Below are 72089 nucleotides of genomic sequence, written 5' to 3'. Positions count from 1 at the left end.
GATATGACCGGTCCAAAGATGCACTGGTGAATGGTGGTGATCTAGTCTAGGAAGTGACTTAGGGAAGCTGTTTACCTTCTCAGTTTTGCTTGAGCTTCAAATGAAAAACACTACAGTTTTTCAGCCTTGATGAAGAAATAACAAAAGGCACACAACCAAACACTCTAGCTGCTTTTCCCCAATTTTTTAAACCTTAAACTTGTCAAGCAATCAACTCCTAATGAATAGCCCATGTATTCCTTCTAACTCAGAGTGACAGCCGGAGCCTGGACAGCGATCTCTGAGGCCTCATGTTATCCTTACCCTTTCTACTTGGATTCTTTTCCAACACCATCTCCTACTTCTCTTACTCTCCACCTCTCCAGTCCAGCCCTGCTGACCTCCGTCCTGCTGCCCAAACACACATGCAGTGGGTTGAATGGTGGCCTCAAAAAGATGTATCCCCCATCACCTGTAAATACAGCCTGATCTGGGGGAAGATAAAAAAGGAAAAGGCTCTTTGCAGATATAATGAAGGCAAGCATCTTGAGGTGCGATCATTCTGGATAATATGGGGAGACCCTAAATCCAATGATACATCCTTATAAATAACAGAAGAGGAGGAGACACAGATATACAGAGGAGAAGGCCAAGCCAGAGACACAGAGGAGAAAGTCATGTGAAGACAAAGGATAAGATTGATGCAACCATAGGTAACAAACACCTTGAACCACCAGAAGCTGGAAGAAGCCAGGAAGGCTTCTCTTATGGAAACTTCAGTGAGCATGTGGCCTTGCTGACGTCTTGCTTTCAGACTTCTGACTCCCAGACCTGTGAGAGAATAAGTTTCTGTTGTTTTAAGCCACCCTGTTTGTGGTCATTTTTACAGCAGCCCTAGGAAACTAATACAACACCGAAACTCTCCTGCCTCAGAACTTTTGCACCTGCTGTTTCCTCTGCCTGGCCCAATCAATCTTTTCAAATAATTATATGGCTGTATCCATCAATTCCTTTAATTCTTTGTGCAAATGTCACCTTCTCAGCAAGGTCTCCTCTGACTACTCTATTTAAAATTGCAACTTGGGACTTCTCTAGTGGTAGAGTAGATAGGAATCTGCCTGCCAGTGCAGAAGACACAGGTTCAACCCCTGGTCCAGCAAGATTCCACACGCCCTGGAGCAACTAAGCCCATGCATCATAACTACTGAGCCTGAGTGCTCCAACTACTGAAGCTCATATGCCTAGAGCCTGTGCTCCACAACAAGAAAAGCCACCGCAATGAGAAGCCTGCGCACCACGACAGAGTACTAGAGAAAGTCCACGTGCAGTAATGAAGCTCCAGCACAGCCAAAAATAAAATAAAATTGCAACTTGCCAGATACTCTCTATCCCCCTTCCTAGCATTATTTTTTGGAAACTACCTCTTAATATATTATCTAATTTGCTACTTTTTTCTTACCTGTTGTATTGGTTTCCCAGGGTTGGTGTAACAAATTGCCACAAACTGGGTAGCTTATAACAACAGAAGTCTAGTTTCTCAATATCTTGGGGGCTACAATTCCAAAAGCAAGGTGCTCAGGTACTCCCACCGAAGGTTCTAAGGGTGGATCCTTCCTTGCCTCTTCCAAGCTTCAGGGGTTGCTGGCAATTCTTGGCATTCCCTGGCTTCTAGACTCATCTCTCCAATCTCTACCTCTGTCCTCACATGGCGGTTTTCCCCTCTGGTTGGTGTCTGTGTCCAAATTTCCCCAATCATTGGACTGCAGACCACCCTATTGCAGTACCACCTCATTTTAACTTGATTACATCTACTCAGAAAGAAACTATTTCCAAATAAGGTCACATTCACAGATACTGGAGTTTAGGACTACAACCTATCTCCCAGGGGACACAATGCAACCCACAATTCCTGCCTTCTTCCACTAGACCGTATGCTCAATTTGAGCAGGGATTCTATACTGCATAGAACCTAAAGCAGTGCCAGTCATGAAATAGACATGAAATAAATATATGTTGAAAGAACAAGTGAATGACTAGGAGCTAGTGAAACCAAGATATCTAGTAAGATACCATAAAATTCACTGGATATAGATTAAAATGTAGCAAATTAAAAAAAAAGATGTGCCATGATATGAACATCAACATTCATACAAATATCCAGTATATTGAGTAATTCTTGGAATTAAGATATTTTACAAGGAAATATACCACCTCCCTGAAGCATTCACTGTCCATTTGTTTCCAAGCCTCTTATTTTAGGTAGAAATCACTCTTTGTCTTGATTTCATGTCAGTAGTAAATGTTTAGTCCCTGCTTCCCTCCGTTTTATTTCTTCGTGGCCTCCCAGGAAAGGAGAATGGGAGAGGACTATTACAGCACTAGTTAAGAGGATTTGACCCACTGCTAAAACGTCCAGCACCTCGACAGCTGAATACCAAATTTTACATTTCAGTGTCAAGTTTCCAGGCATAAAAGAATGTTCAATCTCTGACATTTATTGAATATTTCACAGTATTAATGTAGTTAAGAAATAGAAGTCTTTAAAACGTAAATAATTTAAAGGCATAAGCTCAAGTTTCAGTGAATGACAGTGTGCACAGTTCATGCATTAAGTGAAACCATTGGTGATATCCCTGTTTAAAGCAGAATCACCTATAAGCGGAAAGAAACTGAAAAAAAAAAAGATGCATGCATAACTGAATTGCTTTGCTGTATACCTGAACCTAACACAACAGTGTCAATCAACTATAATTAAGAAAAAAGCAAAAGCAGTTAAGACAGCCTCTGTGGGGCATCTGTGTCTCTAATATCAGACACTGCTGCCGTCTTCTCAAAAAGTATAACTATTCAGTCTAGTCACCAACTGAGCCCTGATGGTGACAGAGCAGCACAGAGGGTCTCCACCCCTTCTGCCTCAACACAATTCTTTTAATGAGTGAGCTGTGATTTCTTCTATAAAACTAAACATAAGGAAGAAAAGTAATACAGTACGTATTTTCAAATGTCATGTTTTAAATATATTTTTGCCAATATGGATGCCTGGTGTATTATTATGAAATGCTAAAATAGCCACCGAGGCTTTCTGTGTCCTATTTTATGATGCTCTTTTGCTGGCGAAGCAGCAGCAGCGCCATCTTCTGGAATAAATGGAGTAGGACATAACTATGATGATTGTAAAAATCACAAGTCCTTAGGAAAAATAGATCTCAGAGCACGCAGCAAAATGAGAAGCCTGCATAAATCTGAGTTGTTAATCATCAACGAAGAAATTAACGTGGAATCAATTTCTGACATCAATGAGCAACCGCATGCACAAGGGCAGCAAACCTCTATTCCAGCAGCAAGATTATGTGGGTAGCTCATGCCATTTTGGAATTGTTTTAATGTATAAGATATACACAAAAAGGAGAGAAAACTACAGGGGAAAATATGTGCCACAAGTCAACTGAATAAAAGTGAATTGTAAGATCCCAGTAAATTTGTCCCAGAGATGGACAAAAATGTTTTAAACGTTCTTCCTGCCTGCCAGGTACAATACATATGTAATAGAATAAAGCAGCTGACAAAAGAAAATTACTGCAGTGGACCATACCAAGAGTCACTAAATGATAGAGCAGAGTTCTGTCTGGGATAGGTTAGTCAGGGAACTGGGAGATTAATGTGATGAAGAAACAAGAGATGCTTATGAGACAGTGCTATGCATGGCTCAATGGGACAAAGTCTGTGAAGCCGCCTATTGGACATGGTCACTCTGGGCAGGCAGAATTTGGAGATGCTAGTGCCAGATTCCTGGCTGCTGATGTTTGCTCGCCTTCACTCAGTTACTCCAGCAAACACTACTCCAGGCACTGCTGGAAAGTAATTTTGTAATGAGTCGATCTTAAGATACAGAGAGCAGGAAATCCCCTGGCAGTCCAGTGGTTAGGACTCCACACTTAGACCACCAAGGGCCCAGGTTCAATCCCTGGGGAACTAGGATATGGCACAGGGAAGTCTCAAAAAAAGAAAAAAGATACAGAGAGCACTGAAGTGGATCTGACATAATGGCATGAGCCCTTGAAAAGCAGAGTTTTCCTTGACTGAGTGTGGAGGAGTCAGAGATCTGAGTTGCTGTTGCTGGGCTTGAGGATGGAGAGGACCACGTGTCAAGGAATGAAAATGCCCTTAAGAACAGAGTGGCCCTGCTGATGGTCTGCATTGGGATGGGGATCTCCGCTCTCCAACTGCGTGGAACTGAATCCTCTGCCGGGGACAAGAATGCACTCGGGAGGAGGTTTTCCCTCAGAGTCTCGTGGTAACACAGCCTGGTGGACACCTAGACCTCAGCCCGTGATACCCTAGGCTGGGAACCCTGCCATGCTGTGCTGGACTGAGACCACCACGAGAAAATACATGGGGACTGTTTTCAAGCCACTAAGTCTCTGGCAATTTATTATTTAGCAATAGAAAATTAAGAGTCAGATAAGATCAATGTGTTAGTCACTCAGTCCTGTCCAACTCTTTGTGACCCCATGGACTAGCCTGCCAGTCTCCTCTATCCATGGGATTTCCCAGGCAAGAATATTAGAGAGGGTTACCATTTCCTTCTCCAGCGGATCTTCCTGACCCAGGTGATAGAACATGGCTCTCCTGCATTGCAGGCAGACTCTTTACTGACTGAGCCACCAGGGGAGCCCTGAGTCACCAGAGAAGCCCTATATAAAATTGCTTTCTAGAAGCGTAGTGTAGGTAAGTCCAAAATATGGCATGGACCCCACAGAAAGCAGTTTACCTCCAGCCAATCACCAAATAGCACAAGAGACAGATTTAAAATGGCAGGAACAGTTACTGTTTGGCTGAAATTCACACTGCACTGAGCAGCCTATAATCTGTTGGGCAACTCTATCATCTTTACCTCCTCTTCCTCCTCACACAGGTCAGTTTTTACTTAAAACAGATCTTAGTTTCAGGTCCTTATCTCTTCCAAGGTATATTACATAAACAACCCCAGTCTTAACCATCCCCATACCTGGGCACTCTAACTCTGCAGATGATTCTCTTAAAGAGTCGGCTTCCCCACCCTGGACTTGGACTTCACTCATGTTACTGGGAGAACAAGGCAGACATGACTGCATGCCATTTCCCAGCTTGAGTGGTGGCAAACCCTGTGGGCGTTTCTCCTGTCCACTTGTACCTCGGCATCACCTTGATTCCCAGAAGGAGGAGGCTGCTACCCGCGCTGAGTCCAGTCTAGACTAGCTGCTTTGCAGTGAATCATCAACTCAGAGCAAAATCAATGCAGACTTGTTGGGGAGATTCCAAGGTTGCTTATTACACGGCATGGTTGCTATCACAACAAGTCATACTTAGCTTCTCACTTCATGCTTAAGGTGTTAAAAGAGAAGTGCAGGAACTCCCCTGGCGGTCCAGTGGCTAAGACTCTGTGCTCCCAGTGCAGGGGGCCAGGGTTCAATCCCTGGTCAGGGAACTAGATCCCACATGCTGCAACTAAGACCTGGCAACAGCCAAATAAAATAAAACTTCATATATATATATATATATATATATATATATATATATATATATAAAGTTCAATAATCATATATATATATATATATATGAAGTTCAATAATCAAAATGCTACAAAAGGAAGCAAAAAAATTCAGTTCCTGGACACATAAGAATAAATTGTATTACCCCTTGGTTCTCTCAGGTGCCTTGGAGAATCCCAGGGAAAGCACTGAGAGAAGAGAAAGTTACTGCACCTACCGCTCCAGGTTACTCTACCACTCCAAGAGTTACTGTCTTGTCACATCCCTATTTTTATTTTGAACTATCATGCTGAGATTTATTGAGAATTACAGTGCTGTAGGGAGGATTTGATAAAGCTTGTAGAGCATTACTTTCCTTGAATTCTAGACTTTCTTTGTCCTTTTCATTTTACTGGGCGTCTATCTGAATCAAGCACTTCTGATTTTTGTATATCCATCCAAAGATTAGAGCTAAATAACTTTATTAAAGGCCAATGAACTGTAGTTCAATTCTCTCACACTCAGATATATTCCCCTACATATCTGAAGGCTTTACCATACACAAACACCCCCATGGTTTGATTTCTTTTGTAGTACACATTTTAAGAATTGTGCAGTTGAGCATTTATTTGTAATATGATTGATACTGAAGCGGATACCCAGTCAATCTCTACGCCACACAGCGTTTCAATTACAGATTGATGGAATAGCTTGTACTTGTTCATTTGGCTTTTATGACGTGGAATAGATAAACTGTGAATCTAACTGGATGGTTCAAAGACAGCTAATGGGTATTGGTCCATGTGTTCCTGGTGTGGCACCTCTCCAGGTGCACCTGGGTATCATCACCCAATGTACCCTGAAAGCCGCTTTACGTAGCATTCTATCAATTGGACATCTCTGTTAACCAGCTCTTGTTCTTTGCCAGGGTAATGATTGCAACATATCAACAAGACCCAAAAATGCCTCCGTACCAGTAATAGTAAATTATATCCAGTGTAGCTTTTGTGCTACACTTGTATTACTGAACTTCAGTGCTCCAAACACTGGAAGATCATGCAAGGTGCATACAATAGCATTCAGTTTGCTTAATTAGAACAAGCTGGTCTGTCTTTCACCACATGGATAAGAGTTTGCTGAGGCTACATTGTTTTTCTCAAAAAAATCATTCATATTTGCTCCCAGGAAGCAAAGGTCTACTGCCCTGTGGGGAGTCCTCGAAAGCCTAAGTGCAGCTCATATGCCGGATGTACATCTGGGATGTTAAGATGCTTAAAAGAATGCTTTGCTTTTCAAGGTGCAGGCTACAGGGCAGCCCTGTCAGCATCACATGGAAGTTGTGAGAAAAGCAGGATCTCAGGCCTACATCAAACCTACTGAATCAGAATCTGCATTTTATCAAACTCCCAGATGATTCCTATGAACATTCAAGTTGGAAAAGCGCAGCTTAGTACTTACTGCCATTGTGTCATCACCCCAAGCAGTGAGACACACTCTGGGATTTCCAGCTGGACACTTCAGAAGATCTGGGGAGCATATGTGAACTCAAATTCTCAGACTAAATAGGCTTCCCCTGGCCCAGGTCTCAAAGTTATGAATATGACATAAGATCACACATTTTAAAACCATGAAGGACCTACAGAAGAAATGTTAGGTATTGTTACTTCTCATTGAGTGAGCCCACACAGCTTCATTCCTGGTAGAGAGTTCAAAAAAACATCATAATGATCACAAATAGTGATTAAATGTTTATCATGTGCTGGACACTCTTCCAGTGTTCTACACAAGCCCAAGAGTCAGTGATTTCTCTTCCCGTTGTATAGGAATGAGGATGAAGGCACAGATTCGAACCCAGGCAGTCTTCTCCAGAGCCACTGTCTTTGGCCCTACCCCTGTCATGCATTCTGATACGCCTAAGAAATATTTGGTATATAAGTCCAAATTATGCTTGGCCTATTTTTGCTTTATCTTCAGTGTTACCTGACACACATACAGAAAATATCCATTGAAAGCCTCTACCCTAGATGTCTGTACACAGGCCTAGAAATTCATACTGTTAAGAAGTGCTCAGGGGATTTTTGTGATCACTCAGGTTGGAGAAATAGTGTTCCAAATTAGGGCTCCCTCTTCAGAAGCAGCTGTGGCTGCAAGCTGACAGCACCTCGGTCCTCTTATTAATGTCAAGGCCATTGCCGCACATGTTCTAAGAAGCCGGCCCATGCAGCGCAGAGCCCGGCTCTCATTTGGCTTTTGCCATGGACCTTCATTACCTGCCCTGTTCTACTTGGTGACAGAGGCTGGGATGAAACTAGCTTCATCTGCCTTTCAAATGATCAGAGGCCACCAAGACAGGCCTCGGCCCATTGTGTATCTTTTCTCACATACACGCCAGCCATGGAGGGGCTCATGCTAAAGACACTTCTCTCCGATCTCCTTTGTCATTGCTTCTGTTCTCACAATAAAATCTAAATCTGACTGTATGTTCAGCTTTATTCCTGGCATACCCTTCAGGGTTCAGGTCCCTGGACTATATTTGTTCCTGAGCAGCATCCCCAACTCCAAACTAACTCTACCATGTCTCTCAGGATTTAAAGTCGCCTTCTGAAAAATATTAGATTCACCTGGCTCAGATGGTAAAGTGTCTGCCTACACTGTGGGAGACCTGGGTTTGATCCCTGGGTGGGGAAGATCCTCTGGAGAAGGAAATGGCAACCCACTCCAGTACTCTTGCCTGGAAAATCCCACGGACTGATGAGCCTGGTATGCTACAGTCCATGGGGTCGCAAAGAGTCAGACACGACTAACTTCACTTCTGAAAAACAGAGGGCCTTCCTTGGCAGTCCAGGGATTTTGACTCCATGCTCCCAGTGCAGGGGGCACGTGTTCAATCCCTGGTCAGGGAACTAGGATCCTGCACACTGCACAGTGTGCCCCCCAAAAAACCTTTTTTAAATTAAAAATAAAATTTGTTAAAAAAATTAACAAGTAAATAGACAAAACATCCCGTGATTCCCTCCAGCAGGATTCTAACAAGGAAGAACTCCTAATTTGACCCAAATTTGAGCATCACATGCACATGAAACCGTATAGGGAACATGACGAGAAGGGTTAATTCTCTGGCTGGCTGGTCAGATTAGCCCTTGGCACTGATGAATGTACTACACATCAGGTGGTCTACTGAGCCATTCACCTTCGGTTTCCTTGTTTTATCCACAACAAACCTCGATTGCATTATTCTTACCTCTGCTTTTTCAGAGGAGAAACATAACTAGTTGGTGGAGGTGATGGGTCTTGAATTCACAACCACCATGTTCTATTGCTAATGAGGCAATGACGACTGCCACAAGCAGACTGCGCTCCCATTTAAAGGGCTATTGGATCTGATCTGGTGCCCATATAAGAGCAAAGTCTGTATGAATCCACCAGGGAAGCACATCTTCTAAGTTTACAGAGGCATCATCACCTCATCTACCATTTGTACAACCAGGAGCTCCTGATCTGTCTTGGAATGATGCATATGGGAGACTCCTTTTGAGGGCAATAGATTATGTACATATTAGTAGGTATAAAATAGAGAATTCATATTAAAATAACATTGTGATACAATACATTATCTTTCACCTAAATCTAAAGTTGAAATTTGAAGGTATCTAACCTACCTGATGAGGGAGAAGGCAATGGCACCCCACTCCAGTACTCTTGCCTGGAAAATACCATGGACAGAAGAGCCTGGTAGGCTGCAGTCCATGGAGTTGCTAATAGTTGGACATGACTGAGCGACTTCACTTTCCCTTTTCATTTTCATGCATTGGAGAAGGAAATGGCAACCCACTCCAGTGTTCTTGCTTGGAGAATCCCAGGGATGAGGGAGCCTGCTGGGCTGCCATCTATGGGGTTGCACAGAGTCGGACACGACTGAAGTGACTTAGCAGCAGCAGCAACCTACCAATGTATCTCTTCCAAGTAAATCTCAAGTCTATAACCATAAACTAAGACCAGAAAGACAAATTCATATAAACTGAACAAGTAACAGGCTAAGACAAAATTCAAGCTAAACAGTAAATGCTTATGTTATAAATTGGCTCATTTCATCATTTCATTCATAATATCTTGCCAGCTTCCTATTCTATTGACAACTATTTTCATTCCAAAAGCTATCACCATTACATCACAATTAGCTATGTATGGAATTGAATCCAGTTAGAAAGAGGGTGGCCTATAATCCAGTTACAGGCTCCTTTGTTTCTGGCCATAATCGTTGCTTTTGATAAAATACTCCTTATGGGGACTAAATGACTAACTCTTTTGTAACACATAAAGAAACACAACTTATGCTTAATTGGAAAAATATGAACTAATGCTTAAGCGTCATCTACCCCAGCCCATGGGGCCCATGGTGCTCGGTAATGGCAGTGTTTCAGCCCCACACACAGCATGAGCTTCTTTCATTGCTCTGTTTTCCTACATTTCAACTCTACTTGCTGAGCAGAAAAGGTCTCCATAAGAACACTTCATTTCCCTGGCCAAAACAAATTGATAATTATAAAGTAACTAAGTTGCCTTGTGTTGTATTTAAAGTGCTTTGAGAACTTGTGTTGCCCTAAAAACAAGCCCTTTCAATCTTGATATGAACTTGTTTGGTTTTAATCACCAGGATTCTGTTCTCCTATCTTCTTCCCTGTGGTCTCTCTCCTTCTGATGACTTTCAGAACTAGAGAAATAGAATACTTCCATATTTAATTACTCAATGCTCATTGCAAAGAAACGTTAGGGTAATTTCACCATTGCTGAGACACAAACAGAATACCTTACAGTGCAGTTTAACAGGAACCAAAGGAATTCACCTCCTTGACTATTGTGTAGACTTTCAAATTTCCTCCAAATATATATATATATATATATATATATGTGTGTGTGTGTGTGTGTGTGTGTATGAACTAATGCTTAAGAGTCATCTATCCCAGCCCATGGGGCCCATGGTGCTTGGTAATGGCAGTGCTTCAGCCATTATATAGGTCCTGTCCACTGGTGTTTAGTTTCTGATTTAAGTGGATTCATAACTCTTTCTAAAAAGCCAGCTACAAACTGTCTTATTCTCATTGTGAGGATGCTTACATTTCAGCTAGAGATACAGAGATTTCAAAGACTGAATAACTTAACCCTCTCATTTTACAAACCAGGAACTTGAAATCTGAGGAAGTCCAATGGTTTTGTCAAGATAATTCCACAAGCCACAACTCTTACTTTTCTTCTCTGGTCCATTCACCTGATTAATCTTTCTGTCTTAATTCCACCATCCAGTATCCCATATCAGATTTCCAAATTACATTTTTAATATATTTAATGAACATGTGTAATTATTAGTTTACCTGCCTGCTTAGTCACTCAGTTGTGTCTGACTCTTGCGACCCCATGGACTGTAGCCCACGAGGCTCCTCTGTCCATTGGACTTCCCGGGCAATAATACTGGAATGGGTTGCCATTTCCTACTCCAGGGGATCTTCCCGACCCAGGGATCAAACCCACATCTCCTGTGTCTCCTGCATTGCAAGTGGATTCTTAACCCACTGAACCATCAAGGAGTAATGGCTTTTAGCTGCTCAAGGAAGTACACATAAAATACCTACTTGCCTGAGTAGACACATTCTCTTTAGGATAAACAATTGTACGATGACACCCATTAATGTAGAATTTACTTTCAAAAAAGACCTCAGAGGCAGAGTGACTTTGCAATCTGCAACATTCACCAGCTAAGCTACAACTCCAGATAGTCTGATAAACTACTACACCATGCTTAAAAGTGTTAGAATTGGTCCTTTGCCTCGGTCAATACCTATTTTCTCAGTTCTATAGCAATTTCATAAAAATATGGGGTATACGTATGGTTTATAGGTTACATTGAGGAAAATGAAAATTATTATTTTTTTCCAAAAGTATAGCCCTTCAGAGGTTCACAACTGAAAGGCGCTGTGTGCGTGGAGATGGTTGCCGAAAGGGGACTGAACTGTGGTTGGGTGGCAATTCAGTTCCTTGATCACAAGTTGAAAACTGCTGGCAGTTTTAGCCTCTGTCAGGTGGAAGGAGTCTGGCTCCAAATACACACCATCTAAAATTATCAAAACTTCTTCATCATTAGCCCCTCCAAACGTCTCAACCATTCCATTTTCTACACATAATATTTCACTGAGGAGCTGAACAAATATTGTTTTAAGAAAAGAAAGTACTTCATTTCCTCAGAAGATTATGAAATATGATAGCATACTCAAAAATTCAACAGCTACTCCCATGCATTAGGAATAGCCAAAATGATTTGTTCATTTATTTATTAACTATTCATTAAGGGTCTGTTCTACGTCAGACACTGTTGTTAGTGCTGTGGAACCATTAATTGTGGTGAACTGGATACAGTGCTTGCCCTCATTTGAATCCATTTGCTTTGCAATTTGATGAAGAATTCTCCTGCCCCACTTTTGGGGAGAAGTCCCTGTTACAAAAATGGCCTCAATCAAGAAGTGATGCGTGAGAAGACCTTAATACAGGTGCTGATCCTTCCCCTTGACTGCAAATTTGGCTGACAATTAGCTTCTCCTTATTTGGAATTCCATTGTGCAACTGCCCCTACAGAGCTCATTAGGAGTCTCGCTCAAGTTTCATGCATTCTGGTTCATAACTGGCATCTTTTCTAACACTACAAGTATGCCTTATTAAGCAGAATCTTGCTGGATGAGGCAGACACCCAGTCTCTTCATCATTTTTATAAGAGAAAAAGAAGATGCAACTGAATTTCCAAAACATAGGCCTAAGCAGTCTATGAAAATGTAAAGCCAGCCTACACCATGACCATAATTTCTGAGGGTGATAGCAAGTATACAGTGAAATACCTTGAAAGATGTCTATATCAACATTACACATTTAAGGGGGCTGGGAAGATCCCATGGAGGAGGGTACGGCAACCCACTCCAGTATTCTTGCCTGGAGAATACCATCGACAGATGAGCCTGGAGGGCTACAATCCTTGGGGTCACAAAAAGTTGGACACAACTGAGGGACTTAGCACACAGGCATGTGTCTACTAGAAAATCTAATAAAGCAATGCCTTTCATAAGTATTAATATTGGTTTATTGTTTAATGAAAATAAGTAATTTATATGAAATTAGAGAAAGGCAAAATTAATGTGTGGCAATAAAATCTGAATAATGGTTGACAGAGGTAGACTGGAAGGAGGCATTAGGGAACTTTGAGGAGTGATTATAAATGTCTTATATCTTGATGGGGTGAAGGATAAATGAGTGCAGACATTTGTCAAAACTCATCCAATAGTTCAATGAAGACCTGTGTATTTCACTGTATATACATTTTAAAGATGAAAAGAACATAATAAAGAATTGAACATTTGAGGGAAAATTGTGATCAGAATTGCTCTTTAAGGAAGAATAAAACCCAGCATTCAAGAAAGGTTTAAGAATAGTTTACTGGAAAAGTAGCAGCAAGTAAGAGATGTGAAGAGTGATCCCAAATGAGAGAAAGGAGGAAGAGCGAAGGCTAGTCCAGGTGCTGAGGGAGGAACAAACAGCAAGGTAAGCTTCGGGTGAGGAACGATGAGAAAGGAGGCTGAAAGGCACATAAGAGCCAAGTCATGGTGGGTTTTAATGTCCTATTAAGGAAATTAGACATCATCCTGAAGGAAATCTGGAGGAAGTTTGAAAGATTTTAAACTGAGGAGTGATATATATATTTACACACACAATCTATAAGCAATGCAAAGAATGGATTCAAGGAATTCAGGTCAGAAGGTCTGCAGCACATTCTTTAATTGGCTATTTCCCAAGCCAGCTGAGAAACTGAGAGCCTCAACTAAATCAACAGCGACAGGCATGGAGACATAGACCCACAGGACAGATTCAGAAGTCTTTATTAAGGGAAACATATGATGGAATTTGGTGACCCATAAAAGAGAAGGTGAGGGATCAGGAAAGTTATGGCTACTGACTGTATTTCTGGCTTGGGCAACTGGAAAGATGACTGTGTTGAGATGGAAAATGCAAAAGGAGCAGAAATGGAAGGGCAGGAAGTGGAGTTCACTCAGCTCATCATATCTAGTGCCTGAAAGATATCCAAGTAGAGCTATCCAATGGGCTCCTGGGGACATGTAGGGTGACCATAGCTACAGATTTTCCCAGGATGCTTTTTGTTTATGGTAATTGCCCGAGAAAAAAAATTAACAGCACTGATTTTCAACCCCCACAAATGTTCCAAGTTGTGTCAATAAATTCTATGGTCACCCTAGTCATTATAGCATGGAATTTTAGGCCACTTTTTCAATTTAGAGATAAGACTTTTTGTGTCGTCTGTACATGGGTGCAGGATCACGCAAATGGAGATTTTAATTGAACCTGAGAAATATCAACAGCAAGAGAAAGGTGGAAGAGGAGGGCCCCTCAAAGAGGAGAATGGCTAAAAGTATCTAGAGAGCCAGAAAGAAAATCTAAAAAATAAGAGCATCCTGGAAAAGAAAGGAAGGTTTGCTCAAGTAATCCACTCCAGACAACAATAAATCCCTCAAGAGGAGGTGGGCTTTCTAGGGTCCTTGAAAGAGCACCAGGACCAGCCACCAACCCTCATGTGTAGGAAGTACTCAGTAGATGGCTGATGACGAATTAGGGGAAAGATGCAATTTCTGTTCCTAAGTGGCAAATATTCTTACAGATGCCCAGTTTCCAAACTGTGAAATTCTTTTCAAGTAAAACTTTACTTTCAGGAGCTATGATACAAATCAGCTGTCTTTTTCTGAAAGAGAGCACATACGCATTGCAGCTCCAACAACATTATATTCTCTGTACAAGCCTCCCTTGCTTCAAATGATATACAGGGAGATCTGTCTTTGTCCATAATTCCCTCAAATACTGCCTTCTCTTAGCTTTTACTGCTCAGTATCATCTTTGAGAGTAGCGATTTCAATTTTATAAGTATTGTCCTTCCTATTGTTTGTATGTGCCTAACAACTACAATTATTTCCCCCTATCATTCTTACATTTTTCTGTCATTTCCACTGCAGCTTGCCAAAAACAAAAACAGCAACCAAAATCGTCTTTCCAGGAGATGCTCATCTCCCGGGGGGGGGGGGGGGGAAATCTAGAAATTAACTCTTTGCTATCCATCAGTAAATACAAAGCATGCATAAAGACTGGCAAAAAGAAAAAAAGAAATGTAGAGTGATATAGCTAACTAAATCCTTTTTCCTCACTCTTAAAAAATGAACAGCCAAAATTTACGTAACCAGGTCTATATATACAGACCTAAACACTCCCAAGAATGATAATTTACATACATCTTCTAAGATTTGGAAGCTTGTCATGATTCAGAATGTACACTGGTATTTCACAATCTAAATCCTAAGTAACATTCATCTATGATCAATAGCTAATCTGTGCTGAGAGCATCCAGAAGAGGAAACATAAATAAGAGAAAAGAAGGGGGACTTCTTTCAGGGTCCAGAGGTAAAGACTCTCTGCTCCCAATGCAGGGGGCACAGGTTCCACCCTGGTCTGGGAACTAGATCTAGTACGTGGCATCAAAGATCCCGTGTGCCAGAACTAAGACCCGGTACAGCTAAATAAATATATTTTTTTTAGAAAAGAGACAGAAAAGAAGGACCTACCACTAACAGGAAGCACAATGAGGATAGACTCGGTCAAATCCATGGGGTTGAAACTATCATTCAGTCAGTTCTCAATAAATGTCCGTTTCCTTCCTTGTTAGAATAAATAAAAATGCTTCTGATAACAAGAAGAATCCTGTTGGCTGACCAGCTCACGTGAACAAACTAGCATGAGTCACATGACTGGTGGCATCCTGGGAAGGGGTGAGCAGTTGCAAGCCCGGGGCAATGAAGAAAAGCCACCCAAATGCACTTGTCTGGATTATTCTGTGAGCAACGTCATATCCATACTCGCTTTGTGTATCTATTAGGGCTGGCTTTAATATAGGGTGCATTCTAGAGTCCACCATGTGCTTCTGGGACATCTTTTACTAGGTTCAATACCATATTACCTACCTCTGGGCCACTTCACATCCACATCATAGACTGAGCTTAATGACAACCCACAGTAAACTTGTCACATGGAGGTGGTCAAAACAGAATATAAAGAAAAAAAGGGTGTCTGGACCATTCTGTAGCAAATCCAAATAAACCTTTTGGTTAACCCATTATTTAATGGGTAATAACTGATGTACTTCTGGTTTTTAGCCAGTGGCCTGCTATTATGTAAAAACCGATGGAAGTTAATCTAACATCCTTCAAAATAGACCAGAAAAGAAAAACAAAGTAGGTAGAGCATCAGAGATGATGACAATGATTGTGGGACTAGATTTGGGGAAACAGGATACATAGGTAATTTAGTCTATTCTTCATGTGTACTTGTAGCTTGTTTTAGTATACCTATTGATATTTACCCAGTAATTCAGACTGGTGTTTCCTTCCATTAGTGTTCATGAAATTTTATAAAAGGGAATAAGAACAGTGACAACACAAGTGTGTAATTTTTGACACTCCACTTAGTGCCCTTTCATCCATTACAAATGAGTTTAGACATGATCTTTTTGCCTTAAATTCTGAAAATTGAAATTAATTCAGTGAAATTGCTTGGCTCAGCTAAACTTTCAATCTTCTAAGCAATCATCATAATCGGAATCAGCTAGAAATGGCAAAGTTTTAACTTGTAGCAGAGTATTATTTTGAAATGCTAATGAACGGCTTTTCTTCTGCGTAAGTTGGACATCCAAAAGGAACTTGGTGTCAGGCTAAAGAGAACACAAGAGTGTGCAGCCATCATGATCAAAGGGTATCATAGGAAATTTAGCCCCCGACCTAAGCAAATGGTCAGAGGTTGAATAACAGGGGGTGGGGGCGGGGCAGGCAAAGTACATTAGAGAGAGGTGGGCAAGGATGGGAGTGTTACACAACAAACCTGAGTCTCCTCCCCTAGGGCAAGTGCAGTCAACTGATTGCAAAAACAGTCACAATACTTCACCTCTCCCTGTACTTACACTTTTTGCAATCTGCTTTTGTAACAACTCCCATTCAGAGGTGGAATTTATTTCCCCAACTCTTAAAACTGGTCTAGCTTTGTGACTGACTTTCTTTTGGTGACTTTTGGTGGCTCGGTGGTAAATCTGTTTGCAATGCAGGAGACTCGGGTGCGACCCCTGGGTCAGGAAGATCCCCTTGAGGAGGAAATGGCAACCCACTCCAGTATTCTTGCCTGGGAAATCATATGGACAGAGGAGGCTAGCAGGCTCCAGTCCACAAGGTTGCAGAGTTGGACACGACTGAGCTACTAAGACTTGAAATTGGCTCACTGAATGAAGGGCATAGGAGTGAGTGATTCTGAGCCTGAACCTCAAGGAGTTATTCACTCTTCTGTGTATTCTTGAGGAACCCTGCCACTACCACCTGAAGAAGTCCAGGCTACCCTGTGGGAGAATGCAAGATCACTCCCAGGAGGGCCCAGTTAGCCCAGCAAAAGTCATCCTAGATCAAACAACTGACAGATGTGTGAGCGAGCCCTAGTCCAGCCGGGCTGCAGAAACCTAAATGAATCCCCAAGACCATGAACAACAAGTAGCTAATGGCTTGTGAGCAACATGTTTATCATATCAGACACTGAGTTCCAGGGTGGCTTATCTTGTGGCAATAGCTAACTGATACAACCAGGAAAATGTAACAACTCTCTGTAAATTCTCCAAGGCCTTAGAATATCCATAAGCAGAGGTGAAAATAGGAACATGGAAAATATTAGGGTAACTAAGTTTAAATCCTGAGCTAACCACACTTAAATCTGGAAGTAATTAGGTTACTTTTGATTGGAAAAATTAGTAGAAATGGGGGTTTGCGAACTAAGGTTCTGCACAAAAGAAAGTCACATGCACATCTGAGATGCAATTGTAAATTACAAACTGGTGACACCTGCTAAAATAATTTCAGTTATACTAGTCAGGCAACTGCTTCAGAGAAATCAATGTTGTCATTAGTCAGCTATGCCCTTCTGGAACCGCAGTACAGGGTAGACCTTAAAGTTTCTGAATCAAAATGTAATTATTTCATGAAATCTGTTACTGTTGCTTCCAAAGCACATTGCTTAATTTAAAAAGTGAGAGTGCTCTTTCTATATATAATGGATAACTTCTGGGAGGACAGTGTGCAATTCACAAGACTATAGCAAAGATCATGCAGCTTCCAACCCCATCAACAAGGCTGTAGATGTCCTCATCCACAACTACCATGTGACCTAGAGTAGGGGTTGAAAAATAGTCCTCTATGTGTTTACTATTGCTTATACAAATAAGATTCCTGAGAGTCCCTTGGACAGCAAGGATATCAAACCAGGTATATCCCAAGGGCAATCAACCCTGAATATTCACTGGAAGGACTGATGCTGAAGCTCCAATATTTTGGCCACCTGATGAGAAGAGCTGACTCATTAGAAAAGACCCTGATGCTGGGAAAGATGGAAGGCAGGAGGAGAAGGAGATGACAGAGGATGAGATGGTTGGATGACATCACCGACTCAATGGACATGAGTTTGAGCAAACTCCAGGAGATGGTGGAGGACAGGGAAGCCTGGCATGCTTCAGTTCATGGGGTTCAAAGAGTTGGACACGACTTAGCAACTGAACAATAATAAATACAAACAATACTTAAGAATCTACTATCCTTGACCTAGAATCTTGATAAAAGGGTAAGAACTGGGAATGAAGTGGGTAAATTGGGTTTCCGATAGTATTATTCAACACTACATGTTAGAAGTCAATGAATTAACAAGACTAGAGCCCAATTCAGGATCAATGATTCGAGACAAAACAAATGGAAGGAATAACAGTAGTGAAAATTGGGATGACTTTTCTGAATAATATTGCTTCTTTTTCCTTTGTTTCCTTAGAATAGTCAGGGCCACCGTACTTCACAACTCCACGAGGCAATGCTCACATCTTAGTCTATGCAAACAGCAGGACTGTCAATGTGCCATGTACAGCCCAGACTGTGTGTGGCTGCCATGAATAAGGACTGACCTTGCTGGTGTGTCACTTCAGGAGAATATCTGGGTTGATTAAGGATTTATAAATGAATTATTTGTAGCTTCTATGTGCTGGTACTTTCCTCATGTTATACCACTCGAGTGTGCAACTATTAGCAATTAAAGCTGTTATTTATTAATAACTATATTATAATATATGATAATATCTCTAGCAAGAGAAAGATCCATAGCTACAATAGGGGGAAATGCTTATATTCTTGCTGCTCAAAGTTAAGCCAACCTCAGACTGGTAACAGCAGCATCTCTTAGAAACTTGTTAGAAATACAGACCCTCGAGACCAATTCCAGGCCTGCTCTCCATCCAGACCTAGTGATTCGGAATCTGCACTTGTACCAAGATCCTCTGGCGATCTGGACATACATTAAAGCTCGAGAAATATCAATCTATGTAACATCAAGCAGTATCATCTATCATACTAGTCCTTAATTTCCAAGACTGTGCCCTTAGGTGGGTGGTTAGGAAGTCTGCACCTCTCCATTGGGTCATGAAAATTGTTTCCATCTCTAAATTACTTAGAGAATCCTATTACATTATGGAGGCCACCCATAGAAAAAAGGAAATAGAAACAAAATCGGCCTATAAATTCAAGGTGACTCAAGAGCATCCATCCATTACTCATAAAGAGGTCGGATAGATGGCCCCTACCTTTGAATCTCAATGGGATCGTGACTTCCAAATCTGTCTTCCAAAATCAACAAAATGTAGCACCTCTGCCTTGTTCTATAAAATCAACTTCCATGATATATATTGCTTCTAAAAAATGGATATGATCAGCTAGACATTGGCTAATCAAAATTTTCTGAGATGGACTCTGATGGCAAATCACTAATGCTTAAGGAAGAAGAAATGTCAAGAAAGGATCAAGCATATCTAAGTAAATTGACTGGATTTATGACAATTTCATTTACAGAAAATCAGGTTGTAAAATAATTCTTCTAGAAACAAAGGCAAAGCATCTTTCTTAGAAATCATCTCTTCAAAGCCAAAGAGAGATTTAGGAAAAATGTGTCCCTTTCCTTTTTTCAAAAAAACATGTTTCTTAGCTCATTTTTATTCAAGAGAGCATGGATGTCAAAATGGACAATTCAGTCAAGTTATATTCTTCCCATCACATAAATCTGCAAGTCTTAACAGCTAATCAAGGTGAACCAAGTACATCTTTATCCTGCATTTTAGGGATAATCCAAGAATTTTTTTATTGGTTAAATTTATATAAAAGCTATTATGCTATAATTGGCCTTTCATACCAGTGATGTAGGTTATCTCTTCAATTCTTAAAAACATTAAGATCAGAAAAGAAGCATGAACAAATTGTTGGCTCATTGTCTTTATGTTATTGGGGGAAGGGAGGGCTTATATTTATAAGGAATCTCTGAGAATTCAGTTCCCAGATCATAGTGTTTCTTAGCCCAGTGGAAAGAAAACAGTTAGGTAACATATGTGGAAACAAAGTAAATATCATAGAAGTACCTTTTTTTTTTACGGTGGTACTCAAGGATCTTTCTTTTTTTGCAATGTTACCACAAAAGTCATTTCACTCATAAATTAAGAGTAGTGCTCTAAATCTAAAAATTACGATGGTACACAGGACATAAGGCCCTGAAAATCTACTTAAAACTATTTTTTAAAGTATTAAGTATGTAGATAAAGAGAGGGTTTTTTAAGTGATCTAAAGATTAAATAATAATATAAAAACCAAAGTAAAAATATCACTATGACATAAAGCAGCATTATAATAGTATTTACACTATGAGTATCGCTTCCATTGTGTCCAACTCTTTGCAATCCTATGGACTGTAGACTGCCAGGCTCCTCTGTCCAAGGGGATACTCCAGGCAACAATAGTGGAGTGGGTTGCCATTTCCTCCTCCAGGGGAATCTTTTCAACTAGGGATCAAACCCGTGTCTTTTATATCTCCTGCACTGGCAGGCAGGTTCTTTACTACTAGTGCCATCAGGGAAGCCCTTAGCACACACACACAAACTATGAATGCATCTGTATCTGTATTTTGGTTAAGCATTCAGTTCAGAAGAGTCTGTGTAATTAATCATGTCTGTGTTTATACATTCAACACTAAAATAGTAAAATCCCCTAATGAAGAATACCAATAGAGGCCCTTTAACCTTTAGTATGTGGAGAATTGAAGTACTTACAGTAAAGTAATGAAAATGACTAAAGATTTATGATAAGATTGAGGTATAGCAGTTAAATGATTTAACATTATTTAAGACCAAAGAAAAGCAGGAGGTGTTTTAATCATGATCTCCAAAATATGAAGGCTTATTGCAAAAGGAGTGAGTCTCCATCTCTGGTATTGACAGAATAAAAGGAAATGATGAAAGATAAGTTAACCTCCTATTTCCTGGCAGAATGCTGTAATACATTCTGTCACAAGCTTAGAAAACATGGCTTTCAGATCGTATAATGGAAATTTTTTTTAGTTACATAAAAACAAAAATTACTATCAAAGAAGAGAGGCAAGCTCCCCGACAGAGCCCCTTCCAGTCCCTCCTTACTTTGTAGTTTCATTTTCTTCCACTAAGAGGAGATAACAGTGATATTCTTCCCTCTCTAATCTTAGTATCATGCACACAAAATATCTTAGCAAACTACCCTCGTCCTCACCATAACCACCAATCCATTTTTCACCCAGTAAAATTTATTAAAGCATGGAAGAAAAAAGGAGACAAACAAGTCATTAGGGAAAAGACTAAAATATCTGTCTACAATACATAAAAGTTGAACACTGGACAAGAGATGAAAACATGGAATGGTACTGCAGTTAGATCAAACTGAATTTACATTCCAATCAGACAGTTACTAAATGAATGACCTGTACTCAACGTTACCTTTCTCCATTCAATCAACAAATATTTAGTGAGCACCTAAAATAGTATTTGGCATTGTTCAGGCCCTGTAGAAATACCACTGAGCAAAATATAATAACTCCTGTCCTTGTGGAGCTTATATTCCACTGAAGAAAAATTGTTGAGAGTCTTGTATTCCATTGCAGGAACCTTAAGTTTTATCCTGAGAATGCTTTTCACAGAAGAGTGATATGATTTAACAAATATTTTTCGGAAGATTACTCTAGGTTCTATGTGAAGAATCATCTGCACAGGGACATGAGTGAAAGTCGCCAGGTTACATAAAAGACTAATGCAGTAATCCAGGCAAGAGGTGGTGCTTTGGACAAGGGTGGTGGCAGTGGGTGTGGTGAGAAGTGATCTGATTCTATAAGTAATACAAACATACATTCAATAGGATTTCTTGATAAATTGGATTTGAGGTCTGAGAGAAAAGTCAAACACAGTCCCAAGGTTTTGTAGCTGAGTAACCGGACAGACAGAACTGCCATTAACTGAGGTGGGAAGACTATGGGTTGAACAGGTTGTAAGAGACAAAGATGGGTAGAGATAAGGCACTCGGTTTTGAATGAATGTTTGTGATGTCTGTAAGAACACAAGGTGGAGATGTCAAGCAAGCAATGAAATGATCATATCTCTGAACTTCTGACTTATCACTAAAATTAGGTAATAATTATGTGAGAACCAGAGCTAGCATACGGAATGAACCTTGCCCATAGCAGGGAACAGAGTGAATGGTATCGACCATTACTACCCACCAAATATACACTAATGTTGGAAGGGGTGACTAAGATGAAAAAGGCAAGGGGCAGTTCACTGTAGTCATAATCATGGTACAAACCAAACCACCATCATCTTGTGGCATAGCACAAGAAACATTTATATGGCTGACTGTCAGTTGGTCTAGGCTGGGCTCACCCATGCCTGCTGCCAGCTGGAAATTCAATTGATTTAGGCTGGTGTCCACAGGGAATGTCCTTTTCATCATGGGGACTGGAATGCAAAAGTAGGAAGTCAAGAGATACCTGGAGTAACAGGAAAGTTTAGCCTTGGAGTACAAAATGAAGCAGGGCAAAGGCTAACAGTTTTCCCAAGAGAACACAATGGTCATAGCAAACGCCCTCTTCCAACAACACAAGAGAAGACTCTACACCAGACATCACCAGATGGTCAATATCAAAATACGAGTGATATATTCTTTGCAGCCAAAGATGGAGAAGCTCTAGACAGTCAGCAAAAACAAGACCAAGAGCTGACTGTGGCTCAGATCATGAACTCTTTATTGCAAAATTCAGACTTAAATTGAAGAAAGTAGGGAAAACCACTAGACCATTCAGGTATGACCTAAATCAAATCCCTTATGATTATACAGTGGAAGTGACAAACAGATTCAAGGGATTAGATCTGATAGACAGAGTGCCCGAAGAACTATAGATGGAGGTTCATGACATTGCACAGAAGGCAGTGATCAAAACCATCCTGAAGAAAAAGAAATGCAAAAAGGCAAAATGGTTGTCTGAGGAAGCCTTACAAATAACTGAGGAAAGAAGGGAAGCAAAAGGCAAAGAAGAAAGAAAAGATATACCCATTTGAATGCAGAGTTCCAAAGAATAGCAAGGAGAGATAAAAAAGCTTTCCCAAATGAACAATGAGAAGAAATAGAGGAAAACAACAGAATGGGAAAGACTAGAGATCTCTTCAAGAAAATTAGAGATACCAAGGGAACATTTCATGCAAAGATGGGCTCGATAAAGGACAGAAAGGAACCTTTCAGAAATGAACCTAACAGAATCAGAAGCTATTAGGAAGAGGTGCAAAGAATACACAGAAGAATTATACAAAAAAAATCTTAATGACCTGGATAACCATGATGGAGTGACCACTCACCTAGACCCAGGTAACTTGAAGTACAAAGTCAAGTGGGCCTTGGGAAGCATCACGAACAAAGCTAGTGGAGGTGATGAAATTCCAGTTGAGGTATTGAAAACCCTAAAAGATGATGCTGTGAAAGTGCTGCACTCAATATGCCAGCAAATTTGGAAAACTCAGCAGTGGCCACAGGACTGGAAAAAGTCAGTTTTCATTCCAATCCCTAAGTAATGCAATGCCAAAGAATGTTAAAACTACTGCACAATTGCACTCATTTCACATGCTAGCAAGGTCATCAAAATCCTCCAAGCTAAGTTTCAACAGTACATGAACCAAGAACTTCCATATGTGCAAGGTGGATTTAGAAAAGGCAAAGGAACCAAATTGCCAACATCCCTTGGATCTTAGAAAAAGCAAGAGAATTCCTAAAAGACATCTACTTCTGCTTTACTAACTACACTAAAGCCTCTGACTGCGTGGATCACAACAAATTGTGAAAATTCTTAAAGAGATAGGAATACCAGACCATCTTACCTGCCTCCTGAGAAATCTGTATCTAAGCACAAGCTAGAATCAAGACTGCCAGGAGAAATATCAATAACCTCAGATATGCAGATGACACCACCCTTATGGCAGAAAGTGAAGAGGAACTTAAGAGCCTTTTGATGAAAATGAAAGACAAGAGAGAAAAAGCTCACTTAAAACTCAACATTCAAGAAATGAAGATCATGGCATCTGGTCTCATCACTTCATGGCAAATGGATGGAGAAACAATGGAAACAGTGACAGACTTTATTTTCTTGGGCTCCAAAACTACTCGGATGGTGACTGCAGCCATGGAATTAAAAGACGCTTGCTCCTTGGAAGAAAAGCTATGACCAACCTAGACAGCGTCTTAGAAAGCAGAAACATTACTTTGCTGACAAAGTTCCATCTAATCAAAGCTATGGTTTTTCCAGTAGTCATGTATGGATGTGAGAGTTGGACCATAAAGAAGGCTGAGCACTGAAGAACTGATGCTTTTGAATTGTGGTGCTGGAGAAGACTCTTAAGAGTCCCTTGAACTGCAAGGACATCAAACCTGTCAATCCTAAAGGAAATCAACCCTGAATATTCAATGGAAGGGCTGAGGCTGAAGCTTAAGCTCCAATACTTTGGCCACCTGATGAGAAGAGCTGACTCATTGGAAAAGCCCCTGATGCTGGGAAAGATAGAAGGCATGAGGAGAAGGGGACAACAGAGGACAAGGTGGTTGGATGATATCATTTGACTCAATGGACATGAGTTTCAGCAAACTCTAAAAGATAGTGAAGGAGGGAAGCCTGGCATGCTGCAGTCCATGGGGTCACAAAGTGTCGGACATGACTGAGCAATTGAACAACCACAGGGAATAGCTTTACTCTGTGTGGCTCTCATTCTCCTCCTAGGCCTAGCATGTGTATCTCTTCCATAAAGAGAAGAGATGAGAATAACAAAAATACTGAATGGTTAAGAATAGTAACTTCACTGTAACTTACCAATTGATTTCTTATCAACTAAAACTAATTCCAGTGTGAAGTGGCCTTAGCAATCCCCCTCTACAGCCCACTCATCTTTTTGAGAACTCCCCACACTCTATTGCCTCCTAGTGACAAGGATTCACCCTGGAGACACATGCTCAAGGGCCATCTTGCTCAAAAACTGACTTAAATTGCACGTGATATAATAGGTAGTTTATCACAGATCTTCAGAACTTTTCCTTATTACTCACAATCACTCTTACCCTTAGCTTGATATCTTAAAAAATTTGGGCTGATGATATATATGAGAAAGCAGGGGGAGGACATTAAGAATTGGGTGATGTTTCTTCAATTACATTTTTATGAGCTGATGTTTTCACTGATGGAATAAATGTACCAACGAGTACAAGTTAATACTAGGGTATGAAATGTAAATGCAGTTATCTGAGATACAAAAGATTTTGTTATCTCTGTTTAGTCCCACTCATATTATGTATACATACTTATAGCATATAGATTTAAATATAGTTTATGAGGATGGAATTATGGTTTAATTATTAATTAAGCAATATGTGGCAAGGCAACCGTTCTGACATTTATGAGAAAATTAAATTTCCAACACAGAAAGCATAAGACACAGTCGGGTGCGTCCAATCCCCAAGGATGTGATTATCTAATGATAAACCATGTTTCCTGCAGCTGTGTGATTGCCGTGACCGAAAAAAAAAAAAAAAGTTTATTATAAGACTCTGTTCTTTTTGTATAATGAATAGATGAAGTTGGTTGCACAGAATATCAAACAGATGTTTCAACCAAATTGTGTGTCTTCAGTGGATGAATTCCCGCTATTTAAACTGGACAACTTCTGAAAGCAGATAGTCTATATGAGGAAAATGTAAATACTTCTTGAGCAAACTGCATCACTATAAAATAACAAACCGCTAGTAAAGGTACAGATGCAGGCAGTTTGGAGCTTTCCAGCTTCATTTGGTATGTACATATACACAAAAGCCTGTGGCAATAATACTGACTCAGGATGATCTGGGACAAGCTTTCCATTCGTGGCACTAGTTCTTCTGTGGCTCCATCATCTGTGGAAGGAATTGAGAGGACTGGCAAAGAGAAAGCACATGGTTTTCTTTTCTTTACCTAGTTTAGAAAAAAAAATCTAACCTTTTAAAAATATATATATAGAAACATGACCTCTTCATCTTATTAGTTCTACTCTATGTTAGACAATCTATAAGGCACATATATATGTACATCATTTAATCTTAATCATAATCTCAAAGAAGCAGTTACAATGACTACTGAAGTCTAGACATGTAAACATGTTACCCACGATCACACACCTAGAGAGAATACAAACACGTGGATCTAAAACTAAGGTTTGGGAGACTTCAAAAGCCACGCTTCTCTTCGGTATGTCATGGTGCTGGGTATTTTCCAGTTACCTTGTCCAGATCTACTTTCCATCCTTCATTCTAATTTTGGTCCTTGGAGCCTGATCTGTGGGGACCACATCAACATGCTCCATTTACTTCCACATTTTATTGTGTTCAGCTGAAGGGATCCCCTGCAGGAGATCTGACCACTACTGTCTAGAAGCTGCCTCTCTCATTCTTCCATCCATTCATTCATTTATTCTCCCATTTATCCTCCCTTCTTCTGTCTGTCTCTGTCTCTCTACCCCTCACTCCACACACCCCCAGTTTCTAGGTTCCAGTGACAGCTCCCACCCCTTTCTCATTCAGGCCACAGTGGTGTCACCTCCTGATACAGCTTGCCCAGATTCACGGCACTTTCTCTCCTGATTTCTATTCCCACATATTAAGTTCTCTCATTACGTTATCTTCAAATTATTTAATCTCCAAGTGTTGCATCTGGTTCTGGCTGACACTCCAATATAGCCCCCCCCTTTTTTTTCAATTGGTTAAGCAATAATCTATAAAAATGAATAACTAATGAGAACATACTGTATAGCTCAGGGCTTTGTGGTGACCAGAGTGGGAAGTAAATCAAAAAAGGGGGGGAATATATATACATATAGCTGATATTCTTTGATATACAGTAGAAACTAGCACAACATTCTGAAGCAACTATACCTCAATAAAAATTAATTAGAAAAATAAAAGGGTATTGGGCTGAGCAGGAACGAGAAGAATGATCAGCAGGTTTGCAGATGGCCTGGTGTCCTGGGAAGACAAAGGGCTTTTGAAGACTGAACCACCTTCACAGCCCAGCTCCATCTTTTATACCTGAGACATGTTTATTGTTAATTAATGGGGCCATTTTAAACAGTGAATTCACCAATTATAAACAAAAGAATAAATTAGAAAAATAAAAATGTAAAACTAAAAAGATAAATAAATATTAGTTTGATTCTATTCTTTTAACAAAGTGCAATTACTGTGTTCCAGACACTGCTAGGTTCTGGGGACACTAAGATCTAAAATACAGCCCTGCTTTCAAGAAGTTCACAATCTAGGATACCAGTACTTTTGCTATTTTAGAGGAATTGACAAAGAAAAGGTATTTACTCTACACACAGTTACAGAAAGCTTCCCAATCAGGCAATGTCTGAGCAGGACCTGAAAAGGATGACTGAGAGTTTCTGGGAGTGCATATCCGGATGTAAGAGGGCCCAGGGTGCCAAAGGAATGAAGACCTGAGAAAGCCAAGGATAGGAAGAGCACTCAAGCAAGGTAGACCTTCCAACACACCTGGAGCCTAGAGTGCAAATAGTTTGGGAAGAGGTAGTCTTCAAGAGATGCCCTTGTGGTTTCTAATGTTGAAGGCCTTTCTAGAGTCTGTCCTTAGCCGTTTTCATTTAATCTTGAAATACTATAAGTAGATACATTTACAACCTTTCATTTTAGGAAAGTAATTCTGAAGACAGAAAAGATTATGGATTAGAAGGAGCAAGTTACAAAGATTCTTTCAGAGGAGATTGTAACTGTTGGAGGCTATAGTTATTTTGGCTTGAAATGATCATGGAAAGTGGAAAGGATGAGTAGATAAAAATTTTTCTCTTGCTGGGTTGTCCTGTATGTAAAATCTATATATCATGGGGCTGGAGGGGGAATCAAAGATGCCTCCCACGTTTCTGGCTGGGTCACCAGGTAGAAATTACCTAAATATCAGGGTTTCTCAATCACAGTACTACTGACATTTGGTGCCAGAAAGTTCTGTTATGGGTGTGGGGGCACTGTCCTGTGCATCGTGGGAAGTTTAGTAAAGGAGCACCCCTGGCCTCTACCCACTAGATAACCAGTAGCACCCCCCTCTACCCTGGGTGTGACAACCAAAAATATCTCCAGACATTGTCAAATGTCCCCTGGCAGGCAAAATCACTCCTGATTAAGAACCATTGTCTAATGTGGTAGCATAAGGCTAACTGACTTGTGTAGCAAAACGAGTGCTTGCTTTGATCAAAGCATGTGGGAAGATTGTATGACAGATGAGCTGTCAGTAAAAATGAAGGGGACCTAAGGGGATCCTGGCTGTAGATTACCACTTGGAAGACATCACCACTCAGTGACCGAATCCCTTAGAGAAATTCAAGTTTCCTTGGCAGGGCATGGCTAGTCCTTTAACATATCTCAATCATGAAATTTATGAAAGCCATCAAAAGTTTTATGAAAATAAATCAATCATGTTGTTGCGGTTTCGTCACTCGGTCATGTCTGACTCCTTGTGACTGCATGAACTGTGGCCTGCCAGGCTTCTCTGTCCATGGAATTCTCCAGGCAAGAATACTAGAGTGGGTTGCCATTTCTTCATCCAGGGGATCTTCCCAAACCAGGGATTGAACTCATGTCTCCTGCACTGGCAGGAGGATACTTTACCACTGAGCCACCAGGGAAGCCCTAAAGCAATCATATACACTAGCAATAGAGACTTAAAAAAAAATACTTCTCAAGATCTGTAATCTTTGATAAACAGATTTAAGTCTACATACTTAATCAGCTTTTGGCTTATCTGTGGAGAAAGTTAACTTCTCAAACCCTGAAAACTGTATAGACACTGTCTAATTTAATCTTCCCCTCAAACCCTGGGGATACCATTATTATTTTCTTTCACCAGTGAGGAAGGAAAGGTTTACAGAGTTAATGAACTTGCCCCAGGAGACAGAGTTGATACACACCATAGACACCAGGACACCAGTCTCTCTCTTCACCATGCAACACATTCTCAGTCTCATATACAGAGAGATACATGGCAAATAAAAACGTAAGAAGCAAAGCATTTGACTTAGTAAAACAAAATGACAAAACACAAATCGTCAAGCTTATCAGATATTTTATGCATGAGTATACTCAGTACTCAAAATATAAATTGTGCATCAAAAAGATGCTTGAATTCTTGCTCTGTTTCAGCTCTTATTTTAATCTGACCTGTACTTCATTTAGTTCTTTACCCAGTTGTCTTTCCTACTGGATTGTAAACTCCTTGAGAGCAGAGGCAGTGTCTTTGTAACTCTTACAACACAAAGTTGCATTGACTGATGCACAGTAAGTGCCCCACAAATCGTTTCCTGATTATTTCATTAAAATAAAGGAATGGATTTGATTCTCACTGTCTGTGGGTGAGCTCATTTCTGCAGATGGTGGTAATACCCCCATTGTACTCAACTGTGATTCTGCTTGTTTCTCTTAAACAGCAAATGTTCTACTCTTACAGGCAGGGATAGTTTCCTAAATTTTAATTATTTGACCTGCTAAAATATTCCCTATAGGAAGGACAATTATTCCTTTTCTTTTCTGTTTTTGGCTTTGCTTTTTTTTTTTTTTTTTTTTTGAGCCGAGCTCTTTGTTGGGTAAACTCCTTTGGAAAGAAAAGAGTTGGGTAGATTTCGCTTCTCCCCACCCCCAATTTACATGTGCAGATAACCGAATTGCAAGAGGTGGGGTATGCAGGCTTTAGGGCAAACAAAAGTGGGTTCATATACCACGTGTATACTTAACACTTAAAAGCTGTGTCATCTTGGGCCAGTTATTTAGCCATGCTAAGTCTCAGGGTACTTTTCCCTCATATTAGCAACCTCCCTAGGGCTTCCCTGGTGGCTCAGCTGGTAAAGAATCCACCTGCAATGCAGGAGACCTGGGTTCAATCCCTGGGTTGGGAAGATCCCCTGGAGAAGGGAAAGGCTACCCACTCCAGTATTCTGGCCAGGAGAATTCAGTCCATGGGGTCCATATACAGTCTATGGGGTCGCGAAGAGTTGGACATGACTGAGTGACTTTCACTTCACTTCACTTAGGTTGCTATGAACATCAAATGAAATCATGTATCCAGAGCATGTCCCCTAGCCTGGCACTCTCTCACATAAGGTCCACAGTTCTGGGGACACAGTGATGAACCAGGTGGAACACAGCTTCTGCCTTCACAGAGCTGGTAGGTATCATAGCAGAGGAGAGGAAGACAGCTACTAGACACTTCTTGAACAAAAATAATGACTGACTGAGGGCAAAAAAGGATATAAAGAAGCTCCTGAGACAGGGAATCACAGGAGAAGTGTGTATTTTATCCTGAGGAAGATCAGAAGCCACGGAAGCTACCAAAGCAGAGGTTCATTGGGATTTCCTTGGAGGTCCTGTGGCTGAGACTCCAAGCTCCCAATGCAGGAGGCCTGAGTTGATCCCTGGTTGGGGAACTAAATCCTGCATGCTGCAACTAAGACCCAGCACAGCCAAATAAACAAAAATATTAAAAAATAAAATAAAACAGAGACTCATTCATCTCTGATTTACATGGTTAAAAGTTCTCAGTGCCTACTGCATGGGTCATGAATTGGTGGAAAGGACAGAGGCAGGGAAGGAAAAATAAAAATACTGTAATAGTCCTGATGATATGTGATCATTGCTTTGTGAAGGCTTGTGGCAAGAACACCAGTGAATGGATGAGACTAATACTTATTCTGGACATGGAACCCATAGGATGGAGAGAGAAATAAAAGAAGACTCCTAGATTCCTGGCCTGAACAATCAGGGAGGTGGAGATGACCACTCCTGTGAAGAGTAACGAGCAGACAAACACATGCTAATACCCTGCATGTGCTGACCCTGACCTGCTAGCCATACATCTCAGTCATAGAAACAGAAGTGGAAAATTTGAGGAGAGGTCTGTGCTACAGATACGTACTTGGAAGTTATGACTGGAGAAATGGTTATAATGGGAGGCCTAGTGCCTCTCCTCATATTCCCGTATTTTCCTTTCTGCTCCATTCCCCTGAAGAGAATGATACAGGGAAAGTAACTTGGGCTCATGCCCAGTTTCCCTCCCTCACTTCTTTACAAAGGAGGTGAGATGAGTTTCTTGCTTAACGAAATTAGGATACAAAGATGGGCATGCAGAGCTGGAAGCCTTGCAAGGCTCCCTTTATGGGGACAGGATTCTGTGAAGAGCTTGCATGTTCTGCACGCCACTTGGGTGGCCCAGGTGGACTATAAGGAGGAGGTGGGCAGGCTCTTCTACTGTGTTGGTCTGCAGGGCTCAGCGCAGACTGGCTAAGTGTTTTACTGGCCTGCAAACTTACTCTCTGCCACATACCTCAGTGTTCAAGTAACAGGAGTCTGATTTTAGATTAGAACAAACCACATTATCTGTTATTATTTATTCCCCTAAAACAGCCACATTACTCTAAATACCACAAGAAGGGGAGGGAGGAGGGAGGAGGGTTCAGGATGGGGAACACATGTATACCTGTGGCGGATTCATTTTGATATTTGGCAAAACTAATACAGTTATGTAAAGTTTAAAAATAAAATAAAATTAAAAAAAAAGAAATAGAAGGAAAAAAAATAAATACCACAAGAAGAGAATAAATCAGAGCACTGAGGAAGACGAGTGGCAGAGCTCAGGCAACAGGTAGAAGTCAGAAAAAAGAGGAAAAACAGATGAAAGAGAACAAGAACCCAGGGGGTTGAAAGGAATTATTCAAGCAGCTGAGACATCAAGGAAGATGATTCAAAGTTGTCCATCAGGCTAACAGGAAATACGAGAGAAATCTCTTCATATTATAGATATATCTTTGGAATGCCCCAAAGAGATCATACTAAATAATGAACTCTTAGAAGGAATCCCTTTACTGTTATGAAGAAATCAAGGATCTAAATGGAACAATTCATACTATAAAACTTCTAGAAGAAAACACGGAAGAAAAATGCACCACCACATTTTCTTTGGCTTGAAAGTCATTACACATTGAGCTACAGCACTTTTATTCATCAATGAGAGAGAATGATTAAACTGCTAACATACCTGGAAGAGATCATGGCTGATGACATTCCCACGAAGTTATAATAAATTAGTAATGTATCATCTCTGCAGTAAGTTATAACAAATATTTCTGGGAGGAGAGAAGGCAAGCAGGGCAGTGGGCTGGCTGATCCGACCAAGAAAGCCTGAAGGTTATGACAGGACTATATATTTTCTGTAAACAAGAAATATACAAGCACTGACTTTTATGACTTTCTAAGGCCCTAGAGCATTGAGTTCCACTTAGTTTGCTCTTCCTGGAGCATCCCCAATTGGCAGGGATATGTCTCCTCTGGATGGAATTGATTATGAGATGGCTGAGCTGAAACAGTTTCTAGTACAAGACTCAAAAGCTAGAGGACAAATGGCAATCAAACTTAGTCATCTTATAGTTAGGAAAAAACTGAATATGAAATTGTTTAAGTTAAGGGAAATAATTTGTGCTATTATTAATTGTTGCCACAGTGTCAAGTAGACGCACATGGGGCCTTAACCAACTTAACAACAGTTTTCTCTTTTTCAGAAACAATGATGTAGCCACTAAATTTTATGCCTGAAAGACTACACTGTAGATAGAAGGACATTATTTGATCCCTAGTCTCCTTTATGGGCAGAGATGGTTCTTCAAATATTTTAAATTCCCTAAGACTTTGGGTCCCCATGGGAGTGGGGATTGTTGCAAATTCTTTGTTGGGAAATCTGATCATCAGTAAAGGAAGTTCAGAAATCAAAAGTGAACACAGATCATCAGAACTCCAATAAATGTGGAAATTGGTCCCACCATGCATGAACAACGTCTTAGCTTGTTTCTTTTTCTTTGGCCATGCCACGTGGTTGTGGGATCTTAGTTCCCCAACCAGCCATTGAACTCAGGCCCTTGGCAGTTAAAGGGCTGAGTCCCTAACCACTGGACAGCCATGGAATTAGCAGCAAATTCTTTATCTGTGATGCTCAATACGGTGACGACTAGCCACATGTGGTCTAATAATATCAAATGTGCTAGTGCAAATGAAAAACTGAATTCTGACATTTAATTAATTTTTATTTATTAAAGTTTAAATTTAAATAACACCTGTATTAGTGGCTACTATATTCAATTGCTCAATTTTGGATTATTCAGTTCAATGATCTTGGTTTCTTTGAATGTTAAGGATATGATATTTTCTTTTACCAGTCAGCTGACTTTAAATAGAATGAATCTCAGTTTCCTGCTCAGACAGAGAAGGATCTGGGCTTAAGCCTCCATTACAGGTGGGACCAAGACATAGAGCAGAGAGAGCACAGAGCCCCATGGCATGAAACTGTAATTTCTTCTTCTCTGTGACCCTGATCTGTAATAAATCAGCTAACTTCCCTTTTGAAATGTCTGTCTTTGGTTCCCTCTCCTCTGTCATAGCTTTCTGATATCTGCTGCCAATGGCACTCCCTGGGAGGTGGACCTAAGCTGGCATGGAGATAATATTGACAGACATTAAAGTATTTTCCTCTCAGGTAATCCAAGTCCTGAGAGTCCCTTGGACAGCAAGGAGATCAAATCAGTCAATCCTAAAGGAAAGCAGTCCTGAATATTCATTGGAAGGACTGATGCTGAAACTCCAATACTTTGGCCACATGATGTGAAGAACTGATTCATTAGAAAAGACCCTGATGCTGGGAAAGATTGAAGGCAGAAGGAGAAAGGGACGACAGAGGATGAGATGGCTGGATGGCATCACCAACTCAATGGACATGAGTTTGAGCAAGCTCCAGGAGTTGGTAATGAACAGGGAAGCTGGCATGCTGCAGTCCATGGAGTCACAAACAGTGGAACATAACTGAGTGACTGAACTGAACTGAAAGATGTAATTAAGGTAAAATGACACCATTAGGGCGGGCCCTAATCCAGTCTGACAGGTGTTCTTATAGGAAGAGGAAATTTGGACACACAGCAACAAGATCATGTGTGGACACAGAGAAAAAAAAAATCCACCCTGCCAGTAACTTGACCTTGGACTCCAAAGTCATGAGAAAATAAATTTTTGTGATTTAGGCCACTCATTCTGTGGAATTTTGTTACAGCAGCCTCAGCAAACCCATCAACCACCTCGCAGGCCTTGATGGATTGTGAAGCAGAAGAAAAAGACTGGGCAACAAATGTCTCTCACATACACCCGCCCCAGCCTCTCCTCCCAACTCAAGCTGAATTTGAGGCAATGGAGAGAAAGACAGGTTTTCAAAACATGAGGAGTTTCAGCTATCTACTCCAGACACAGGATGGGGTATGTGGCAGGCTGTAAACCATTAGGAGAGCCTCAGTGATGGCCTGGGCTCCACACCCTCGATGATGCAGGGTGGAAGTAGAAAGAAACTGCAGTGCAGCTGTACTGTCTCTCCATAACCTCTCTGCATAAACCAGAGGTCTCAGCAGACATAATTCACAGTACACTCCTGCCCTAAAGCAGCGAGCCTGACAACCAGCATCCTAGCCCTATGGGGATCATCTCTATCCAACAGGGAGAACATCATGACTTGGAGTCCTTGCAGGGTGTTTCTTGTCCCTGATGCTCTAGGATGACTCGGAGTTAAGGATGACAAAGACAGAAAACAGACTGGTTCAACATTTCCAAACCAGTATCCCAACTCAAGCTATTAACAGGAAGTATCTATCAGGAGAGTTCCAGGGAACTGATAGTAGGCAAACAACATAGGCTAATTAAAACTTTAAGCTTCCGTTGTTCATACTGAATGGGCAGATATTGTTCAAAATGTCGAAGGCATTAACCAGTTCATTAAAGGGAGATACCTGTGATTGGAACCTGGGTAGGAAAAGTTCTTCAGAGGTCAGAAATAAGCCCCAGTAAACATAAATCCAGACACACACAAAAAAGGAACAGCACGGCCTACTGCATGAATCAGGCGAAGTCACCCTCTATGGCATCGAAGAAACCCTGTTTCCTAACGAAAAGATGACTGAGAGCCGTTACCTGACTGCTTAAGGGAGGCAATGAGCCATTTAACCGACGCTTTCTGATCCCACAGGCTCGTTCCCTGCAGTCGATCCTTCTATACTCAGCAGCTCAAAACACACGCCCTTTTTTCCCTTATGGATCTGACTCCTTACCCCTACTCTGCACCACAAATATGGATGTTTTCAGGTCAGAGCTAGGTTTTGCATGTGCATGCACTGCTGCTGCTGACTGTCACCCTGGTCTTGAGCCTCATCCAGGCCCTAAGAACCTGCTGGGCTGCAGGTTGCAGGCCTGCAACGCCTGCACTTGCCCAGTTTCGAAACCAAAGAAAGAGTCTGGAGTCAGCAACAGAGACATTGGTGGCTTAATGGATGGGGGAGCCTACCTGTCTGAAGCAAGGTCCTGGAGGACACCCCAGAGCTTGCAGCAGACGGCGGGCAGGACAGGACGGCAGGCAGTCTTCACTCCTGGAAGTGAGGAAGGAGAGGTTAGCAGTTAGAGGGGAATTGACCTCAGGTAGGCTCACTAGTAGGAGAAGGCGATGGCACCGCACTCCAGTACTCTTGCCTGGAAAATCCCATGGACGGATGAGCCTGGTAGGCTGCAGTCCATGGGGTCGCAAAGAGTCAGACACGACTGAGCGACTTCACTTTCACTTTTCACTTTCATGCATTGGAGAAGGAAATGGCAACCCACTCCAGTGTTCTTGCCTGGAGAATCCCAGGGATGGGGGAGCCTGGTGGGCTGCTGTCTATGGAGTCGCACAGAGTCAGACATGACTGAAGCGACTTAGCAGTAGCAGCAGGCTCACTAGTTACCAGGGAAACCAGTAGATGGCACGCCCCTCACCGTCCCTTTGATGAGAACAATCACCAGCTGGGACCTGGGGCAAGTACCTTCCTAGAAGGTCAGCCCTTTGCAGGGTGAAGCAGGCTCTAGTGGGCCAGGGGGTGTACACAGAGCAAGACAACAGCCATTTGAGTGGCCTGACTATGCAGAACCTCATTAAATATCAGGTAGTCCTCAGGGCCATGCCCCACTTTTAGAAACATCTTCATTTTTGCATTCTCAAAATGTCTCATTTCAGCTGACTGTTGACAAATGTGGTGGCTGAAAGTATCTAATATCTTCCATGGTGTTATTTTATTCAAACAGAGGATAGTAAAGAATTCAAATATCTGAAACTCACTCCTAGAAGTTGTAGACAAGAGGAATAATATTTAGAAAGCCCTGTCTGGTACCTCCACAAATAAAAGGGAAATCCAAAGAAATCTGAAGAAATTCAAAATTGGCCACATTTGGACACTGGTTTTGCTTTTTAGGCTACCTCTGAGCTACAGAGGCTGGAGGAGTCTATAAATGCGGTCCACATTTTCAAATACCCTAACTATTAACAGTTGAAGCCACTTTGTCAAATTATTTCCATGGCAGCTGAATTTCACAGGAGATTAAGCGTCTGGCAGGAGATTAATTAGATGAAACATCTAGTGCATGATTTTTAAATATTGCACACAACTCTGCCAGGGTAAATACAGTCTAAAATTTATTGTATTATTCCTCCCAAGGTCACAAGGTTAAAAGTATATCAACACAAACAAGAACCTGCTGTATAGTACAAGGAACTATATTCAGTGTCTTGTACTAACCTATAATGGAAAGGAAAATCTGAAAAAGAATATATACGTAAAACTGAATCACTTTGTTATATACCTGAAACACTGTAAATCAACTATATTAAAAAAACAAACAAACAAACATGATAATGCAGTAGTAAGTGTGGGAAGTTGGTAACTGGATGAAAAGCCTAGGTGCTCATACTTCTTTTCCTTTCTTTTTCCAGTTCCAAATATCTATCTTTAAAGTTCACAAAGTATCCTTTGTCTATTTGGAAAGAATTTTAAACTTACAGAAGAGATGCAAGAATGAAACCAAAAACATCTTCACAGCCCCAAGTCAGATACATCAATTGCTAACATTATATCCCTAAAGCATTTGAGTGTAGGCTGTACACATCAGGATCCTATACACATGAATGTTCCAGTGTGTATTTCCTAAAGGTGAGAACATACTGATACACAACCACAGCACAATTATAAAACTCAGGAAACTTAGTACATCTATAACGTAAATATATAATACAGAATCTGTCCTCAGTTTTTGCCATATATTCTAATAACTCCCACCAGGATCATTGATATCCAGTTTATATATATCCTAGGTAAATTTTTAGAAAAATAAGGAGATACTTATATATTTTATTATTTCCCTTTATTGTTATGGAAAATGCAGCATACTATAAATACTTCTTTTATACTTTGTTTTTATTTCACAACAGACACTGGAGACTACTTATCCATTTACAAACATATGAAATGCTTTATTTTTTCCATATCATTTCAATTTTAGAATAAGTGTCCCCAAAGTGAGCACTAAACAAGGTGTTTTATGAGAGGGTAATAATTGTATAGGATAGTACTAGTTAAAGTGGCTTCATGGACTAGTGGATTGATATGGGTACCCTGGTGGCTCAGATGATAAAGAATCTGCCTGAAATGCAGGAGACCTGGGTTCAGTCCCTGGGTTGGGAAGAGCCCCTAGAGAAGAAAATGGCAACCCACTCCAGTATTCTTGCCTGGAAAATTCCATGAACAGAGAAGCTTGGTGGGCTACAGTCCATGAGGTCGAAAGAGTCAGACACGACTGAATAACTTTATTACCAGTCCGCAAGGAGACAAGGATACAAACTGAATGTAAGTGTACTTACAAATTTTACTTAGTAATTTAGCAATGCAGTTTGATGTCTATTGAATCAAATAATCTTTTTTAAAACTCAGATTGTATTTTCTATCTTTGTTATTTTATTTTTCTAGTGATTCATTTTTATTGTATTTTACAAAAATATCTGTCCATGATAAGTTTCAAATTAAAAAGACACGCCTTCTGCTACTGTTTAAGAGGAACTGTGTGTTAAAAGAGAAGAAAAAAAAGTTTAAAATTAGATATTCTTCCAGAAGTAATTTTAGTAGAAGGTAAGGTAAAAGTGTGAAATGTTAGTCACTCAGTCGTGCCTGACTCTTTGCGACCCCATGGACTTCAGCCCACAAGGCTCCTGTGTCCTTTGGATTTTCCAGGCAAGAATACTGGAGTGGGTAGCCATTTCCTTCTCCAGAGGATCTTCCCGACCCAGGAATCGAACTCAGGTCTCCTGCACTGTAGGCAGATTCTTTACTGAATGATCTATGAGGGAAGCCTGAAGGTAATGTGCTGCTGCTGCTGCTAAGTCGCTTCAGTCGTGTCCGACTCTGTGTGACCCCATAGACAGCAGCCCACCAGGCTCCTCCGTCCCTGGGACTCTCCAGGCCAAGAACACCGAAGTGGGTTGCTATTTCCTTCTCCAATGCATGAAAGTGAAAAGTGAAAGGGAAGTCGCTCAGTCATTCCCAACTCTTAGCGACCCCATGGACTGCAGCCTACCAGGCTCCTCCGTCCATGGGATTTTCCAGGCAAGAGTACTGGAGTGGGGTGCCATTGCCTTCTCCAGAAGGTAATGTAAGTAGTATATTAAATCAGCCAAGGTGATAGATATTGAAAATGAAAATATTTAATTCAGTTCGATTTAACATACAACTGCTTACCATCTTCTACATATGGAAGATAGGATATGTTTACTGATTTTTATGGGAAACTAGAAGTAAGCAGGAGAAGGCAATGGCAACCCACTCCAGTACTCTTGCCTGGAAAATCCCATGGGCGGAGGAGCCTGGTAGGCTGCAGTCCATGGGCAGCGACTTCAATTTCACTTTTCACTTTCATGCATTGGAGAAGGAAATGGCAACCCACTCCAGTGTTCTTGCCTGGAGAATCCCAGGGACGGGGGAGCCTCGTGGGCTGCCGTATATGGGGTCACACAGAGTCGGACACAACTGAAGCAACGCAGCAGCAGCAGCAACAGTAAGCCATGGAAAGAATATCAGTAGGTCTTGAGTTCAAATCACAGCCTCACCATTCCACCAGCTCAGAAAGAATGCTTACTTTCTTTGAGATTCAGTTCCTTCTAGAAAATAGGGGGAAATTATCAAATTCACTTAATTGTTATAAGGATAAAAAGTCTTTATGTTCCAAATTAATATCTGTAGATATGATTTGCAGATTTTTTTCACTATTATTTTTAGTGCCTTCAGAAGAAGAATCCTTCAGAAGTTTAGACTGGCCAACTAGCTCCCACTGAGTTCTAGCTGGATTCCTTCACTAACATGTACCATTGCAAAGCTCCCTTGTGAATTATCAGATTAATGCTTGGTGAACACCAGCCTGAATAAGAAAGTGGTATGAGAGGACACCAAATGAAGGACTGAATCTAAACATATAGTTTTAGATCAACATGCTAAGACAGAGAGCCAAAGTATTGATGCTTTTGAACTGTGGTGCTGGAGAAGACTCTTGAGCATCCCTTGGACTGTTAGAAGATTAAACCAGTCAATCTTAAAGGAAATCAACCCCGAATTTTCATTGGAAGGACTGATGCTGAAGCTGAAGCTCCAATACTTTGGCCACCTGATGCAAAGAGCTGACTCATTGGAAAAGACCCTGATGCTGGGAAAGATTGAAAGCAGGAGAAGGGGATGACACAGGATGAGATGGTGGATGGCATCACCAACTCAATGGATATGAGTTTGAGCAAGCTCTGGGAGTTGGTGATGGACAGACAGGGAAGCCTGGTGCGCTGCAGTCCATGGAGCTACAAAGAGTTTGACATGACTTATTGACTGAACAACAGCAAGACAGAGATCAAGTCGATATAATTCATATTCAGGCAAATGAGCTGATGGTATAGTTTTCTTCCTTTTCTAAATATACATTTCCAGAGCAACCTTGAAAACTTTTTAATCAAAGTTTCTGAGGTATCTAGTGATAAATAAGAAACTATCACAGGAGAGAAAAAAAAAAAGGCACCTCAGAATAAGAGTCCCTCTTGAAATTCTTATTACAGTTCCTCATCTGCCCATTTTTAATATAAATATAATGTCTTCGTTTCCTTGCCTCTTCAAAAACTGCTTTTCTGGCATCCAAACTGATTTTGAGATTGAGTTTCCATTTAAAAAGCCTAAATTGGAAGTTCACATGGAAGCAGAGCACAAATAGAAGCTCAAACTTGAAAGCTGCCTGGGCCCCCTGTTGAACAGCTACGGAAGCAAGGGTGGCGGGCGTCTGGGCTGCAGCTCTTGCCCAGCAGTGCCTCGCTGCTCCGCCTGCTGTCGTCAGCAATTCTCTGTTGATGGCTAGTCCACAGGCAGTTTTTGTTCCTTTTAAAAGGCTAATTTAAGGATTTTATTTTTGAGAGCAATCTGGTTGCATAGTCTCCAAGACTTGCTGGTGTTTCAAAGAGCAAGGGGCAAGAAATCAACATCACTGTCTTCATTCTGAAGCATGCTACTGGTTTGTGTGTTCTTCATCAAGGATACTGGGTTTCTGTTAGATGACACAAAATGTGTGCATGTGTACTGGAAAGGACAAGAGTGACAGAGAAGATGAGGTAGATGAGATGTTAATTTGAGGACCTGGAAACAAAAAAAATTCCAGAAAGAAAATATTCTCCAAACAATAGCAATTTTAGTGGTAGGATGTTGCAATAATGGCCCACAATGTGTTGCCTCTCCCTCTATCTTTTGGCCTTTCCCTCTCACACAATCTCTGGGTTGCATCACGTGACTTGCTTTGGTCCTTGGGAGATTTGAAAAATGCCTGTGAATCAAGACTTCTCGTTTTGTTGGAAACTGCTGCCCTGTGAACAAGCCTGGGCTAGTCTGCTGGGAGATGAGAGACTCAGAGCACAGTTGTTCCCTATCACCCTGACTGAAGGCCAACCCGCCCTGAAAGCAGGACTACACAATGGCTGTTGTTCAGTCACTCAACCCCATGGACTGCAGCACACCTGGCTTGCAGCCACACAATGGACCTGCATCTAAATGCAGATGCTTCTGGAAGCCCAGGTAAGACCAAAAGAAAAAAAAAAAACATTACTTACACAGAAGGACAAATGCTACATGATCCCAGTTATATGCTACATCTGAAATAGTCAAATTGTATCAGCGGAGAGGAGAATGCGGAGAGGAGAATGCGGCTATGGTGGGGGGGAGGCGGGTGGAGCTGGGAGGAGGAGGCAATGCGGAGGCATTAATCAGAGCTTACACAATTTTAGTTACATAAGACCAGTAACTCGGAGAGATCTACTCTACAGCACAGAGCCTATAATTAACAACACTGTATTGAAGGACTTTCCCAGTGGTCCAGTGGTTAAGAATCCGCCAGCCAATGCACGGGACATGGGTTTGATTCCTGGTCCAATAAGAGTCCACATGCCTTGGGAACTCTAAACCCTGTGCTCCACAACGAGAGAAGCTACGGCAAAGAAAAGTCCATGCGCCACAGCTAGAGAGTAGCCCCTGCTCACCATAACTAGAGAGAGGCCTGCACACAGTAATGAAGACCCAACACAGCCATAAACAAACAAACAATATGGTATTGTATACTGAAATTTTTGCTGAGGATATATCTTACATTAAGTGTACTTACCACTATAAACATATGTATAAATGTATAATTTTTTAAAAAACTGAAGAGGGCACAAAGAAAAAATATTTACCCAGCTTGGCCTGGCCCAGATTACCAACTTACAGCATCATGAGTCAAATTAATGGTTGTTGTCTTAAACCCATAAGTTTTAGGCTGCTTTCTTACACAGCTCTACCTAATACAAGCCCATTTCAGTTTTGCTTCTTAAAAGCATTAGATAAATGTAAAATGATAGTTTTCTTATGTTTCCAATGTCACTATTACTGCCTATTGTAGAAGTGCTGTAAAAGAAAAATCACTTCTATTCACTTTAGCAAGTGAAAGATATAGCCACCTACTTTCACTTCTCTGAAGACTTTACCATTATCTTAAAGGGCTTCCCTGGTGGCTCAGATGGTAAAGAATCCGCCTGCAATGTGGGAGACCTGGGGTTTGATCCCTCGGTTGGGAAGATCCTCTGGAGGAGGGATTGGCAACCCACTCCAGTATTCTTGCCTGGAGAATCCCCATGGACAGAGGAGCCTGGCGGGCTACAGTCCATGGGGTCGCAAAGAGTCGGACACAACTGAGCAACTAAGCACAGCACAGCAAAGGTTGTGAAGGGGAGCAGAATCTGTCATCCCCAAATATGCCACTTCAGCATGAGGATGATTTTGAACTAGATGATCAAAACCATGAAGATTCAGGAAAATCTCCTCACCTCCCCCTCATCTGCCTAAATTTACATTGGAAAAAGGACCTGTACCAGGAAGAGAGTTATTATCAGATTCCTTTTAACCTAAGAAACTTCCTTGTTTAACAGGGCAACCTTTGTTTTCCAAATATCTCCTCTTCCAAAAGGCTTCCTTCCCTTTGTATTCCCAGACCCCTGCTTCTTTGTTAGTTCGAATGGTATTTGAGCCTCAAATTACCTTGCTGCTCTTTGGGTCTTCTATTTTCATGGGGATCCCATAATTATCAGGGTTTTCCTGGTGGCTCAGACAGTAACGAATCTGCCGGCAATGCAAGAAACCTGGGTTCAGGAAGATCCCCTGAAGACGGGAATGGCTACCCATCCTAGCATTCTTGCCTGGGAAATCCCATGGACAGAGGAGCCTGGTGGGCTACGGTCCGTGGGGTCTCAAAGAGTTGGACACAGCTTGGCAACTAAACAGAAACAACAACAACAAATTATTAGATCAGCCCAAGAACCTAGAAGGGAAGAAGGGAAACATTTTCCATCCCTACAATTTCAAGTGTTGAGTCTTTAATGTTACACTGAAATAACTTATGAAAAATACTTCGTACAGGCCCTGGAACATATTAGGCTCTCAGACAATACTTGTTTAGAAAAGGGAAACACTGAACAAGGATAATAAAATATATAATTAGGCAACTCAAAGATTAACGATCAATTCCACGTTGAGGGAAAGGCTTTCAAATGCAAAATTTCAAATGACAGAAAGTATCTTGCAATCTTGTCAACTCCTGCAGTCCAATAGAGAGCCACTGAAGAAGTAATTTCAAAGATCTAAGAGGAAAAGCCCTGTGCAGGAAAGGTTTAAAATGAGGTCTTTAATTTACTCCCCACCTGCCAGATGAATGAATGATATTGCCTGAACCTCCTTATAAACAGGCCAATGATATAGCCAGCAGATCTTTAATATATAAATAAATGTAGAATTTGTGGGCTTGTGAGATACAGCCACCTGGAGATGAGTAGTCCAGTAAGCTATAATTAATAAGCATATTTTTACCTTTATGACCTATTTCTTCATATGCCATTATAAATGTTATAGACAAAATATGCTTCTCAGACACTATTGACCAAATATCCGTTTCAGACATCCAACAAAATTTCCTCCAAATTTTATGTTCCTATAACAGTTCTAAATACACACTCATCACATCTCATTATGATGATTGTCTATATATCTTGATTCCCCACTAGACATGAATTTCTCAAGTACAGGAACTGTATCTTTTGTAACCCCATGGACTGTAGCCTGCCAGGCTCCTCTGTCCATAGGATTTCCCAGGCAAGAATACCAGAGTGGATTGCCATTTCCTTCTCTGGGGGATCTTCCCCACACAAGGATCAAAACTGTATCTCCTGCATTGACAGGCAGATTCTTTACCACGGAGCCACCAGGAAAACCATTCGGTTGTATACCCTCATCAAAATACCTCATAGCCAGTGGGCATTTAATAAATATGTTTAATTCAATTAAATAACAGAAAATTCCTCTTCATATAGCAGTTGAGCAGAAATACTTCTAAAATATAACCACTAACATTTTAAAATGTTTCAAAGGAGCAGAAATGCATTTTAATGTAGTCTTCAGGGTTAAGAAGGCCCTTTCTAATAATGAGCCCCAAAGCAAAAATAATAAAGGAAAAATATTGAGATTTTATAACCTGAAAATTTTTAATGTTTTATATAAAGTGCTACCACATAAACAAATATATAAGGGCAAATGATAATCTGGGAAACATACTTAAAATACATACAAAAGACCAAGGTGGGGAACCTTTTTATATAGATAACTCCTGTAAATTAATTGCAAAAATAAACATTTCAATGGAAGAATGGACCAAAAAAAAAACAAAAACACAAGTAATTCATAAAATAAACAGACATAAAATATATGAAAAAAGTTTCAAAAAAACCTATGAGCAAACAGAGAAATAATGAGGAACTTTTGTCTATCCAGATTAGCAAACATCAAACAGAATGATAAATTTTAACAGATATCTGAAAACATAGCTGATACAGAAAAAAGACAGAGAAGATTTGATAAAGAAAAGTTAAAGAAAATCTAAGCCAGAAAAATGTAACTTCACCTAAGTTTTCTCCAGAAAAACATCTACTTCATTGATTACACTAAAGCCTTTGCATAGATCACAATAAACTGTCGAAAATTCTGAAAGAGATGAGAATAACTGACCACCTTACCTGCCTCCTGAGAAACCTGAATGCAGATCAAGAAGCAACAGTTAGAACTGGACATGGAACAACGGATTGGTTCATGTTGGGGGCCGGCATGAGGCACTCCGCCCATGGCAAAGGTCATGAGGAAGGAGGCTCGACATACGCAAAGGCGGGATCGAGCCTCAGGAGTCCCCCTGGAAATCCTCGAGCATCTACCCCCATAACCAGAGCCTGCCTACTTTACTACTTTGTGCTCTCACCTACACCTCTGGCTTTACGGGGGGCTGTCCCCCACCACCTCTTTCGGAGAAGGAGTTAACTTAGAGCTCCAGTTAATAATAATTCCTGGGCGTGATAGGAGTGTTTTAACCTACAAACTCCTCTGAAGGTTCTCTAGCCTGCCTGACAGGCTTGTCCGGCCACATGTGATTGCTCACAGCCTCCCAACCATGAGAGGCACAAGATGCTTTAAACCTTCTAAAAACAGGTTCTTTAGAAAAGTTAGAAAATTATTAGTATAAGTGTAATGGGCTGATTAGAAATTGTATTGGTGAAGGGTTTTTCATTTGTTGAGCTGATGTTTACTGCTAAGTCTCCACATCCCCTGCCCTTATACACATTAATGAATATATAGAAGAAATAAGTATTAACCTTTGATATAAATCACGTTAGACCTTAGGCTAAGTAAATTCTTTCCTTAACTAAAACCCACTACACCCTCACCCTATAGGAATGTAACTTTATTTGGGTGGCGTCTGTTTTAAGAATAATCACCCCTGGAGAAATAAGTGTCCTGGTTGACTGACCGCTGTCACAAGGAGAGGGTCGTAAATTGTCAGCAGGCCCCCTGGCCAGAAGATGATGTAACACCCCTAAGACCTCTGTATACATTTGTATGAAGCACCTGACTTTGATAAAAGTCAGGACTGCTGACCCCGCGTGACTTTTGCATAACATCTCAGTGTATAAAAGTAGACCATGGAAAATAAAGAATTGGGATCAGTTCCTCGAAAGACTGGTCTCCCCATGTCTCTCTCTCTCTCACTCTGGTTGAGTCTCCATCTGGAGCGCGGAACCCACCATGCTTACTAATTATGCCTGGGCTTCTAAGATCCGACCGGGGAGGCCTCAGTGTCTCCTCTCCTTCGGGAGAACGGAAGGACGCCTGCGGCCTACGTAAGTGGTGCAAGCTTCTTGTCTTGAAGTTTTATTGGTCCCCCGCGTAAACCAAGCTACTCAGCCTCTTTTCTCCACTGAATTTTCCTACTGAGCTATCCTTATTCCATTACTCTTTATATCCTTAATTAACATTTAATTAAGCAGTTGTTCCCTGACCCTCGCCTGTGCCGTCTCTCCTTCGAATACCCTGGATCAGCTGGGGCTGGACCCCGGCAGGTTCAAAATTGGTAAAGGGGTATGTCAAGGCTGTATGTTGTTGCCCTGATTATTTAACTTGTATGCAGAATACATCATACAAAATGCCAAGCTGGATGAATCACAAGCTAGAATGAAGACTGCCAGGGAGAAATATCAATAACCTCAGATATGCAGGTGATACCACCCTAATGGCAGAAAGTGAAGAGGAACTAAAGAGCCTCTTGATGAAGGTGAAAGAGGAGAGTGAAAAGCTGGCTTAAAACTCAACATTCAAAAAACGAAGATCATGGCATTTGGTCACATCACCTCATGGCAAATAGATGGGGATAAAAATGGAAACAGTGGCAGATTTTATTTTCTTGGGCTCCAAAATCACTGTAGATGGTGACTGCAGCAATGAAATTAAAATATGCTTGCTCCTTGAAAGAAAAGCAATGACAAACCTAGACAGCTTATTAAAAAGCAGAGACATCTTTCATCAACAAAAGTCCGTATAGTCAAAGTTATGGTTTTTCCAGTAGTCATATATGGATGACAGATTTGGGCCATAAAGAAGGCTGAACACCAAAGAATTGATGCTTTCAAATTGTGGTGCTGGAGAAGACTCTTGAGAGTCCCTTGGACTGCGAGGAGAAACCAGTCAATCCTAAAGGAAATCAACCCTGATATTCATTGGCAGGACTGATGCTGAAGCTGAAGCTCCAATACTTAGGCTACCTGATTCGAAGAGCCGACTCATTGGAAAAGACCCTGATGCTGGGAAAGACTGAAGGCAGAAGGAGGAGACAACAGAGGACCAGATGATTGGATTACATCATCAACTCAATGGACATGAATTTGATCAAACTCTGGGAGATAGTGAAGGACAAGGAAGCCTGGTGTGCTGCAGTTCAAGTGGTTGCAAAGAGTTGGATATGATTCAGCAAATAAACAACAACAATAACATTCATATATTTGATATTCATTTTCCTGTTGATACACAACTGCTATTTCAGGGTTAATTTTTACTATTACAAATAGCATGATGATGAACATTTTGGTTTAAGAGTCATGAAGCACAGGTACATAAGTATATATGAGAGAAATTACTAAATCATATACCATGTATATATTCAAAGTTACTAGATGTAAAATTTTCCAAAGTGGTTGTATGCAAATTATACTCACACCAGTAAACCAGTCATGTCCCCATTGCTCATGATCCTTGACAATACTTAACATCCCTATACATTTTACTTTTTGCCATTTTAGTAGGTGTATACTATTATCACATTGTAGTTTTAACTTACCTATCTCTAATCATCAATGAAGTTTAGCACATTTTCATATGTGTAATAGCTATTTAAATTTCCTTTTTCAGAAATACCTGCTAAGCATTTGCTCATTTTCTATCAACTGTTGACATATAATTTGATCATTCAGCAAGACCACCAAACCTGCTTTCAATATCACAGCTGTTTCTTCCAGACTGGCAAATGCTATCAATGCAAAAACATAACTGAAGGTCACTTTTAACTTTCTGCATTCTCCACTTTCACTCATTTGGGCCTGATGGCTCTTCACTAACTTGTTTGCTCTCCACTGTACTTAAGAGGTTTTTGTTGTGATTTATTTTTATTATTTGTAGTTGTCCTTAATTAGCCAGTTGGTCTGCTTTGCTATCCCGTGATTCCAAAAATAATAAATGTAGGCAATCTTTATGACTTAGTTACACTGATTTGTTTTTCTTACAGGGCTTTGTTGCCTGGGATCAATGTGTACAAAGATCATTCCGTGTAAAAACAAACTACATGGATTTCCACCACTGCCTACAAAAAAAAAAAAGCTGTTGTAACAATTGCTCTCCCATAATCAACAATGATAAAACTGAGAAAAAAATATAAGAAATACCTGCTTTACAACATTGAACAACAGACAGCACAAGAATGTGATACCTGTGAAAACGGAAATGAGATGAGCTCTATGACTGACTCAGCTCTCTGCCAGGAGGAAATTTCCAAACTAATAAAGGGAGGGGAAACCAAACAATGTTTTTTTTTAGTCTCAGTAAGTTGAGGAGACAAAAATGTAATTTGGAGAGGCTGAGGTGGCTAGAATTTGGGGAACAAAGTACCAAACTGGGATTCCCAGGAAGCGCAGTGGTGAAGAATCCACCTGCCAATGCAGGAGATGTGGGTTCGATCCCTGGGTTGGGAATATCCCCTGGAGGAGGAAATAGCAACCCACTCCAGTATTCTACCTGCAGAATTCCATGGACAGAGGAGCCTGGCAGGCTATAGTCCATGGAGTCACAAAGAGACTGGACTCAGTGACTAAATAGCAATCAAACCAGAAAGTGCTACACAGATAACACATTCTAGAAATCTTTGTGTTTGTCCTCTTGACTCTTAATGTGAATACTAATCTGAGTACATACAAGATAGAATTCCCTGAGGTCAGGCAAAGAATAATTGCTACCAAAGAACAATTATGGGAACTGACACACAAGGGGCTGAGAATTGTTCAATTACCTACAAGCCCAGGAGGAAAGACCTTGTTAAACACATGAAAGTATTTGCTATAAACCCCGAAGGATTTAGTAGTGTGGCTAAACAAATTCTAGAAAAAAGGCAACTTTTAAGACCTGTCCAAAGAAAAACTTAAAACAAGCCTTTAAAGGATCAAGCAGATATGCAAATGCCAAAACTGCCTGCCAGGACAAATCTAACACTTAACATAAAATCTTAAATGTCTGGAATTATTTAAAAAATTAGTACTTATGTTAAAAAAGCAGAAAAATATGGCACATAACCAGGAGAAAAATAAGTCAAAATAAGCAGATCTAGAAATAACAGAGATGGTAAAATTAATAGACAAGGACTTTTAAACAGTCATTATAAACATGCTCAAGAATTTTAAAGAGAATTGAACATAATTGAGAGAAGTAGAAGATAAAATAATGAGCAAGATGGAAATTCAGAAGATTAAAACTGCAGCATCTGAAATGAAAATTTAACTGGAGAGAATTAGCAGCAAATTAGACACTGCAGAATACAAGATGAATAAACTTGAATATCTGGCAACAGAAACTATTTAAAATGAAGCATAAAATGAAAAAGACTAAAAATAAACATAGTTTCATTGCTCTTTAGGACAATATCAAGACGTACCTACCATCTGTGTAATAATAGCCATAGGAAGAATGGGGGGTTGGTAAGTCAAAAATAATATCTGAAGTAATGATGACCAACAACTTTTCAGTTAATTAAAATTATAAACCCACATATCCAAGAAGCTTAACAAGCCCGAAGAAAAACACAAAGAAAATAACATGAAGTCATTTCATCAACTGATGGAAAACCATTGATAAAGAGAAAGTCAAGGGACTTCCTTGGTTGTCCAGTGGTTAAAGCTTCACCTTCCAATGCAAGGGGTGCATATTGGATCCCTGGTCAGGGAGCTAAGATCCCACAGACCTTGTGACCAAAAAAACCAAAACATACAACAGAAACAATATTGCAACAAATTCAAAAAAGATTTTTTAAATGGTCCACGTCAAAAAAATCTTTAAAAAAAAAAAGAGAAAGTAAAAAAATCAGCTAGAGGAACAAAATCACAAAATTCATTGACTTCTCATCTGAAATTATGTAAGGAAGAAGAAAATTAGATATTTTTTAAACGTGGGAAGAAAAAATATCAGTTTTGAATTCTAGGTACTATGAAAATACCCTTCAAAACTTAAGGTGAAATAAGAAAGGTAGCTCAGCTGGTAAAGAATCCATCTACAATGCAGGAGACCCTGGTTCAATTCCCGAGTTGGAAAGATCCCCTGGAGAAGGGATAGGCTACCCACTCCAGTATTCTTGGGCTTCCCTGATGGTTCAGACAGCAAAGAATCTGCCTGCAATGCGGGAGACCTGGGTTCAATCCCTAAGCTGGGAAGATTCCTTGGAGGAGGGCATGGCAGCTCACCTCAGTATTCTTACCTGGAGAATCCCATGGACAGAGGTGCCTGGTGGGTTACAGCCCATGGGGTCGCAAAGAGTGGGACATAACTGAGCAACCAAGCACACACATACACACAAGTAAATGTCATCAGACATAAAAAACCTGAGAGAAATGATCACCAACAAACCCATACTACAGGAAAATGTTATATCAGTTTTAAAGGCAGAAGGGAAAGAATAACAGATTAATTCTGTGATGGTTAATTTTGTATGTCAACTTGACTAGGCTTACCAGATTCTCAGATCTAGCTGGCTAAACATTTTTAGGTGTGTCTGTGAGGGTGTTTCCAGAAGAAGAAGAGATGAGCATTTGAATCAGTACTGAGTAAAGACAATCACCTTCACCAGAGCACATAGGCAGCATACAATCGGTTGAGGGCCTAAAAAGAACGAAGAGGCAGAGAAAGTGGGAATTTGCAATCTCTGCTACAGCTGAGAAATCCATCTTCTAACCTGGACTTGGACTGAATTAACCACAGGCTTTCCTGGGCCTTTAGCTAGCAGACGACAGATCACAGGACTTGTCAGCTCCATAATGCATGAGTCAATTCCTATAATAAATCTCCTCTTATATTTATATATCCTTGTGGTTCTGTGTCTCTCAGTTCAGTTCAGTTCAGTTCAGTCACTCAGTCATGTCCAACTCTTTGCAGCCCCATGAACTGCAGCACACCAGGCCTCCCTATCCATCACCAATTCCTGGAGTTCACCCAAAGTCATGTCCATTGAGTCGGTGATGCCATCCAACCATCTCATCCTCTGTCATCCCCTTCTCCTCCTGCCCTCAATCTTTCCCAGCATCAGGGTCTTTTCCAATGAGTCAGCTCTTCGCATCAGGTGGCCAAAGTATTGGAGTTTCAGCTTCAACATCAGTCCTTCCAATGAACACCCAGGACTGATCTCCTTTAGGATGGACTGGTTGGATCTCCTTGCAGTCCAAGGGACTCTCAAGAGTCTTCTCCAACACCACAGTTCAAAAGCATCAATTCTTCAGCACTCAGCTTTCTTCACAGTCCAACTCTCACATCCATACATGACCACTGGAAAAACCATAGCCTTGACTAGATGGACCTTTGTTGGCAAAGCAATGTCTCTGCTTTTTAATATGCTGTCTAGGTTGGTCAAAACTTTCCTTCCAAAGAGTAAGTATCTTTTAATTTCATGGCTGCAATTACCATCTGCAGTGATTTTGGAGCCCAGAAAAATAAAGTCAGCCACTGTTTCCACTGTTTCCCCATGTATTCCCCATGAAGTGATGGACCAGATACCATGATCTTAGTTTTATGAATGTTGAGATTTAAGCCAACTTTTTCACTCTCCTCTTTCACTTTCATCAAGAGGCTCTTTAGTTTTTCTTCACTTTCTGCCATAAGGATGGTGTCATCTGCATATCTTAGGTTATTGATATTTCTCCCGACAATCTTGATCCCAGCTTGTGCTTCTTCCAGTCCAGCATTTCTCATGATGTACTCTGCATATAAGTTAAATAAGCAGGGTGACAATATACAGCCTTGACATACTCCTTTTCCTATTGGAACCAGTCTGTTGTTCCATATCCAGTTCTAACTGTTGCTTCCTGACCTGCATATAGGTTTCTCAAGAGGCAGGTCAGGTGGTCTGGAATTCCTATCACTTTCAGAATTTTCCACAGTCTCTGGAGAACCATAATACAAACTTGGAGCTACTCAAAGGAATAAAGACATACATATGGGTAAATAAAAAAGAATTTTTTTCTCAATTTTTAAGATGAAAAAAATTCTTAAAAAATAGTGAAATAAGGTACTATTATAGAGTTTTAAGCATACATAGAATAAAAAGTATGAAAGGAAGAGCACAAAGGACAGTAGGGCAAATCAAAGTGTACTACTGTAATGGTTTTACATTATTTGTGAGATGGTATATTGTTATATGAAAGTAAACTATGATATGCTGATAAATTAACATGCAGAAAAAGTGGGGGAGGGAGAACTCCCTGGTGGTCCAGTGGTTAGGACTCCACACTTTCACTATCAAGGGCCTGGATTCAATCCCTGGTCGAGGAACTAAGATCTTGCAAGCAGGGCATGTTGCAGCCAAATTAAAAAAGCATACTGTATGCCCTAGAGCAACCACTGAGAAAATAAACCAAGGAGTTACAGCTAAGAAACAGATAATGGAAATAAAATGGAAAGCCAAATCATACTCCATTTATCTAAAAGCAAATGTGGAAAGTTGAGGGAAAAGGACAAATTGCAGATGGGACAAATAAAAATGAACAAGATGGCAGATTTAAACTTAGATGGATATGTAATTACATAAAATTAAAATGACCTGAATATTCCAATTAAAAGGCAAAGACTGTCAGACTGGATAAGAAAATGAAAGAACCAACTATGTGCTTTCTTTAAGAAACCCACTTAAAAGATATGGATTGACTAAATGTAAAAGAATGGAAAGATACTATGCAAATATGATCAGGGATTTACCTAAGAGATTATTTTGAAGCTCCAATACTTTGGCCACCTGATGTGAAGAGCTGACTCATTGGAAAAGACCCTGATGCTGGGAAAGATTGAAGGCAGGAGGAGAAGGGGACGACAGAGAATGAGATGGTTGGATGGTATCACCAACTCAATGAACATGAGTTTGGGCAAATTCTGGGAGATGGTGAAGGACAGGGAAGCCTGGAGTGCTATAGTCCATGGGGTTGCAAAGAGTCAGACATGACTTAGCAACTAAACAACAATGAGAGATTATTTTAATGATTGGTTCTAGAGATTATTGGTGATATTTATTGCTTTCCAATTAGTACAGAAACACATGATATTTTATAGGTATATGCCACCATTTCTTAAAAATGTCAGATCTCTTAATCTCTTCATAATATAAAATACTCATCTTTTTATACCTTCTGAAGAGACTGAACCAGTAGATAGAATTTTCTAGCACCTTTACATTAATGTCAACAACCTTGTGTTTTCTTTCTTCATCTTTCTTAAAAGCCGCCTATTTTGGCTTAACAAAACCCAAGATTTTGGTATTCAAGGCTGACACCATAAAACAGGGGCACAAACATCTGGTGGGTGTGGAAGAGAGTCATCATTTTGTACAGGGCAGTGGCAGTTGCAGGAGAGAAGCAAAACGACAGCTGTGAGGAGGTTCTGAGCAAGTTCCTATTTTCAGGATGTGCTGAACTCATAATTCAGGCCTAATGAATGTGTCTTTGAGATGTAACAGCCTGTTTAGAGCCCTGCTTCCGCCACTGCAGAAAAACTGAATACAGAAATGGTAATGATTTCATGTAAAATTCATAAATAAAATGCAAAGACAAGGGGACTGTTGCACCCTGGTGCTACACAATGGATTGTCATGTGGTTTAAGGCTGAGTCAATGGAGCTGTTTTTAAAGACTTAACGGCAGTTTATTTCAGCTGAAATATATGTAGAGCCAAAATATTTGTAAGGGCCTCTGACACAATGCTGGATAATAAACTGATATGTTCTGTTCTTCCTACAAAAGCACTAACTTAACATTGCCATCAATATAAGAACCTGGTTAAATCACAGGAGGCAGAGGCCAGTGATCCAAGTTCATGATGGATTGCATGGAGAATGTACTATATGTAAGTCTTCATTTAGACCAGTATCTTTCACATTACAGGTTTGGTTGGACATCAAGTACATATATAGGTCAACATTCAGAAGCCCATAAATAGTTACTTTCTATGAATGGTTTTGGAGAAGGAAATGGCAACCCATTCCAGTGTTCTTGCCTGGAGAATCCCAGGGACGGGAAAGCCTGGTGGGCTGCTGTCTATGGGGTCGCAGAATCAGACACAACTGAAGCGATTTAGCAGCAGCAGCAGCATGAATGGTTTCCATAAGGAGCTTAGGAAACAATATTAGTATGCTGGGACATTGGTTGATAAGCACTAGCAAACAATGAAAAAAGAAACATGATGAAAACCTCACCAAATTCTTACTTGTCTAGTTAGCTGGCTATAGACACAGATGTGGAAATAGATGTAGATATAGATACAGATGTTGATATAGATGAAGGAAATCCAATACTTGGAAAATTTCTCACAGATACTTTATCTTTATTCTAGTCATTTGCACAAGTGATAAAAAAAAAAACTAGGAAAAAAATTAGGTAGGCAAAGGACATACCAATCACAGATAATGATGTGGTTCATAGAACAAGAGAAAGCTCCCCATTTGAATTTTAAATCACAGAATGCAGCAATCTTTGACCTTTCTCATTTCTTGAAAATGAGAAAGTAGACAGACTGAGGCAGTATACTGCACCTGACTGAATACTGTCACAGGACCACTAAGTTATACAATGTTTTCTGCACTGCAGCTGGCATCAGTACTGAGTGAAAGGTCATTTTCCAATGCAAATAGGAGAATAAACACATTTATGCAAAGTACAGCATAACTTTATTCAAGGTAATGAAATCGAAATGTGTAGCTAGTTCCACACAAAAATTGTCACTTGAAACTCTTTGCCTCCATACTTTGTCTAGTTTAATAAAAATTTGTATATGCACAGCAGATTTAATCCTGGAGTATGTCTTTTTTCTCCCAATTTCCAGTGAGCAAATAGGACAGTAAGTGTGGTACTGGTGAGGGGAAAGTTGGTGATTGATAGAAACCAAACCTTGACATAGTGTTAGAAGTGGTCCCTTCTTACAATGTAAAGACATTTTCAGCCCTTACTGACAGAGACATTTGTATTTACATTGTACTGAATTATGGCCTCAAAGGGTATCTTTCACTGAATCTGTCCTCCCATCCCAGAGTGCTTGAACCCTTTCCAGCCACAGACAGACTAATAAATGGCTAATAAAGGGCAGCCCTTTTAGGCCTTGTGGTCAGTAAATTTCTACCTCAGGGACAATCCTTTTAATTGAGTCTTAACAATAGATAATGAGGACACCTTGATTATGAACTTTAAGGATTTTTATGGTGCACCAGACTCAAAAGCCTAAGAAACACCAGACAGCCAACATTCAAAATTTACCTATTTTACCATAGTTTCCAAATGTAGCCTCTAAATTGTATCTTCCATTAAAAGGTCTAAGGAATTCTTGGCAAAATGGCTGAATTCAGGAGTGGAACAGGAAATGTACACAATTAGCTTAGGATACTACTGTGTCAGCAAGCAAGAAGGCTGTTAAAAACCAATGAGTTAATATCAAGATGAAAGAGCTTGTGGTGGACTAAGATGAGATAATTAGAGCATCAAAGAGAATAATGACTTCAACAGATTTGAATATGACACATGTATACAAATTCATAAGTTCATAATGATACTAAAAATAATAATTAGAAGTTGTCAGGGTAGTAAATTCATCACTCTAAAACTTGATAAATTAAGAAAAGAAACATTTGTCCTGCCTCTCTGATGCTAACTATATTTCAGGGTAACCCCAAAAGCTGATGAGGCAAGTCCTTCTGTATATAAACCTTCTATCTAATAAATGCAAAATAAACTCTAAAATTTTAATATCACCATTGTGCAGTCCTTAATAAAACAATACATCTAGGGAGAAGGCAATGGCAACCCACTCCAGTACTCTTGCCTGGAAAATCCCATGGACAGAGGAGCCTGGTAGGCTGCAGTCCATGGGGTCGCAAAGAGTCGGACATGACTGAGCGACTTCACTTTCACTTTTCACTTTCATGCATTGGAGAAGGAAACGGCAACCCACTCCAGTGTTCTTGCCTGGAGAATCCCAGGGACGGGCGAGCCTGGTGGGCTGCCATCTATGGGGTCGCACAGAGTCGGACACGACTGAAGCGACTTAGCAGCAGCAGCAGAGAAATAGCATGAATGGCCACAAAGCCGTTAGATAAGAAGACGATGGCAAACTATAATGGTTGGAGAAACCTGAACTCACTGATCAAACATGTTGCTTAAATGAAGTAATGCCATTTGCAGCAATGTGGATGGACCTGGAGATTATCATATTGAGTGAAGTAATGAGACAGAGAAATGCCATAGGACATCACTTATATGTGGAATCTTAAAAAAAAATGATACAAATGAATCTATTTACAAAACAGAAACAGACTTACAGACCTAGAGAATGAACTTATGGTTACCAGGGGGAAAGGGTTGAGTGGGGGTTAGTGACAGATTGGGAGTTTGGGATGGACACGTACACACTCTTGTATTTAAAATAGATAACCAACAAGGACCTACTGTAAAAAATTAGTTTGAAAAAGAAAATATTACATTTGTTAACTCTTTTACTAGAATACTGATATTAAAAACAAAAAGATCAGTTACACATACATCAAGAAAAATTCTTATTTTTTTATGGTGGGAACACAAAATTAGAACCAGTTTGACAGTTTTTACAAAATTAAACATAGTTTTTCATGTAAGCCAGCAATTGTGTTCCTTGGTATTTACTCAAAGGAGCTGAAAATTTACACCCACACAAAAACCTGTATGTGGATATTTAGAGCAGCTTTGTTCATAACTGCTAAAATGCAGAGGCAACCAAGATGTCCTTCAGTTAGTAAATTTTTGGTCAAAATTTTGATCTAGATGTGGCACATCTAGACAATGGATATTATTCAGCACTAAAAAAGAAATGAGCTCTCAAGCCATGAAAAGATATGGAGAAACTCCAAATACATATTATTCTGTGAAGATACCAATCTACAAAGCCTACATATGATAGGATTTCAAGTATATGACATTTAAGCAAAGGCAAAATGATGGAGATGTTTTAAATTGATAAAAATCCAGGGGTTGCCAGGGGTTGGGTGGAGGGAATGAACTGGCAGAGCACAGAGGATTTTTAGCTCAGTGAAACTTCTCTGTATGATAGCATAATAGCAGGTACATGTCATTATACATTTGTCCAAACCTATAGAATATACAGCACCCGGGTGAACCCTAATGTAAACTATGGACTCCGGATAATAATGATGTGTGAATGTAGGTTCATTGGTTTCAACACATGTACCACTTTGGTGGCAGATGTTGATAATAGGGGAAGCTATGCATGTGTGGGGGCAGAGGGTACATGGGAACTCTATACCTTTTGCTCAACACTGCTGTGAACTTAAAACTGCTCTAAAGAATAAACTCAATTTTCAAAATAGCAGCAACAACTGTTCTCATTCCCCACACGCCTCTGTGCAGTGTGACTCTGCCCAGTTCCCATCTAGAGATGGAATCTATTTCCCTCCCCTTGGCTGTGGGCTGGCCCTGGAAAATGCTGTGATCAATAGAACCCAGCAGGAAGTGGTAGTGTATGATTTCCAACACTAGAAATTAAGAGACCCTTTTATCTCTCTTTTGGACTCCTGAGACAACTTTGCAATGAAAAGGCCAGGTTTAGCTTACCAGAAGGTGAGAAGCCATGTGAACAAAAGTGAAAGTGAAAGTGAAAGTGAAGTCGCTCAGTCGTGTCCAACTCTTTGCAACCCCATGGACTGTTGTCTACCAGGCTCCTCTGTCCATGGGATTTCCCAGGCAAGAATACTGGAGTGAGTTGCCATTTCCTTCTCCAGGAGATCTTCCCAACCCAGGGATTGAACCCGGGTCTCCTGCATTGTAGGCAGACGCTTTACCGTCTGAGCCACTGCCAAATACCAGATATGTAAGTGATGTCATTGGGATCCCAAAGCTCAAATTTAGCTGACACCCAGCTGAAAAGCCAGAAGTGAGCCCAAAGATTGAAGGCAGGAGGAGAAAGGGATGACAGAGGATGAAATGGTTGGATGGCATCACCAACTCAATGGACATGAATTTGAGCAAACTCGGGGAAAGGGTGAAGGACAAGGAAGCCTGGTGTGCTACAGTCCATGAGGTCACAAAGAGTCGGACATGACTGAGAGACTGAACAACAACAACAAAGTCCAAATGACATGATATAGAAAAGCCATAGTGCTGAAGCCAGACGAAGCCATTCAGTATTGGGACAGCTTGTTACACAGCAACCAGTAACTGTAACAGAAATATAATACTGAGGTATTCAATGGAAAAATGGCAATAACTATAAATGCTGAGGTATTCAAGGGTGAAATGACACATTATCTGAAATTTAAAATATGCCTAAAAAAGGAGGGAGTAAATGAAAAGGCAAAATATTGAAAAATGGTGAAGCAAGTTTCATTGGATTTTATCATATTATTCTCTTTACTTTTGTGTGTGTTTTAAACATTCTACAATAAAATGGTTTAAAATTTACTTGTGCTTTTAAAATGATTATAATAAAATTATTTATGTATTTATAATATAAACAACAATAAAACACAAATTAAAAAATAATGAATTCAGCATAATCTTGTCCAAGTAGGGCAAAGGATAATAAGAACATCTTAAGTTTCCAAAAGGTTCATTTAAAATCTTTTGATCTATGCATAATTCTAATTTCAACTGGCTTCATTAAGTCAGAGTTGTTCCATACACAAAACAACTTAATATTTTTGTAGTTTCTATACTGAAGACTAATGCTGGCTTTTTTGTAATTGAATCTACCTGTTTATGATATTTTAGCTACCTTAACAATAAAGAGGTCAAATGGTAAAAATAAATAAATAAATAAAATAAAACTAAAAAAAATGAAGGAAGAAGCAACATTTTGAGCACAGGAATCTCAGCTTCAACTGCCTGAAGCTCAACCACAGCTTTCTAAAAACAAAAAAGGTCTCCCCTTGAATCTCCTAGGGAAGAGTATCCTTTGGCTGTTTAGTTGATCATTCAGTTAAAGAAAGAATTTGCATGAGCAAGCATATATGAAATCTTTCTATTAAATTCAAGATATTGACATTTTCTGCAGAAAGCCAATCATATCCGAATATGGACACCTCTCAGAGCTCAACATCATCAACAAAAATAGAGAAGAATGATGATGTGAGTTCATCATCACCCGCAGAGTCTGAAGTTAGAAGAGCACCTGCAGATGAAACAGGGGATACAAAGGCATGTTACATACACATGTAACAGGAGATAGAGATGGTAGTGAACTTATCTTGAATTGTTAGATTCATTCTCATTTTAACCTGGCTATTTGGGGATTCAAAAACCAACAAGAGGCAATACAGATAAAAATATTCAAGCAACCTAGATTTATTCACAAGAACATAATTAGAACCATCAGGGAACCTTTTAGAAGCACAGGAATTTAAAAATAAATCAATAAAAGTACAGATGAAGAATGGCCATAGATAGCTATAATTTTTCAGAATTCAAAATGTGACTGATATTTAGCAAGGTTGAGAACTACTGTAAAGTAAACAAGTTAAAAAAGAAATAGAAATAACTTCATTCATAGAAAGCCAAGCCTCCTAGTCAAAATTGAAACTTCAATTAAAAAAATTAATTTTATTGAAGTATAGCTGATTTCGGAGAAGGCAATGGCAAGTATGCCTGGAAAGTCCCATGGACGGAGGAGCCTGGTAGGCTGCAGTCCATGGGGTCGCTGAGGGTTGGACACGACTGAGCGACTTCACTTTCATGCATTGGAGAAGGAAATGGCAACCCACTCCAGTGTTCTTGCCTGGAGAATCCCAAGGACGGGGGAGCCTGGTGGGCTGCCATTTATGGGGTCACACAGAGTCAGACACAACTGAAGTGACTTAGCAGCAGCAGCAGCATAGTTGATCTACAATGTTTTAATTTCTGCTGTACAGCAAAGTGATTCAGTTATACATACACACATATGTTCTTTTTCATATTCTTTTCCATTATGGTTTATTACAGGATATTGACTATAGTTCCCTGTGCTATCTGTTGTTTATCCATCTTATACATAACAGTTTTCATCTGTTAATCCCAAACTCCCAATCCATCCATCTCCCACTCTGTCTCCCCCTGGGCAACCAGAAGTCTGTTCTCTATGTCTGTGAGTCTGTTTCATTTTCATAGATAGGTTCATTTGTGTCATATTTTAGATTCCACATATATTTGTCATTCTCTTTCTGACTGATTTTACTTAGCATGATAATCCCTAGGTCCATCCATGTTGCTGAAAATGGCGTTATTTTTTTCTTTTCATGGCTGAGCAATATGCCATTGAACATGCATGCATACCACATCTTTGGTGGACATTTAGGTTGTTTCCATATCTTGGCTATTGTGAATAGGGCTGCTATGAACATAGGGGTGCATGTGTCTTTTTGACTTAGAGTAAAACTTTTAATTTTTTAAAAAGGCAATATATTTCATATTCAGGGAATTATCTAGTGCCCATTATGTGCCAGTCCCTGAACAAGCCACATTTCAAAACTGTGTCTTTTAATGCAGAAATCACTTCAAACTAGATTAAGTTATTTGCATTTGAGAAATGAGAAAAGTAAGGTTCAGTGGTAAAAAATGATCTCAGATCTCTTCGAGCCACTGTCCTCATTGTTCTGAGGACACTGCACAGACTTTTGTGCTCAATTCAGAAATTACTATTATATTAGGAAGTCTCAGTTAAAATGAAATCACATTAGCAATGTAGTTTCTCTGTTATCTACAAGTGTCTTAAACTAACATACCAAATTTGAGACTTATAAACTTCAAAAATGGAGAAAGAGGGTAATAGCCCAGGAAGTATCATGATGATGTGTGAAAGATTTGTCTTTAATCTCCTTCTATAGATAATCCAACAATTGTGCACCTCTCATATTCTAGAGCTTCCTACTGCTCTCTGCCCAGTGTTTTCCCAATGCTCACTGTATTATTTGCCCCAAGGTACACCACACATGGTCTGGATTCCATCTGAAACCCTCATCATCATTAGTATCTGTCTTTTGTCTATTTCCTAACCCTTTGTTTAGTAACTGGCTTAAAAAATTTTAGTCAATTTCTACTCCAAAGAAGGAAGAGGGAATTACTGAGAACTATGGGAATTTTACCATCTGAGCCACCAGGGAAGCCCAAACAATATTAAAAATAAAGAACTTATACTACTTGATTTCAAGATTCATCTTACATTTTTATAATCAAATATTATTATTGATGTAAGGATAGATAAGTGGTTTCCCAGGTGGCGCTAGTGGTAAGGAACCCACCTGCAGGAGACAAAAGAGACGCAAGTATGATCCCTGGGTTGGGAAGGTCCCCTGGAGGAGGGCATGGCAACCCACTCCAGTATTCTTGCCTGGAGAATCCCATGGACAGAGGAGCCTGGTGGGCTACAGTCCATAGGGTCGCAGCATTGTACATGACTGAAGCAACTTAGCACGCACATATGCATGGGAATTTTAGACAATATAACACAGTTAGTTGGAAAAATACTTTGGTTTCAAATAGGGTTAGAGATAGTACAGCTTTTCTTAAAGCACACCAACCCTGCCTATCAGGACACATGAGTGGATTGGAGCTAAATGAGCAGCTTTTTGCCGAGCCTATGTATTTCTATATAAGACCAAATAAGAAAAACTCACTTTCACCAGCACACACAAAAAAATGGTTTGTTGAGAAAATTCACTTTCTGTGGGCAGGCAGTTGAGAAGGTTTATAGATAATCATTCTGAAGAGCTATAGGGGCTCTGATCAATCCATGATATACATACTATTTTACACATTAGGAAAGCAAGGCTCAAAGAGGCTTAAGCAAATGACCCCAGGACACACAGCTTGTAAATGTTGGAGCTAACACTTCTGCTATATGATCTGCTACAAAGTTTACAGAATAGCAAACATTTCCCAACAAATGAAGATGGAAAGAAAAAACAGGAAAAAACACAGAAAGAAAGACAAAAGAAAAGTGACACGATATGAAGTATCTAACTCAGATCCCAAAGCATTCTTTCATTCTGTCAAGCTTAATAAAGAGGTAAACTTGAAACAAACTCAAATTCTGATAATTTGAGTTTATTCAGGAATAGCAGAGAAATTATATTTCAGGAAATGGATGCTGTAGCAAGCTACAGCTGAATCCATTGAGGATTTATGGTGAGCTGTGTTTACAGACAAGGAATACAAAGAGGGCGCAGTCCAGCCAGAGTGTAAGCAGTTAAGTACATTGGTTTGATGATGGGGAGAGATGGTTCTCCAACACCACAGTTCAAAAGCATTAATTCTTTGGTGCTCAGTCTTCTTTATGGTCCAACTCTCACATCCACATATGACTACTGGAAAAACCATAGCTTTAACTATAGGGACCTTTGTCAGCAAAGTAATGTCTCTGCTTTTTAATATGCTGTCTAGGTTGGTCATAGCTTTTCTTCCAAGGAGCAAGTGTCTTTTAATTTCAAGGCTGCAGTCACCATCTGCAGTGATTTTGGAGCCCAAAAAAACAAAGTCTGTCACTGTTTCCTCATCTATTTGCCATGAAGTGATGGGACGAGATGACATGATCTTTGTTTTTTGAATGTTGAGTTTTAGACCAGCTTTTTCACTCTCCTCTTTTACTTTCATCAAGATGGGAAAATATTCTTAGCCTTTATCAGATTCTCAAGGGGTATGATGATATAAGATTGTAGGGGAGGAAAAAAAAATTTCCTTCTACTCTTCTAGGTTCTTGGCTGAAATGCCCCCTGTAATAAAAGACAGATTAGCCAGAGGAAAACAAATATAAGTTTAATGACATGTATCCCTCCTATATATACGGGAGATATCCAGGAAAACTGAGTTACTCCTTGAAGTGGCCCAAGCCACCATCTTAAATACCATCTCCAGCTAAAGACAAAAGAAGATATCAGAGGGTGGGGAAGGCCAGTTATTGGAGGTTTTCAGGCAAAGCCCAGTAAACAAGGGTAAAGTTGTAATGCAGATTAATTCTCTGCTTTTTCCATTAATAAGAGTTTCTAGAGACTTAGAGCCATCTTTCTCTTCCTGGTAGAGAGAGGCAGATGCCCTTACAAATGGAGATTTCCATATACATGTAAATATTTCTTATAAATGGGTAACCTCTCAGTTTTCAAAGTCTCTCCTATGTCTGTTTTTTCTTAAAAATAATTACCTTAAAACAATCATTATGCCAAGGAAACATTTTTGAGGTGGAAAATTCTGCTCCTCTTCAAGATTCAAAATAAATGAAGAGATACATTCAAATACATCTATGAACTCAGTAACAAGCTGTGTCAGGAATCTTAAATATTATTTTCCTATATAAGCTCTTTAAAAGAACAATTTCTCAAAATCAATTGAGCAATAATTTGTTACTATTTTTACAGCATAGGAAAATTGTACAAATCCTTGCAAAGACAGAAGATATAATGATCTATCAAAAACTAAATTACAATCTTATATTTAACAAAACCCTTTCAAATAATTAAAATTATCTATACACAACAAGATTGTAAGAAAAAATGGTCTTAAATGTCTTTTAAAACATCAAAGATAGTTTATTTTTGTGAGAGGAAGATAAAAAAACTGTTGTGGTGAACTAAATTACCTTAAGAAAACAGTCACCCATGCTTCTTTGGATAATGATATACTTTCCAACCCAAACAGGAACATTTTTGAAAGTGAAAAGAAGCACTAAAAATAATCAACAGTCATAAATCAGGATATATGGTCAGCCCAGAGTTATTCAATATATTACAAATATTAAACCTGAGGTTTTTTGTTATAGTTGTATTGGTAGGCTGCCCCCCTCCCCCATTTTAACTGCTTTGCTTTGTTTTCTTTTTTACTGAAGGACCCAGATTATAACAAGAGCGAGCCAATTCTGACTCCATGTTGGATCTGTTTCTTTGACTGTAACCTTTGCTTTTTGCGGCTTTTGTTATTATAATCATACATAATGTCCTGCCTCAGGGGACCCTGCCCCTCTGCCAGGATGTTAAACTAAAGCGCCTTTGTTCAACTCACAGGGAGACAATGTGACCCTGTCCACCTGTGAATGACTGCAGAAAAGAAGAAATTAACACATGCCCTCCTATTTTGCCAGATAAATGACCTTTTTACTTTACTTCCTCACCTCCTCTCCTTCTCTGTTCTAGAAAAGAAACTGGCATCAAAATCCCAGTAAGATGGCTTTTGACTTTTTTTTTTTTTTTGAGACACTAGTCTGCCATCCTCTCAGTCTGCCAGCTTTCTGAATAAAGTCGTATTCCTTGCCTCAATACCTCATCTCTCACTTTATTTGCCTGTGCTGTGGTGACTAGAGCAAGCTTGGACTCAGTACCAAGATGTACAGTCCTATAATCATATATAAACCAACCTTACATGTTGGCTGATTTATATAACTTTAGCAATGAAATTTTCATGAGACTGTAATTTTAAGTTCTTACCTACAAATTTTACTTTGTTGACAAAGAAAGAGTTCATTCTATAAAATCTAGTTGCATGCAAGGATCAAGCTTCTTGGAAGATCCAGTAGGCCAGATGATGCTTAAACCTCTCTATAGCAGAAACCCACAGAGAATCACATAGTGTTTTTAACTAAACCTCTAAACTAGGAAATCTCCAGGCTCTACTATGATGCCTAGGAAACACAAAGAAATCATTTAAACATAATATTACAATGTTTATCTTTTCTTTAATTCTTTTATTTCTTGTTGCCCATGGCTTTATCATACTCTAGGGGTGCAGAATTTGCCAGTCTAAAATATGTCTCTTTGATATATTAATTATTTTAAGCTGGTTACTTGCTAAGAAACAGTAGACAAGGGAAAGATTCTGAAAGCCAGGCAAGAGTTACTTTTGTGACAGAAATTTACATTTTTATGGGTATCTTACTCTTGTACCAGAAGGTGGAAGATGGTCAAATCTCTACAAATTCTTATCGTTGGAGAATACAAATGACTTGCATCTGTGTAACAACCATACCCTTGTTTACTGTGCTTTTCCTGGGAACCTTAGGTAACTAACTTTCCCCACCTTCAACATCCTCTTTTGTCTTTAGCTGATGGTATTTAAGATGAGGGCTTAAGCCATTTCAGTGAGTTACTCAGTTTTCCCAGATCTCTCTCATGTATACATATTATTAAACTTTTGTTTGATTCTCCTGTATTAATCCATCTCTTGTCAATTTAATTCTTAGATAAGAAAAAATGTCCAAAAATCAGAGGCAGTGGTTGAAAATGTCAGTGGAAACTCATTAAGAAATAATATTATGTGTACTAACAAGGAAAAAAAAAACTAAAGAACACTGATGCTGCCAGAAATAACTGCACACCCTAGAATGATTATTTTGGTAATCAACTGAATAGAAAGCAAACTAAAGCCTCAGACAAACTAAAACCTTTAAGAGATCTGGTCTCCAAAGTAACCTAAAGATCTTTTGCTTTGCACTGAATCCAAAATGAAATGTTTCTCAGTTTTTCTCTATGCTGGCTCAGGAAGAACCTTCCTAAAATTAAAGTGGGAGTTCTAAGGGAAAAAATACTATCTGTTGAGTTCATGATGTAGTTAATAATAATTTCCAGAACAAGTTTAAAGTAATAAAAAGTCAATGGGATGGGTGCTGTAAAATCTGTCACATAAATGCCAAGAAAACATAACCCCCTCAAATAGCTTTCACATAAAATCTTGCCACCAGATTAAAAAAAAATAGCTTTCGGGTTAAAAAAGAGACAGCAAGTGAGTCCTATCTCCAGCAATATCCATAAATAATTTACTGCTAGCTTGTAAACAATAGAGCAGCACAGTATGAATGCCAAAGAGGGTCTTTATATGTCGTAAAGCTCCTCAGAAGTGCACTAGCTGCTGCAAGTCTGACTGTGAGCTTTGATGGGCTGAAAAAGAAACTGCTAAGCTGAGGTCATCAGTTAGTAGAAAACAATTTTCCTCATACAGAGAAGCAGACTGACTGCTGTGTGTCTGACACAGACAGATTGGAATTTAAAAACAGGCTTGCATAATGTGAGTTAGCAGGGAAAATGAATCCTGGATGCTCCTTCTGAATGACCAGAGCTAAAGCAAAAGTTGGTGCTTCCCCCAAGGCAGGGTTTCTCAACTTGGCCATTCAGAGCAGGCAACTCTGCTGTGGGCGCTGTCCTGTGCACTAGAAGATGTTTAGCAGCATCTCTGGTCACCACTCCTCAGAGGCTGGCAGCACCTGACCCCTCTGCCCCCTAACCAGTTGTGCCAAACAAAAATGTCTCCAGACATTGTCAAATGTCCGGTAGGTAAGAAAAATCACCCCTGGTTGAAGAACCACTGGTCTAGTGGCAGGCAGAACATTATGAAAATATGGTAAGGTTCACATGGTGGCTTTATTTACTCTTCTAATTTGATTCTGGTATAATGAGCTTTCTTTCCGAAATCCAAAAACACTTGGAAAGTAATACTATTTACTGTTAACTGTCACATCCTTCCCCCTCAAGCCTCCACCCCCAATCAAAAATACAGAAATAAGTCTGTATTGTATTTCAGATCATAGAAAACATTTTAAAAATGACAGAGAAGCATCTAAATCCCCTTACAGTACTTTTTCTTTTAGTCTCTTGACAAATACTATACACAAAGCAGTGTACTAGGACACAAAGGTGGAGAAACCTAATAAAGACCAACCCTTTATTAATATTGAACGCAGCCAACTATTCAAATCATAGAGCCCTGCTGTGAAGAATATATATTCGCAATTATAAACAATGCATAAAGGAGGTGGATGCAGGAGAAATGAAATTAAATATTCTGATTAAAAAGTATTGGCAGTAAACAAAAGGGCATAAAAATGTAATTGTACACAAATGCCTTTAGTCTGTCAGGTTCTCTAATATGTATGGGTTGAAAGTACTAGGGAGAAAGGATTTTCCTCTACCCTTCAAAGGTCCTTCTGCTGGTCTAATAATCAAATCGACACAAGTAACAGGAGAAATATAAATTGATAAATTTTGTATGTACATAAATCCCACATACATGGAAAGTTTCAATACAGAAGGGTAAAGTGACAGATGGGCTTTCCAGGTGGCTCAGCAGCAAAGAATCTGTGGGCCAATGCAGGAGAGACGCAGATTTGATCCCTAGATTGGGAAGATCCCCTAGAGGAGGAAATGGCAACCCACTCCAGTATTCTTTCCTGGGAAATCCCATGGACAGAGGAACGTAGTGGGCTACACTCCATGGGGTTGCAAAGTGTCGGACACAATTTAGTGACTACACAACAACGACAACAACAAAGTGAGGTATATACGCCAACCTGAGCTAAGGAATGGGAAAGGGGCCTGGGGCTTCCAAGGGGAGGAAAGCAGGACAAGAAGAACAAGAGCAGATGTTTGGTAATTAGATTTTTCCCCCTGCTATATAGATGGGTAACTCAGATAAAATTTATCTCTGCTAATAATTATCCTTGAAAAGACCCCCCAATTTAAACTCTTCTAGGTAGTTAGGGAGGGGCAGTGGTTTCTCCTGAGCTTACAGGGTCTCCACCGCCTTTAGTTCAAAATAATCCACATGCCGAAGTGGCATGTCTTGGGGAGGCTCCCTTCAAAAATCCCATCATTTTAAAATGCTGCCATCTATATCCTTACCCATTCTGCAGCTTGCAATGCCTGATGTCGAAAGCTCTTCCAGAACATCTTTGAATTCAGTTTAATTCTATAACTTTGCTAAAACTCAGCTTCAACCTTCTATTCAGTCAAGGCCAGAATCTCCAAGTCAAATGAATGACAGAACTAATGTAGCTAACAAGATATCGCCTTGAATCGCTTCATAAAGCTTTCAATCCAATAAGTCATTAATGTCTGAATATAAATTTATTGACTTCCATTGAGATTAATAGCAGGTCGATCATATTGACTGAATCCAAATGAGTAAACTGGATCATGTTGGTCAATAAATGTTGATTCAAATTGTAAAGAGCAGCCAGGGTCGAGTGTAACGAAGCTTACAGTATCCAAAACAATATGTCTTTTGTTAAGGAACGTTGCCTCTGAGACTAAAAATAAAGCTTAAGGTAACAGCCTATTAATGTTCACATTCAATCACAAAGAAAATTGTAGAAAACTTGTTTAGGTACAATCAGAGAGGTGCTGATGGAGCACTTAGTGATAGTATCATTAACTTGTTCTAGAGTGTTTTTTCACTCTCAAAATAATGAAACTGTGTGAGTACTGTGGACACCAACATCTATATAATCAATTTGGTGGGCATTGCCAATGGTGAGTTTAGTTAACTTCCACGCTGAAAAAGAAAAAGAATTCACAGAGATAATAAATACTTTTCAAATACTTAAATTACACACTGAGGGCCACCCTGGTGGTCCAGTGGTTAAGAATCCGCCTGCCAATGCAGGGGACATGGGTTTGATCCCTGGACCAGGAAGATCCCACATGCCATAGGGCAAGCAGGCCCCAGAGCCACAAGTACTGAAGCCCATGTGCCCTAGAACCCCTGCTCCAGAACAAGAGAAGCCACCACAGTGAGAAGCCTGCACACCAGAACTAGAGAGGAACCTCTGCTCTCCATAACTAGAGAAAGTCCATGTGTAGCAACAAAGACCCAGCACAGCCAAAAATACATAAATGATACAGTGAATAAGACAAAGAGTGAACAAGTAACTAACTTATGAATGACCATAACTAATAGCTATTATGTATCACAAACTATAGATTTAATTCTCATAATTCTAGGAGATAAGTGTATTTCTCTCCATTTTATAGATGGCAAAACTGAGGCATAGAGAGGCTACATAACCCTGCTATTTAGTGGTGGAGGCAGTCTCTGAATCCACATAATCTGATTTCAAAATGTACAGTCTCAATGATTATATGGTGCTGTCATTTACAAGAAGGAATGAGATATCCAATTACCTGGTGGCTCAGACAGTAAAGAATCTGCCTGCAATGACAGGGACCCAGGTTCAATCCCTGGGTCGAGAAGATCCCCTGGAGAAGGGAATGGCTACCCACTTCAGCATTCTTGCCTTGAGAATCCCATGGATGGAGAATCCTGGTGGGTTACAGTTCATGGGGTCGCAAAGAGTCGGACACAAATGCGTGACTAACACTGACAGAAGGATATGTGGAGTAGAAGGATCAGGCCATGCAAAGGCTCAGGCAAAAAAGAAACTAGGCAAGCCTGAGAAATGTAGAGTGAACCATGGAGGCAGGGAGGTAAGGAGTAAAGGGGAGAATGAGATGAGAAGGGACATATTAACTTATATTTTTCTATCATTGTTGAGGATTAACTTATCTCTAGCCTTTATTTCCTCTTTATTACCTTTATTTCTGCTTTGAGTTTGTTTTGAAAGCACCTGGAATTTTATTTTCAGATTTTAAACACTTTCCCTTTTGTTTATTTGGAATTATGTTTTTAACAATTATGAAGGAAAATACTAATAGCCTGTCCATATTCCATCCCCTCTTTCCTGGGGAGAAAAAGAATCTAGCCAAATCTTGTACACTGATATTATTTGCTAAGAGAATTTGGAATGTTTTCACAGGATACACCTGATCTGTCTTGGCTGCTTATGGTAAACAAACCTGGAATTTATGACTTCATGGGGCATGGCCTATGGGTAAATCTCACAGGCAGCTGAATTATTGTCAGAGTACAAAATCAAGACTCATTGTAATCAAAACAACTCCCTTTTGATCCTCCTTTACGTAAGGGATGAGCATTAATTATTAACTGCTTTTGAATAGGTGAGTTATTTAATATATATGCTGCTGCTACTGCTAAGTCGCTTCAGTCGTGTCCGACTCTGTGCGACCCCTGAGACAGCAGCCCACCAGGCTCCCCCCTCCCTGGGATTCTCCAGGCAAGAACACTGGAGTGGGTTGCCATTTCCTTCTCCAATGCATGAAAGTGAAAAGTGAAAGGGAAGTCGCTCAGTTGTGTCCAACTCTGAGCGACCCCATAGACTGCAGCCTACCAGGCTCCTCCATCCATGGGATTTTCCAGGCAAGAGTACTAGAGTGGGGTGCCATTGCCTTCTCCAATTTAATATACACACACACACACACACACACACACACAAAATGTTGAATCTCCAAAGTTGAAACTCAATTATTAAATGAACATGGAATGTTTACAAAATTTTATTGAATCACCAAGGACTCACCAAAGCCTTACAAGAATAGAAACTATGCAGGCCTCATTCTCTTAGTTCAGTTCAGTTCAGTTCAGTCACTCAGTTGTGTCCGACTCTTTGTGACCCTATGAACTGCAGCACGCCAGGCCTCCCTGTCCATCACCAACTCCCGGAGTCCACCCAAACCCATGTCCATTGAGTCGGTGATGCCATCCAACCATCTCATCCTCTGTCGTCCCCTTCTCCTCCTGCCCTCAATCTTTCCCAGCATCAGGGTCTTTTCAAATGAGTCAGCTCTTCACATCAGGTGGCCAAAGTATTGGAGTTTCAGCTTCAGCATCAGTCCTTCCAATCAATATTCAGAACTGATTTCCTTTAGGATGGACTGGTTGGATCTCCTTGCAGTCCAAGGGACTCTCAAGAGTCTTCTCCAACACCACAGTTCAAAAGCATAAATTCTTTGGCGCTCAGCTTTCTTTATAGAGCAACCAGTAAAAGAAATGTAGAAAACAAAGTCTGTCTGTTTAGAAATTTAATACTTCCAAAGAACCCTGGGGTTAAGGAAAAGATCAAAACTGAAATTACTGTCTCTTTAGCTGGGAAAGTTCATAGGTCCAAGCACACACTATACTATGAAAGGCAATCAAAGTTCACATATTAATACACAAAAGAGTGAAAACAAAAGGCCAAATGTTAGGTTCAAGAAACAAGAAATCTGAAAGAAAAAAGATTCTCAATTAGAGAAGCAGTTAGGATTCCCTGGCGGTCCAGTGGTTAGGACTCTACTCTCTCACAGTCAAAGGCCACAAGCCCTGTGGCAAAAAAAAAAAAAAAAAAAAAAAGTTGATAATGGTAACCTAGAAGATAGAAGATCAGTACAACAAAAAATATGTTTTGTAAAAATAAAGGAGATAAATCTTATCAAACAATTTAAATCAAGTGAATTATACCAAATATTACTTGAAAAACCTAGCCCAGTACCAGACAATTTTATGTTTATGCAATACTATATGGGACATAAAATTCTTATATTTTTTTCAACTATATCTGATCAGACTAAAGGAAGCAAAGCTCCTCAATTCGTTTTGACTCTAATACATCTCTGATCCTAAAGCTTTGCAAAGAAGCACATGGACACACATACATGCACATGCACACATACAACCGAACAAACAATTACTATATCCAATAAAAAGTCCCAGTAAGCCATCAGCAAATCAAATTAAAATATACTCTATGGAAAACAGACATTTCAAAAGAAAAATCTTCCAAAATAGAGTTTTAGTCCAGAAATTTAAGGATTATGTAATATGAAGACCTTCTACCACCAGAAACTGCATGTGTATCCACACAAATAACAAAAGGTCAAAGTTAAGTGTTCATAGTTATTTTTGATAAAATAAAAACCAAAGTAATTTTAGGTAAGCTAGGTAAAGGACATATATTTATAATCATTTACAAAATTGTCTTTCCAGAAAACTCCAAAAAAAAAACCTATTAAAACTAAAGAAAGAGTGGCATAAGCTGTCATTCGTATTATATACATGCTAAAAAATTAGTTTCTCTGCATGCCAGCAGTAACCAGCTGGAAAATACAATGGGCAAAAATTCCATTTATACTAGCAAAAAACTAAACCTGTGCGTCTGTGATGTCTAGAAATAACACACCCTCAGTTTTGCTCCGCAATCTTCTATTTACCTATTTTTCATTGCCATGCAGAGTGCTCAGCCCTCCTTTCTGCCCATATGAACTTGAACTGTCGCTATGCAGTGTCCCAAGTCAAGACCCACCTCTACCCAACATCTCCTATATCCACACATTTATTTATACTATTGATACTTATTTTTGTTTCTGGTAACAGGAACCTTCCCCAAAGCAGCTGAGACCTCCTTGAGTTCTCCTGGTAATCTTTTGTGGTAGGACAAACTTTTTCAGTATTAACTGATATGCCTATAAACTCCACCACATAACCTCACTCCATCCTGTATTCCTTTTGATCAACAAGATCCCTATACCACCATGATTTGAAACATGAAGCTTCATTTTAAGACATGAAGCTACCATTACATAGGTAGCCCTACATACATTTATAGATAAAGTGGGTTACTTACATTTCTAGATAAAGCAGACATGAGAAGAGAACAATCATATTCTAAAATCAACAGCAGGAAAAACAGAAGAAATAATAGAAAAGATGTATATTATGCAGATGCCAGGTAATCATGACATTCTGCTTGAAGATGATGTCAGATACCTAAAAATTTCCTTATAGTTTGCCTAATTTCCTTCCATCTCTCTTTGCGTATTAACCTATGTAATCCTATATAAAATTTGTGTTTTCTTAAAATCAG

The 72089-nt window shown here is 39.9% G+C and overlaps 1 long non-coding RNA gene across 1 annotated transcript; it reads right to left on the bottom strand.

Annotated features, from left to right (window-relative positions):
* Positions 1-25403: 25403 nt before the first annotated feature.
* LOC123331949 lies at positions 25404-32254 on the bottom strand. Its single transcript, XR_006548763.1, has 2 exons — positions 32085-32254; positions 25404-25912 (listed from the first exon to the last, which is right to left on the bottom strand). It is a non-coding gene; the product is annotated as an uncharacterized LOC123331949 (long non-coding RNA).
* Positions 32255-72089: the final 39835 nt, after the last annotated feature.

Source organism: Bubalus bubalis, chromosome X, assembly GCF_019923935.1.
Source record: "Bubalus bubalis isolate 160015118507 breed Murrah chromosome X, NDDB_SH_1, whole genome shotgun sequence".
Lineage (NCBI taxonomy): Eukaryota > Metazoa > Chordata > Mammalia > Artiodactyla > Bovidae > Bubalus > Bubalus bubalis.
This window is presented reverse-complemented; position numbering and strand designations above follow the sequence as displayed.